The sequence below is a fragment of the Oppia nitens genome, unplaced genomic scaffold (assembly GCF_028296485.1).
Source record: "Oppia nitens isolate AA-2021 unplaced genomic scaffold, nextdenovo-longstitch-racon4-pilon3 scaffold32_pilon_pilon_pilon, whole genome shotgun sequence".
NCBI classification, from domain to species: domain Eukaryota; kingdom Metazoa; phylum Arthropoda; class Arachnida; order Sarcoptiformes; family Oppiidae; genus Oppia; species Oppia nitens.
This window is the reverse complement of record NW_026533213.1, coordinates 571,556-643,644: the sequence shown is the minus strand read 5'-3', so window position 1 is coordinate 643,644 and position 72,089 is coordinate 571,556. Positions and strand designations below refer to the sequence as shown.

The window sequence follows — 72,089 nt, the reverse complement described above, 5'->3', positions numbered from 1 at the left end:
AGCACCAACAGTACCAGTGCTGACAGTTTGGGCAGCTGTTCGGCCGGTACGGTAGGCTCAACCACCACCACTAGAGGGCCAATGATTACCGGCTTTGATCATATATTCTGGTCTACCGATGATCCGTTGATGTCCACCACTACAACCAACGCATCAAACGGCGGCGTCGCTAATGGCTTAACCGTTAAGAAGAGTACGACTACTGGTAATACTGGTAGTAATAAACGAGTGAAGACTAGTTCGCTGTTTGGTAGTGACGGCCCAATTGGAGGACAGATCATAATGAATAGACGGCGAAGCAATAATACCGATATGGATGCCGACGAAGAGTCTGGTGGCGGCAGCGATGGCGAAGATAACGATTCGTTTGAAAATCTAAGACTACCGTCGATTAAGAGATTCAAGACAAACAATACTACTAATAATAATAATCGGAAACGAGTGAACAATAAGACAAAGAGTTAGTAATAGTGGACTAGTAATGCGATATTTTGATTTCATGGATAGATTTCATTGATTTTTGTTTTTGTTTTAATTGATTTGTTTTTAGCTGAAACAATGACCGATAAGGAGCGACAGTTTACCATTGATTTGAACAAACGTTTGGAACTATTGGCTAAAGACCAGGCGATTAACGGCTGCGGCGGTGTAAACGACCAAAAGAATGGTAGCAAAACTACGACTACAAACAACAATGGTATCAATAATAATACGACGACGACTATCAATGGTAACGGTCTGAGCCCATCCATGGATGGTAGTATCAATGGTACCACCGGTGACGAGACGGCTGTACCCAAGAGCCGTCAGCCAAAGTCCAGACAACGAGACAAGACACGACCGCCCCGTCCGCGACCACCGCCCATACGACGGCAGATATTCAAGTGCGAGCACGCGGGCTGCTCCTACCAATCGGATCGTAACTTTAACTTTCTACGACATAAGCGCACCCACCGTAAGACAACTCCCGGCGCTGATGGTGGCGAGTCTGGTTTGACTACAGCTGGCACACAAACAATGACCACATCCGCTGCCGCTACAGCTACCAATGGTACTGTCAAAGTGTTGGCCAATTTGTGTGTGGCTGTAAAATCATATCCGATTACTGCTGCCGCTGTTTCCGCCGCCGCCGCCAATCAACTCAATCTGACCGCTGCTAATCCCAAAGTATTTCATACACAAACATCCAATACATCGGACACTACATCGTCTACCCTATCGTCTCATACCACTACCGACTGTTCTACCAGTACGACGACCAGTGTGGACGACCTAAACGCTCTGCTATTGAGAACAGTGACGGCGGCTTCCAATGCGGCCGCCGCTGCTTCGACTACCGATAGCCCGACTTCCCAATTACTATTGAAATCATGTGATACCACTGCCGACGATACCATTACCACCTCTATCATCTCCACCATCACCACTACAAACGGCATTATCAAAAGCAGCACCAATACCACCAACAATAAGAGTACCGACAGCGTAAACGGATCTACGATAGCGACCAATCATCAATCAACAACACCAACCGCAACCATCATCAGTGTCAGCGATATCACCAAAAATCTCACTAATGAACACTCATATCATCAAAATTCATGAAAGTTAAGTGAATGCTAATCATTATGAAAGTGTTTTATTAAAAAAAAAATAAAAGAAAATGTTTCGTTTGTTTTTTTTATAAATAATAACCAATGGATTAGTTTTCATTCACAAAATGTTTTTATTAGTGTAATAATAATAATAATAGTTAAATACTTATTTCCTAAAATGTATGTTAAAATTAATCGTAATTTTGAAGCGAAACAAATGTATGACATTTGAAATTTTGTTTGTTTTTTGTTGTTTCTCTCTCTCTCTCTCTCTCTCTATCTATCTATCTATCTATCTATATATCTATCTCTCTATTACTCTCTTAACGAAACAAATGATAGTTTTAATGAAAATTTAGGTCAAAATATCTCTTGTTTTTTATTATTCAAGTTTTTTTTCTGCTAAATGTTAGTAATATGTTAGTGAATAAGATTATTATTTTAATATCAATAATAATAATAATATTACTAACATATTATTAATTGCAATTTTATTTAAAAATAAGTAAAAATTAATTATTCATAAAACCTTGAATTTAATTCAAAAAATCGCTAATAAAAAAATACAATATTTATAAATATAATATATTTATATAAAATATATTAATATTTAAACTACTGATGAAAAAGAGAAACATGAAAAACAAACAAAATTTTTTTTAGATATATATATAAATTTAAAGACAATGCTTATTGTAATTTATAATTTTTAATAATTATAAATATCATAATTAAAAGTTTTTTTATTATGATAAATAATGTGTTAATTATATGTATGAATAATTAACACCAAAATATATGACTAATACTCTCCTGGGTCTACATTATTATTATTAGTATATCAATCAAATTGACTAAACAAACAAACAAACAAAAAGTGTTAATTTATTATATAAAATGCTATGTCAGCAAACATATAATAATAATAATAATAATAATATGGAAAAAATGATAATATTTTTTTTTTTGATTAAAGGGATTCATATTTATTAAACAACAAATTTTTGTTTTTGGTGTTAATAAATATGATTTTTGTATATGATTTACCCCTTAATTACTAAACAGAAAAAAACAATATATTTTATGTTTATTGATATATGCATTGAAATTATTATCACAATTTTTTTTTTGATTGATAGATAGATATATATATATATAGGACATTGATAGATGAAAATAGCTAAAAAATAATTATTAGATATAATTATTATTTATTTATATTATTTATTATTTATTTAAACGAATTATAATTTTTTTATTATTATAAATATTGTATATTATAATTAAATGTAATATTTTTATTTTGAAAAAAATATTATTTATATGGTTTCGGTTTTTAATGACCATTTATTTTATTCCATATATAAAAAATATTTATTTAATTTAAATATATTGTTATATATATAAATACAGTAAATACCATATATTTATAACAGTATTAACAAGTTTTTTAGCATCAATTAATTGTAGTGATGGTTAAGGATTAGTGAAATTGAATATATTATTATTATTTATTTATTATATTATATATAATTATATTAATTTATATATAAAAATATATTTATAGATAGTAATGTTTTTTTATAAAAATATATTTTAAGTTGTATATATATATATATAATATAATTATTTGTGAAAATAATATCTATGTATGTTTGCTTTATATTTTTAATAATTTCAATTATTTTACACCATTGTTTATTTGCATATATTTTTTTTGATTTTATTCAATTGAAGCCAGGTAAATTAAGGGGGTAACCAGTTATAAAAATATATGTTACATATAAATAAAAAGTGATATTATTATTATTATTATAATGATAATTATTTATTACAATTGATTAATGTATGCGATAAACACAAACACACACACAGACAACTCATTCAATATTAATAATTTTATTATTATTATTATTATTATTTAAAGTAAATCTATACTCAAATAAGCGCTACAAACTACTGTATTATTAGTATTATTGTCACATAAATTTGTGTTTTAATATATATAATTGTATTTTTTATTATTTATTTATTTTTCAAAAATAATATGTATTGTTGTTGTTGTTGTAAAATTGTGTGAATGTTTTTTTTTTGTTGACTTTGAAAATATATTGATTATCACTTAATTATTATTATTATCTGTTTTTTTCGTTATTGTCATATTGTTGTATATTATTAAGACATAAATTATTGCAAACTATTATTATTATTATTATATGTGAGAATATTTCATATTAATAACTGATTTATTTTTTTTGTTGCTATCGATAAAACAAAACAAAAAATTAAGACATTAAAATTTTATTTTTTTTATTTTTTGTTATTGTTGTTGTTAGTTAGCTAAACAATTAAAATTCACACAATATGTGCTAAAATGTAGGAAAAATTTAAAACAAAAAAAAAATTGTCACACATTTTCAAATATCTGAAAAAAAAGTTTTCATACATTTTTTTTTGTTACAGACGTCCAGTCTATTTAAACAAAACAAATATTTCCCATACAAACTATATTATACTATTATATATATATATTGTTATGAATCCCATTAACCTCATTTGATTTTTTTTACTATATGGACGTCCATTGTGTGTGTGTGTTTATATGTGTGTTGTTTTGCTTACCCCCTTTACATGTTTAACAAAGACAAATACATTAATTTTTTTTTAGTTTTATTTTAGATTTTTTTTTATAAAAAATAAATTTTATTTTACCATGTTTTGAGATAATCACATCATATAAAGTTAATATAAAACATTACATACACACAAATACATATAACAATTACAACAACAATAAAAACAATAGTAACAACAACAACAACAATACTAGCATTTTTGTTTAATAGTATTTTGTAATTCAATTATAAATATTTATATATATATTTAGATATGTGTGTATATTATTTTATTATTTTAATTTATTTAATTAATTAATTTATAAATTTATTTTATATTATTATTATTATTTCAACTGACATTATATCACAAACAATATACTTAATACTTGTTAATAATAATAATAATAATAATAGTTATTATTATTACTTTACAATAACCAGTAAACACAAGTAAATAATTTCATCAATAAATATAAATTATTAATAATAATAATAATAATAATATTTCTAAGATACTAATTGTAACATATTTTAGAGTTTTTTTTTGTATAACTAAATCTGTCATTTAATGTGTAAAAAATGGACTCATTTTTGAAAAGAAAATTTTTAAAAATGATTAAAATTGTATGGAATTTATAAATATATAACAATATTATTTTGTACCTGTAACATTTTCTAAAAACAATATATATATATATATATAAATGTATTTGTAAGTGTGCTTGGTTATTTGTTTCATTACATTGTTTATATTGTATGTATATACATGTGTATACATAAAAACTTTTTTTTAAAAATTTATTTAAATTTTTTTGTCTGTAAATTAAATCCATGATAATTCTATCAATAATAATAATAATAATAATTGTCAATTAAAAATGGTCTAGGTCATTGTTTTTTTTTTATAAATGAAATATTATTATTGAAAACATTTTTGTATTTGTCTCATTACAAATAAAAGTTTTCATATGTTTTTATTTAACAAAATAAAAATTACATAACTTTTTCATAAATAATACTTATAGTTAACAAAATTTGAATATCAATTATATTATATGAATATACAGTAAATAATAAGCTATAGATTTGAAACATTTATATGATTATTACCATAAAAAAATATGTATAAAAAATTAGCGCAAAAAAATTAACATCATAAATTAATTCATTGTTATTATTATTATTATTATTATTAAATTTATACCGGTACATAATATGTAAGTTTTATTACATTGTGAACATTTATAAAAAAAATTATAATTTATAATCAAAATTGTTGTTAATTTTTTTTGTATAATTAGTAAATTGTTTTTTTTTCTTAAAAAATTGTTTATATGTTTTAATTAATATTACTATTATATTAAACATATATATCTTAAGACAATATTTATTATTAATAATAATAATATTTAAATAATATTTCATAACTTTATATATATATATATAATTCATAATAAATAAAATAATAAAATTTTTAATGATTAATAAGTATTTGTAAACCTATTGCATCACAGTATAAATACATATGTTTTTATTAAGACATGGGTCATTTTTTTTAAAAAAATGATTATTCATAAATTGTTTTTTAAATTATTATTATTATTATAATTCAAATATTGTATTTAATGTCATTTTTTAATAATAAATAAATAAAAATACATTGGATCACACATTTGGTAATGTAGATGATTAACTATGATACTGTAACTTTCACCCAAAAAATTATCATGATATAAAAAATAATAAAAATAACAAATTTTTTTGTTTAATTATTTTTAAAAAATTATATATATATATGATATTAACTTTATTATAAATTATTCATAAAATTTTTAGTATCTAATTTAATTCAAACTAATTTATTAAAGATTATATTAATACTATATTTATTAAATATAAAAATTAATTAGATATTTTTTAAATTTTAAATTACTAGATTTATATTATCAAGTTGATTTGTTAGCCAGTTCAGATTTTTTAATACGTACAAAACAATCCTAATTAAAAATTTAATTAATATTATAATTAGTATTTATTATTATTATTATGATTAAATATTTATAGATAACATACATAAAATTTGTTGCACAATAATGTAATCAAATGTATTTTCTTATTAAATATGTCCATAGTTTCAGTTTTGTATTTTTTAAACATATGACCAATACATAATTTAACCTGATTAGAAAATAAATTTTATATAATATTTAAATAGAAATTTGATTAATTATAAAATTGATTAATAATGATTATAAAACTTTTTTTTTTAAACATTACATATAAGCTGTAGTTTTAGTACAGTTTATAACTTTATATAAATTTATAAACTGTATAAATAGTTATAGTCTTAATATTGTTTGATTTTTTATATATAACTAAACTAAAAAAATATTTAATAACTATGTTTAGTTAATAATGATATAATAATAATAATAATAGTTTTAAATAAAATACTTAAACATTATTGATTAAGTTAAAAAATGAGGTAATGTATTAATTATAGAATTTAAAAAAATATATTATTTATTACAATTTTTTGCGACTTTTTCTTGCAAAACATATCGGTGCTGAATAATTGAAAACTGTCCATGGTCATATTGCAACCGATTACCTGGATAGCTGTCAACAATGTGTCAAACGGTACGACGCACGGCATAATACACGACAGTATACATTCATAATAGACACGATCGACCAGTTCATCACTGGGTTTGTCTATCATATAGGTATGGGATATGAGAGTGTATGAGTAATATATATATTGTTATATAATTAATAATAATATAAATACAACAATAAAAAATATTACTAACTTTTACACAATTCCCAAATGTCGTGTTTGACTTTGTTGGCACACTTTATGATTTTGGGTATTGAACCGCCCGACAAAACATCGGGACAAACCTGATTGTCGTTGATGGCAATCGTATAGTTACATTCGGGTACGACTACCTGCTCTTTACATCCCGGTTCCCGATTATCATTATTGCATTGTATGTTAGTATAGAATAATATAATACCGATTCCGATAATTAGGTTTACTATCTTTATATAAATTTTCATAATTTTCTAATAAACTATATTTATTCAACTATTTATTCAATAATTTTTTTAAAAAATCATTAGTTTTTTTGTTTATTTTCTATTGATATTACATTATTTTTTAATCAAAGTTTATTAATTATACAGTATTAACAGTTTATTAATTATTTTAATTTGTTTATACAGTTTACATAGTTATACAATTTAATGGATTTAAGTTTTATTTATTCAATTCTAATTAAAAGTAGTATTACATAGTATTAGTCATTATAGTGAAACTTATATAATTAACTAATTAATTTATTACGAAAATATATATAACAATTAAAAATTTAATTATATAATTTAAATTAAAATATATATATTAATTTATTAATTTAATAAAAAAACATTGTTTATCTTAATGAAACTAGCATAATTGAATTAAAATAATTTTGCTGTTTTTGATAATTATTAAATAGTGTAGCTGATTGATAACTTTGATGATTATTTATTATTGATTTCTATTTTTAATAATAATAATTATAATTTTAAAAAATTAAATTTTAGGAATTTATATTAATTTGTTTTTTAAAAAATTAAAATTTTTAACTATAAATATTTATTTACCTGGTGATATGAGTCCAAATATTGTATAATAAATGTTTTATTATTATGATTATTATTGAAATTAGTATTTTGTCCAATACATATATCTATATAAATATAGAAAGTAAAAAATTAATAATTAAAAATAATTTAAATAAAAATTATAATAATAATAATAATTATTATTATTACTTGGTAAAATATCTATTGATGAATTATCAAGATAATTTAACTTTCTCATAGATAACGAACAAATCCATAGACTCCACAAAGTTAACATTATTAAACGATTCATCTTGATCTATTAGTAAAAAATAAATTATGATTAAATTAAACTAAAATTTTATGAAAAAAAATAAATTAATATATATATATTATTAATATATAAATCAAATATTATATTTATGATTTTATTGAAATTGTATTGGAAAAATGTAGTCAATAGCTTAATAATAATAATTATTTTAATAATAGTTATTTTTTGTTGACACTCATGAATGTAATATCAATTACTATAACTATTAAAATATTACACAATATTTTTTTCAAAATAAGTAAAATTATATTCAATTGAATTCATTTATTTTATTTAATGTTTATTTTATTTAATGTTTAAACACATGTTGGATTTTTTTGGTAATTTTTTTTATATATTAATGATTTACATTATGAAGATACTAATATAATATTACTTATATTTTACTGTTTAAATAAGTATTTAATTATAGATTGAATTTGTGTTGTATTTATTTAAATAATTTATACGTTTGATTAAATATTATAACGGATTTATTATAATATATATAATATTTTTTTAATAAAAAAATAAAATGTAAATAAACTCATGATATTTATTTTAATCACTATTATTATTATTATTAAAGTATATTTAATAATACATTTATTGTACAATTTTTATTAATCGACAAAAATAGTTGAATTATAATTTTTCAAAAAAAAATAATTTATTTTTATAACACAATTAGGTTTTTATTATATTTAACAACCAAACAAAACATAATAAAATTTAATCTAAATAAATAAATTTAGTATTAAACACATTAATAGTTTATAACAAATAATAATTTTTTTAATACCATCAATCACCAAATAATAATAATAACAGCACCCATAATATCTGTTTACAAAATGACCACCCACAATTTACAGCAAAATTTTTTTTGACAATAATAATTTGATAATAATAATAATAATAATAAAACTTAACTATATATATTTATTTATATAAACTAATCCAATGAACATGGTGCTTTTTTTATTAGTGTTAAGCTTTTACACATGACTAAAAAAATAAGAGAGAGAGAGAAAAAAACAAAAAATATTTTTAAAAAATAATAATAAAAATGTTTATAAATTAAAAAATAAATTATTATTATTATTATTATTATTATTATACATACACTGAATGACTGGAAGGCACCTTTGAATTTTGGACAGTCAGATTCGACCTCCTTTTTCAATTTCATACCCCTGGATACGCCTACTTCACTCATGCCTTGATTTTTAACCTATTATTTTTATTTTATTAATAAACAAAATATAACAATCAAACAAACAAAGTTTAAAAAAAAAAAAATAATGATCTGCTGGGTTATATGGTTAGTGGTATGCATTAATGGGGCTGGGGTGGGTTAGGTTGGGTAGTTAGGGATACATTACCCTATCCTGTGTAGCCTTATTAGAGCACACGTCCAATGTTTCCTTAACAAACACACGTTTAGCTAGAAAACCGTCGACTACTTGGGCATCCTTACTGGTCATCGACGGCTTAAGACATTTATTATAACAACCTTTTGCTTTATCCATATCCGCCTGAGATAGTGATGGGTCTAATGTTTTAGAGGTGTGTGTGTGTGTGTGGGTGGAGATGGGGTAATACGGTATTTAGTTAATGAGTAAAAAATATTAATTAATATAAAAATTTAATCATTTATTTATATATGAAATTATATTACTTTTATCGCATCGACTTTTAGCCCAACCGGATAGTTGATCAAATTCTGGCTTAAATTCTTTAAGCATATCACACTTGCAGCTTATGTAGCCTAAACTGGCCAGTAATACAGATAATGTTACCAGTAGTTTGAGCATTATTTTCTAATATATGTATATATATTATATATATAAACTAAATTAAATAATTTTTTTATAAATTAAATTAAAAACTAATTTTTTTTAAATGAATAGTTTTTTTAAAAATTGAGTTTATATATGCCAATTATTTTTTCACCATCCTAATTACATCAAGCTTAGTAAATATTTAATATATAATATTACAAAATATTATTTTGTAATAATTATTAAAAAAAAAAAATCAATTAAACGTTTAATAAAATTATAGTTGCCATGTAAAGATATAAAGTGCCGGACAATCCGGCAATTGGATGATATTTTTAAAAATATCTGACAGAGATATCCTAAATAAATGTTTGAATAAATATAATATCAATTTAATTTTGATAAATAAAATTGATAAAAACATATACTGTATAGTAATAAGTGTTAACTAATAATATAGTAAAATCTTTTTGAAAATACAAAATTTTTTTAAATAGATCTCTAAAATTGTTATTTATTTAAATAAGTAAATTATTTTTTAACTAGTTTGATAACAATAAAATAAACAAATTATTAAACTATTAATATGTATATATATACTTTTAAAAATCTAAATTTTTACCAGTTTTCCGGTATTGTTTGTGTACCATTACTGGCAACCTTAAATAAAAAGCATAATTATTTTATTGCATGAAAAAGTTTCATTGTTTTTTATGAATTAAATTATTATTTTAATTAATTTATTTAAAAAATATGTTACTTGTGATTTTTGTTAGTAAAAAATATTTAAATAGCTGTCTATTTAATTTTTACATACAATTAAAACCATTAGTACTGTAAATATTCTAAACAAACACATTTTAATTTTTAAAAATTGATATTATTTTCTATATTTTAATTACACATTTTATTTGTTAAAGTTTATAGTAGTGTAAAAAATAAAAATATCATAACATTTTTAAAAAACAAAAGTATTAATAAATTTTTAATAAAATTTTAAATCTTTATTTAATAAAAATTCATATTTTTATTTAATAATAATTAATATTTTTATTTAATAATAATTAATATTTTTATTTAATAATAATTAATATTTTTATTTAATAATAATTAATATTTTTATTTAATAATAAATCATATTTTTATTTAATAACAATAACATTATTTAATTTAAATTTGTTAATTTTATACAAATAGTTATTTATTAAATATTATAATAATTAATACATAATTATAAGCAAAAAAAAGTCAATTAATAATAATAACAAATATATGATTTTTCTTCAATTAAAATTACGTTTTAAAAATGTGCACAATTCTGGGAAAAAAAATAAACAAAACGAAAAAAATTAATTAATTAATTTGCAATAAAATATACTAAAAAATTAACAATAAATTAATTTAATATTTTTAAAAAACTAAAATTACTAAACAAAAAAACTACCTTAACATTAGTCAATGCTTGTCTTAGTATTGAACATTGATTTTCATCATCTTTTTCTAATTCATTTGTATGATTTTCAATAATATCCATAACCCATTTTTGGACCTAGATTATATATATATATATATATATATTATATTTAGTAATTTAATTATTATTATTTTTTATAAAAAAAAATAAAACTTAAAAAAATCAATTACTTTGCTTTGTTCGGCTTCCGTACAAACTTTTGTTAAATCAAATTTCGATAATAGATTAATGAAAACATTTTTCAATAATTCGGTTTTCTAAAGATATTCATTAATTCATTCAATTAATAATTAATATTACAATATATTTTTAAAAAATTATTTATAATATAGGATTTTTTGTTGTTGAAAATTTATCCATTTAAAAAAATAAATTAAAAATTACAAAAAAATACAACAACAAAAATATTATACCAAACAAGGTTCTAGATGTGTTGTAACACATTTTTTATACTCATCAACTTCCGATTGTGGTATAATTGTTTTATCAGCTATAGATTAAAAAAAATATAATTTAATTATTAATTAATTAATTAATTAAAATTTTATTTATTATGTATATCAAAAAAAAATAAAATAAATAATAATATTTTAGTTTCTAACTAAGCGTCAATAATTTTGATGATGATGATTTTTTGTTGTTGTTGTTGTATCAAGATAAATTTTATAGATTATTTAATATATAAATATATATACATACTAGGACATTTTTTGATAGCCCACTCCTTGAATGTACCCCCGTCCGCCTCCAATTCAAATAGTTTTTTACATTTATTTGCTGCTGGTTTACAATCGCTAGATTCAGCTAGATACAAATAATTTAGCAAAACAATTATCGTAAATATAAGCTTAATCATTTTTGTTGTTATTGTTGTAATTTTAATATAATAAAATGACAAACAATATTATGTAATTAATAATTATTTTTTTTTGTTAATATTTTCAACGAAATTATTTTTTATTAATTGTAATTAACTTTAATTGATATAGAATTTTATAGAAAATACTGATAATGTCTGTATAAATATGAGTTTATTATTTTCACAATTGTTTTATTAAATTTTGCTCATTATTTATATAGCTTTAATAAAAAAAAAAGTTGACAAAACAATAACTTGATTTACGTAAATATAATAATTATTGAATAAATTAAAATAAATAATTTATTTTATTTTTATTTAATAAGCTAAAAAATAGATTACTTAGATGTTAATGTTTATTATTAAAAAGTAAATAATTATTAATATAATTAATAATATTTATTTATTATTTTTATTAAATATTTTTTATATTGATTGGCATTATACTATTAATTTTTTAAAATTATTATTATTATTAGAAAATTATCCTATAATAATAATTAGAAGTAATTTATGTATATATATATATATTTAAAAAATTAAATAAAAAAATGTTATTTTATAAATATATTAAATGTCTTTAAATGTCTAGTATACAGTATAATATGTATTTTTATTTTATTAAACGCTAATAATAATATCAGACTTAAGATATAAATTATTTATTATTATACTAAATATTTGTCTATTATTTTTTACAGTACTTTACAATAAAAATATATAAATGAAATATCTTATAATATTATATAAGTATTATATAATAATATTATACTGTCTGTACATTTTAAATATTTAAAATAAATTTTTAAGTAATATATAATTAGAGTATAAGTTGTGAGAAATATAAGATATTTATAACAATTAACGATAAATATTATTATTATTATAATTATTACAGTTTAATAAAAATTTACTGCACTTTTATTTTGTAATTATAGTTAGTTTAATATATAAATATACTAAAAATTTAAATATTATTAAAACTAGAATATTTTAGAAAATTGTAATTTAAATTAATTTTACTTGTTTATTTGTATTTTACACATAATATTATTATAATAATATAAGTTTGTTATTTATTAATATTATTTTTTATAATTAATTATATTTTTTCACGCAAAATAAACAATTATATTTTTTTAAAAATAATTAATCTATAATAACTATTTATATTTATATATGTATATATAGTAATATTTTTCAATACATTTTAAGGTCTTTGTACAATAATTTTTATGCTATTTAAAACATATTTAATACATTAGCCGATTATAATATATTAATCTAAGTATTACTAATAATAGTATAGCAATATTAATATCAAAACATAATTATCTAAATAATTATTATTTATTATTTATTTTAATCTAAATAAATACAGTTATATCTATATTTATACTGTAATTTAATTTATACTTTTATTTACTTAATTAATAAAAATGATTATATTTTACATTTATTTCTATATTATTATTATTATTACAATATTATTAATAAAATCATTATTAATATGATTAATAATATTTATTTATTGTTTTTATTAAATATTTTTTATATTGATTGGCATTATACTATTATTTTTTAAAATTATAATTATTATTAGAAAAATTATTTTATAATTACAATTAGAAGTAATTTATATATATATATATTTAAAAAAATCTAAATAAAAAATGTTTTTTTATAAATATATTAAATGTTTTTAAATGTCTAGTATATAATATGTATTTTCATTTTATTAAACGCTAATAATATCAGACTTAAGATATAATTTATTTATTATTATACTGAATATTTGTTTATTATTTTTTACAGTACTTTACAATAAAAATATATAAATGAAATAACTTATAACATAATATTATACTGTCTGTACATTTTAAATATTTAAATAAATTTTAAAAAAATATATAATTACAGTATAAGTTGTGAGAAATATAAGATATTTATAACAATTAACGATAAATATTATTATTATTATAATTATTACAGTTTAATAAAAATTTACTGTAGTTTTATTTTGTAAATATAGTTAGTTTAATATTTATATACTAAAATTTTAAATATTATTGAAACTAGAATATTTTAGAAAACTTGTAATTTAAATTAATTTTACTTGCTTATTTGTATTTAACACATAATATTATAAATAAGTTTGTTATCTATTATTTTTTTTAATAATTAATTATATTTTTTCACGCAAAATATACAATTATAATTATATTTTTAAATAATTAATCTATAATAACTATTTTTATTTTTATATATACAGTAATGTTTTCCAGTACATTTTAGGGTCTTTGTATTTATAAAATATATTAATTTTTCAGGCTAATTAAAACATATTTTATACATTAGCCGATTATAATATATTAATAGAAGTATTACTAATAATAGTATAGTAATATTAATATCAAAACATAATTATCTAAATAATAATTATTTATTATTTATTGTAATGTAAATAAATATAGTTATATCTATATTTATATCTTAATTTAATCTATACTTTTATTTATATAATTAATAAAAATGATTAGATCTTACATTTATTTCTATATTATTATTTTTATTACAATTTTATTAATAAAAATCATTAAATTTTACTTTTCTTTATATTATGAAATTAAATTATTAATTCATACTTTATATGTAATTAAATAATATTTTGATCAAAAATATAATTAATATTATTACTTATAAATAAATATGTTTTAAAAATATGATTAATATGTTTTTTACTTCTAAATTCAAATAATATTTTGAATAAATTAAGGTATGTATTATATTTTGTCATTTATATAATAATGTTTAACTATTAAAATTATACTAATTAAGACAAATATATTATAGATATTTATACAGTATAAGATATATAATAATAATAATAATATAAAATGTACATATGTAGATTATTTTTATTTATAGAAAACGTAAAATAATAAAGTAATTTTACATTTATTTTTAAAAATATTATTAATTTGTTTTTAGATTTGAATAAGCTATTGGTTATAATAATTTTTAAACAATAAATTATAGTGTCTTAATTTAATATAAGTTAAAACAATGAATATAAAAGTACACCCAGCTAATAATAACAATAATAATAACAACAACATTAAGGCTAATAAGTTGCAAATAATAAAATCAGCCAGCAATCAATTATATAAAATTGGCTATCATATTGATAAATATTATACTAATGATGATAATGATAATACCCGGAGACTATTACTACACTATCCACTATTGATACATATTTTGTCGATAGTATATGCAACAAAAACAGCCTGGACACTATTGGCTAACCGTGTCGATGATCATGGTAATCAAATAAATGAGCGTCTATTTATCATACTGGGTGACATGCCCTATCTAATGCACGTACAGCCGCACCTGGATATGATGTTTATAATGTACAATCTGATATTGCAACTATTACAATGGACACTGTTTTATAACTATTGGCACGGTATCCAGCCCAGTTATTTAAAAGTAATGGATATGCTAGCTGGTCATGTTTTGCCCAGTAAGCTAGGTATTTATGACGATAGTAGCCCATGGATTAGAAAGTTTTTCAGCCAGGCCAGCCTACTATTCAAATGGACACACCTGTTGAACACCCGTATGATGAGTCAGTTAGGTTTTTTTACACTCATTAGCAACCTGTATCACGGCTGTACACTATGGGATACACTAGTCTACGGTACTATTAACTCAATATGGATGAGTTTGGCTGCCTATCTGACCCAATTGATACCATTATGGTTGGCCGTACACTTTTATCTTCTATGCTATTATATTAAACATAAACTAAGGACAGTCAACAATCGGCTCCGGTATCAAACAAGACAATCAAATTATAGACAAAAATTTTCGACAAAAATTATCAAAACATTGAAAGATTTACTCAAAGAAATTTCAGATTACAATACAACTTATTGGTCAAAATATTTGTTTATTATGTGGTGGATGTTAGGACTGTTGGTTATTATGGGTGTCTATTCATCAGTGTTTCAGGAGCTCAACCTATTCAACAAATTCTTACTTATATTTAGCATAATATTCCGTTTTTCGGAGTTTGTGTTTATCATATTTACGGCATCGATGGTCAGTCTAGAGGCCCGACAATCCTATAAATTGTTAAACAGTTATTTTTGTAGACAACTAGTAGTAGTAGTAGTTATGGATACCAGTGTTACTAAAACAATAGATAATTAAATTAATTGATTAATTATCTAAAGGTTAAACAACACACAAAAAAAACTCACAAATTTAATTCAATTGTATTATACAATCAATATATCATATCTATGTTTTATAAAATAATTGTTTTTATTTTTTACATTTAAATAATTTAATGTCTAGACTTGAAAATCTTAAGTATAATTAATATCACATTTTTTATTTTACATTTTTCCACAATCCATTTATAATTATTTGTTTTTTGTTTTTGATAATTTATAGTCAGTTAACATGTAAACTATTAATTTGTTTTAATATTTATTTTATAAGTTATCATTAATTATTTTTTTTAAAAAATAGGTTAATAAACAAATAACAGATATTTAAAACAAAATATATAATAATAATAACTAATATTAATTATATTCTAATTGTGTACTTTATTATGTTTAATATATATATATAAATATGTTTAATATTAAAAGCAAAACAAAAATAAATTAAACCATTATATTAATAAAATTGTATTTTTTTTGATAGAGTTAAGTAATAAAAAGTTTTTAAAAAAAAATTATTAATATTTCTAATATTAGTCTATTGTCTAAATATATATGTTTTTATTATACTGTAAAAAAATTACTATATAATAGTTAAATAAATGTTTAAATATAATTTTAACATATTTTTCATATTTGACATAGAAAATTTTATATTGTATTATATATGTTATCTATTATATTATTTTAATAGCAATAATGGAAAATTTATTTTAAATGGTTATATTAAATATATTATTAAAGTATTCAAACAAAACATTCAAACAGATTAACAAATAAAACAAAACAAAAATAATATAATAATAGGAATCAAATGTTTTTAATTATAATACTAATAAATAATAATTAATTATTTTGGGGTTAAAAATAATTTAATTGAAACTGAAAAACATATTTTTATAATGAATTTAGTTTTATTGTCACAGTTTTATAGTCAGAGAGATCATGTATAACAACACCAACAACAACTGGAAACTACCGTTTTTTCTCGTATGGATGTGCTTAGCATTGTTAACAAACGGTATCGTCAATAGTACCGATGATATTAATACCAATAGTGCCACTAATTATGAAATCAGTTTAAATGATCTACTGTTTAGTGCCAAACAATCGGCACTTCAGCGTATAGTTGGCGGACAGTACGTACATAAACATGAGTTCCCGTGGATGGCTTCCCTACAGTATAAGGGACAGCATTTTTGCGGCGCCAGTATTATCGGCGACGAATGGGCACTGACGGCTGCACACTGTGTCGATAAAACCGGTCCCAAACCGTTTGAGGTGGTAGTCGGAGCCCATTCGCTGACCGATAGAGACCCGATGGAGCAGCGGGTGGGTGCTCGCAATATTATGGTTCACGATAAGTGGAACTCGACGGCACTGTCCGATGATATAGCACTGGTACGTTTGGCTAAGAAACTGGAGTTCAATGCCGGTGTCCGTATGATAGATCCGCCCTCGCGTAAGGCCGTACTGGGCAGAGGTGCTGAATGTATGGCCACCGGTTGGGGACTTACGCGGGCCGGTGATAGTAAGTAATCTCATTCACTCACTTTACACATACACACCCAAAACACATACAATTTTTTGTTATATTGTGTTACTGTAGAGGAAAAAGTATCGGACAGACCGCAAAAAGTGTTGCTACCTGTGCTCGACCAACAGGAATGTCAGCGAATGTATGGCCGACAGGCAACCATTCTCGGTTCGAATGTATGCGCCGGCGGTGGTCACGGAAAAGGTATCTGTAACGGCGATTCGGGCGGACCACTCAACTGTATGATTGGCGGCAAATGGATGCTGGCCGGTCTCGACTCGTTTACCGTTCCCTGTGCTGTAAAAGGCTATCCATCGGTGTTTACCCGTACCGATCACTATAGCGATTGGATTGCCGACCTAATGGCCAGCAATAAATAATAATGAATTTTTTACTTTAATTTATTTTTTTCTTATATAAATATTTAATTGATATATTTATTAAACAAATGGAAAAAAATAAATAAAATTAATTATTAAATTCTTAAATTTTTTTTAAATGCAATAATCATAATACAATGTAAAATGTTTTTTTTCTGAGTAAGTATTTTAATTATTAATTTTTAATTAATAACTCATATATCTATAACATATAATAAAATTTTAAACATTTTAAACAGTTATATATTTTAAATAATAATAATTATAATAATTTATTTTTGTACAACAAAAAATTCATGTTTCTTTGTTAACAATGCATACAAAATGACAATCAAAAAGCAAACATAATTGAATGGTATGACCAGTACTGACCCGACCAGACATAGTATGAATTTTTTGATACCAATCTGACGCCAATCAAACTGTATGACTGTACCAAACAATTGTTGATAAACTACTACCGATACTGTCAATCGATTGATTAGTTGACACCAGTAGACAGTTGGTACTGGATAGATTAGATCAATAAGCTGTATATACATGGCAAACATGCTCAGGTGTACAATCTCGAGCAATATTAGATACCGGTGCTCAATGTTGGACGTATAGATAAGCAATAGTAGACCTTGAATCCAACGTTTTCGTTGCCTAATAAAATCCCAGACAGTGAACGTACTTTTTTCATACATTTCCCCTTCAATGAAGTCAAACGTATAGCCCCGGCGATAGGCATTGAATGCCATAAAAATATCTTCACAAACGGAACCATTGGGACCGTTGTTGTCAAATGTTACCGACCGTTCGGCACCTGAATTGGCCACAATATATGAACCTTTTATAGCAAACAACGGTTTGTGAAACATTGAAAACTGTAAACGATAAACACTTAGATCTTCGGCCACACGATACGATTCGGCTAATGTTGTCCACCAGTTGACTATACCGTCTTTGCCGTAAGTGATCACTCCCTGACCAAACTGATGTCTACTTTCTCTGACAAAGTTTATAATACCGTTAACCGAGTTTTTTGTGATAACTGTTTCCTCATCCAAGTGTACGATCCAGTCGTTGTCCTTCAATGTATTGATCCCGTCGTCTAAACAGTATTGCAAAGCTCTGGCCTTAAAAAGAGCGCCGCTTTTTGTTCGGTAGCCGTCGGGTACAACCAATTCGCGTATTTTTGTACTTGTTTTGAGACCAATGGCCCGATCGGTGACCACTTCGATAATAAAATCTCTAAGACCTGCCGATAAACATGTTTTCATATTGCGATCGACATTCTTGCGGACCAATTGTGGATAATCTCCACGCGTGACAACACGTATGCATAGAAATGGTATCTTTTTCTCAATTGATTTCAATTTTTTAATCTTAATATCATCTTTGAAAGCATTGTACAAAAGTAGTCCAATAATACTAAATAAATTCATAGGCAGTGACAACAAGTTTAATAGATTATACAGTAATATAGCCAATGCTGTCCACAGACTGTAATCGCTAAACAAATCGCTAACCGATTGGTCAGTATTGGGATTTGAATAATACGACAGTAATTCATAGCCAATGATTGTCGACAACAATAAAATACAGTGTAAACTGTGTTTAACATTTGCCGATAGTTTTAACATTATTTTTTTTTGTTTAAGTTTTTAGTTATCACTTTAATTTTAGAAAAATAAATGACTGTTTTATAACAATAATATTATTTTTTTATATTGTTATTATTTATATAAAATAAAATTTAAGTATATATTTTATATAAAATGTATATTTAATATGACTAATGTTAAAAATTTCCAGTAAACAATATCTACAGTAATGAATCTAATATTTTTTAATAATATATTCAGTTAAATTATAATTAATTTTATATTAATACTAATACCATAACTAAAATTGTGGGCAAATTCCCTTCCATGGTTTTTTAATAACCAAAAGTTCCCTATTTTCCATACTTTTTGGGAATTCATAGGAATTCATATTTTTACTTTTTTCTACCACTTATTGAACCCTAAAAAAATTTATTATATAGTTTTTTTTAAAAAATAAATAAATATTTTTTTATATTAAACTGTATATTTTGAGTGATATTCTTAAATAGTATGAAAAAATTAATTAATTAATTAATTGATTTATTTTTTGTTGTTGATTATTTCAATAAAAAATTTTATGCAAATTATTATTATTTTTTTTAATAAATAATATGAAAAATATTTTTCGTATTTTTTGGGGAAAAATTTGAAGGAATTTTATTAAAGAACTTCTCTAATTATAACAAAAAAAATAAGTTTGTCATTCAAAATATAATTGTATACATTAACCTTAATTTAAAAAATAACACATTTTTATTAATTTTTTCTTAGTATAACAATTACAGTGAATTTTATTTTTACTGTGTTTAGTAAGTTTTAATATTGAATTATTAAACTAGAAAAATAATTTTAAAAAAAAACTGTAAAATACAAATATACTGTATGTGAATAAAGTATAATAAATTATATTAGATGATAAATATAAAATAATTAATATATACTGTACATATATTTATACCAGTATATAAATAATTAAATTTTAGTATTTTTTTGATAACTGATTAAAAATTTATTATTGCTAGCCATCAATGTCCTCTTCCCCAAAAAAACTATGATAATAATAATACAGTAGTAAACAAACAAACAAAATACTAAAAAAAATAATTTTTAAAATAATTACAATAAATTTATAATAATAGTAATTATAATAAATTAAAATATAAAATTAGTGGAAAAAAACATTTATATTATTAATGATTTAGTGTCCATCGATATAAATATAAATATTTAATAATAATATTATTTTCTATATAATTATTTTTTGACCACATAAAATCCATGCTTGTTGGCTAACAGTGCCCATAAAATAGCTATTATAAACCATAAATAATTCAAAGGTATTATTAGGACTGAGCCCAACAAACATAATAGATATTTGGTAACACCTATTCTACGCAAATCAAACTGTATGATTGCGCCAAACAATTGACTATAAATAAATAGAGAAGCCGACAATCGGCTAAATATGTAACGCGTGGATCTGCTACACGTGCGTGTGCTAGCATTTTTAATTTTAATCTCAGATTTAAAAGCATTGTATAAAAGTAAACCAAAAATGTGGGCCAAATTGATTGGCACTGAAAGTACATCAAATAGATTATACAAATATATAGCCAATGCTGTCCAGTGGTCATAATAGGCAAATAAATCACTGACTGATTTGTTATTAGTATCGGTATTTGAATAATACGACCGCAATTCATAGCCAATGATAGTCGACAACATTAAAATTCAGTGTAAACTGTGCTTAACATTTGCCGATAGGGCATACATTATACAGTAGTATAGTTTTAGTTAAAACAATATTTATTTAGAAAAATATTAAATTATAATAATTAATGTTAATTAAAATAATAATAATAATAATTGACCTAAGTAAATTGTATATGTAATATTTTTACATTACTAGATTACAATTTAATATACAAATAATGTTTATTTAAATTGTTTATAATCATTAAAAAAAGAAAAATCAATTAAACGAAATTTTAATTTGGTTTTTTAATGATTTGTATTTTATTTTAATTTTCATTACAATAATATAACGTTATTAATAGAAATAAAGTTTAAAAAAAACTAACTTACATTTCTAAACTAAATATTTTAATAGATAATTGCAATAATTGTAAAAAGTTTCTGTTCAAAATCAAGTTTAACAAATCTATCAATTTTCAAATATATTTAAAATTTATTTTCTTATATTATTATTGATATTAAATGATATATTAAATAATAAGTATACGATTTATTAATTAAAATACAAAATCATATCAACTTTAAATGTTTTTTTTTAATTTTATGATTTTAAATGTTTTTTTAAAATTATTCATTATATATTTAATAATTAAACAAAAATAATATTTTTATTCTTACTTATTAGTATTTTTGTAAACTAAAAATCATTTATATCTAACAAATGATTAAAATTGCAAAGTCATATCAACTTTAAATCATGATTTTATAATAACATTATAGAATTATAATAAAGTTAGATATATATATATATATATAATTCAAATAATTAGTATAATTATAGTTATTTAATAATATATATATATATATATATAATAATATTAATACTTATAGTAAATAGTTTATTTTTTCTATTCCTTATTCTAGTAAATTGAATTAAATAGTGAATTAAAAATTATAATTTTTTAAATACTTATTTATTATTAACTAATATTATTAATTTTTATAAATTCCTTCGGGTACAACCAATTCACGTATTTTTGTACTCGTTTTGATACCAATGGCCCGATCGGTGACCACTTCGATAATAAAATCTCTAAGACCTGACGATAAACATGTTTTCATATTGCGATCGACATTCTTGCGGACCAATTGTGGATAATCTCCACGCGTGACAACACGTATGCATAGAAATGGTATCTTTTTCTCAATTGATTTCAATTTTTTAATCTTAATATCATCTTTGAAAGCATTGTACAAAAGTAGTCCAATAATACTAAATAAATTCATAGGCAGTGACAGTAGATCTAATAGATTATACAAATATATAGCCAATGCTATTCAATGGTTATAATCGGCAAACAAATCACTGACTGATTTGTTATTAGTGTCGGGATTTGAATAGTATGACAACAATTCATACCTAATTAATGTCGACAACATTAATATACAGTGCAAACTGTGCTTAAAATTTGACGATAGCTTATACATCATATAAATATATATATATATAGGTTGTATATACTGTAAATTGAATTGATAAATTGTATTTAGTTGCTAAACAATATCTATTTTTTAACACTATAATATAATTTTTTACGTAATTTAACATTAATCATGAAAAAATAATTATAAAATTATGTGAAATGAAAAAATGAAAATTTGTTATTACAATAATTTGTATTTTAGTAAATCTAAATTAAACATAATAAACTTCATATTTGTTAATTACTAACAATAAAAAAATTATTGTTTAATTTTTTTAATATCATTAAAAAATCGATTTATGTTTATTTATTTATTATTATAAATTATTTAATAATAATAAATTATATGCTGTTTACACATTTAATACATTTATTGATTTATTAAAAATAATTATTTAATTATTGAAATTATAGTATTTATTTAAATTAACTGAAATTTCAATCATAAATAATGTTTTAAAAATTATTAAAATTAAATAGACTATACAAAATAATCATTTTTTAAGTATCTTAAAAATAAATTATATTAAAATTAATTTTCTTATAATATTATTATATTAAATAATATTTTATATATTATTATAGACAACATTAATAATGATAATAACCTTGACATTCATTTAAATAATTTATTGTAAGAAATTATAATGAAAAATAATAGATTATAAATAAATATATATACTTTATAAAGTAAACTATAAATTATATATATATATATATAAAGCGTGGGAATATACAATATATAAAATCATTAAATAAAATTATTATTATTATTAACATTAAGACAATATTTATTTAAACATAATTTTTTAATGATATAATATAAAAATATATTTATGTTGAAATATATTTATAGTACAGTAGTAGAAATATTTATTGATCATTTAAATTTTATATGTATTTTATTTTAAAAATTATTTATATTAATACTATAACCATCAAAAAATATTTATATTGCAATTTTTATTTAATATATATTTATTACTATAAATATTTGATCTGATCGATTCAATTAATATTGATAAATTATTAATAATTTATTAAAATTATGTTATAAATAAATACTACTACTACTACTACTACTACTAACAGTGAACAAAAAATATTTACATAAATAACTTTAAACTCAATGATTAAAAAAAACAAAATTAAAATAATAATTTAATTAATCATCATCATCAACAACAACAACAAAGCTATGGCATTGGTAACGGTAGCTGAACGGGATAGAAAACGGGTACGCAATCGTGTCCGCATAGTAACAGTACTGGGACTATTGTTGACCATTGTTGGCCTATTGCTTGGATTAGGTATGCCATGGCTAGTGAGGACAGTCATCAAAAGTCAGATGTATATCAGCAAAGGTTTCAGTCCGATTAGATATGCGCTCGAGTTTAGCAATGGACAACTGCCCGAACATATCGGTGTGTACATCAAGTTTTGTATATTTAGTATACAAAATCCACGGGAGTTTAGTGCCGGTGCCCGGGCCAGGCTCAGGGAGATGGGTCCCTATGTCTATCGGTAAGTTTTTTATTTGCTTTTTAGTCATATTATTTATATTATGTGTATATTTATACAGTAATTATAGCTTTATGCAGTAAACTTTATGTACAGTTAACTTAAATTTATGTTTTTTTATTGATTATATTTTTAATACATTAATAGATTATTATTTAGTCTATTAATTTATTTTTTTTTTTAAATTATTAATTAGAATAAATAAACATAAATTTTAAATAGCATAGATGAAAATAAAATATTACAAAAATATTATTATAATTTATTAATAAAAAATATGATACTTATATATGCACAGTATATGAATTATCCTGTATATGATTTTTATTTTATACAAATTAGTAAATTATTATTATTATTAGGTTAAGAGGACAGATCAAAATAATGGACTGGGGTCCCAATGATGAAACAGTATTCCTATCGTTGCGATCACAATTTAATTATGTACCTGAGCTGAGTGTCGGCAGTCCCAACGATACCATAACAATCGTGAACCTACCTATCTATGTATGTATTAAATATTTTTTCCTCCCCTCCCCCCAATTGATTAGTGAACATAACTATTTTTTAAAAATATATAAATAGATAGATTATTAATGTAAATTTTCAAAAAATATTAATTAATTAATCATCCCTACCCCACCCTCCGCCCCCCCATTTTTAAGGTTATGGGAGCTATTGTACGAAATTTTTTGCGCCGTTTCCCAATGTCTACCCTATCGGTACCGGTAGCTGTCGGTGCACTGAATTTTATAACACTAACACATAATGAGGGACTAATCAAACGGATAACTGTGCGCCAGCTGTTCGAAGGCTATCCGTTTAGTCTATTGGAAACGTTAGATGTTTTCGCCCAACCATTGAAATGGTTTGGCATACAGTTGCCAGATATCTACTATAAATTAGATCAAAAGTTTGGTCTGTTTCATGTGGTTAACAATACTGTTATTGAACCCATTGAAGTGGAAACTGGATTACACGACACCAGCATATTTAGGCCGGCCTTTAGGTCGATGTCCCAAAATGTTGTCATTGATTTTAGTTTTAAGTAATATTGCAATTATAATATTTGAAAATAATAATAATAATGATTATGATTTTTTTTTAAAAATTATTATTATTATCAAGGTTGATTAAATTTTTCAACGATCCCAATTGTCGTATATTTCAAGCAATGAACGGCCTGTCCATACCCGGTCATACATTTGGTCCCGGTGCTGATAAATCAGATAAAATCTATGCATTTGAAGGCAACATTTGTAGGTATGTCCACATTGTATACTACAGAGTATTTCATACATGTACTGTACTTATTTTTTTGTATCATCTAACTGTTTATATAATTACAGTATATATATATATATATTTAATAAAAATAATTAATTAAAATGCATAATATTTGAAAGCATAAAATACGCCAAATACCTGAGCTACGCCCTATCCCGATACGTACCAGTGTGGCGTTTCATAATGCCCCGGGACATGATGTCGGCACCCGAAAAAAATCGTAACAACAAATGTCTGTGCACTACACCCTACAATCCTGAACTGTGCCAGGGTATGGTCGATTTGGGACCATGTACGTTTGGCGCACCCATATCCCTGACCTATCCGCACTTTTTGCATGCATCCCACAAAATCAGACAAACCGTCTTTGGATTGGAACCGATTGCCGACAAACACCAGCCCTATCTGGATGTACATCCGGTATACAATTTTTTATAATTATTATCAATTTAAGTATTTAATTGTGTATTTGTGATTTTTTGTGTGGGGGTGGGGTGGGTGTCAATGAATGACTAGACACTTGGACTACCTATCAACGCAATGGTCAGACTGCAAGTTAATCTGCTTATTGAACCGTTATCTCAATTAGTGTATGTATTTATTATTATTGATATATTTTTAATAATTTTTTAAAAACTATGTGTTGTTATTCTAACTATCTATTTATCAATTGATATATATATATATTCAATCAGCGGTTTCGGTGATCTAAGCGAAGCTATACTACCGTTCCTCTGGTTTGAACCGGTATTAAAATATCAAACAAAATATATGTTTTTATACCAAATATAATATTATTTGTTTAATTTAAAAAAAACAGGAGATTCATTTTGATGGTGTAATGGCCTATTTGCCGGCACTGGGCTTATATCCGCTTATGGCGCTAGACTATGGTGCGTTTGGCATAATGTTTATGGGACTGGCATTAATTGTATTGGCCCGTCTATACGCCCACAACAAGCGTAACATTGTAAGCAAATATATACCGTATATATATATAGACAGTTAAAGACCATAATATTTAATAATAATTAATATTTAAAATTAATAACTTATCATTAGCTTTCCTCACCATCAGCACCACCACAACCCGTTAGGCCTGTCCAGCGTAGCCCTGAGCTAATCAACTCTAATGTCCGTAATATTGACAATAACAATAATATTAATAATAATAATAACATATATCCGATCACCACAATCAGCGATAAGGTGTTACCATTTAGTAGTGAAAAATCGGCTAAAATTACCGACGATACCGATGCGGTATCAGCTGACCAGTGGTCGCGACCGCCGGCCTATTCGTCTCCCAGTGAAAAATATTATGTAAAACGGGCCCATTTTGGTACACAAACATCGCCGCTGAATGTGGGCCGCCGATTGACCAGTGCTGACCGAAAACGGGAAGTTCAGTCACCTCCCGGTTCAATACAGTAATTAAGTAACAGTAGAGTAATACAGTTAATGTATTGTTTTATTATCATATTATAAATAAAAATAACTTATTTATATATTAATCTTATATTATAATTTAAAACAATATTTTCATAAGTTTTTTATTAATTATAATTATAAGGATATATATAAAAATTTATATACAGTTACTGTATTTATATAATTATTTATGTTTTAATAATATTAAATTACTTCATATAAAAATTTTACTAAACTTTATAATAATTATTATGTACTTATTTAATAAATTATCTATTTATGAATTAATTAAAGATATTATATAAATATTTATTCACAATACACTAAATGCTTGTAAAATAAATAAAATATGTAATTAAAAATAATACTATCGATAAATAAATATAACTGTTTATAAAACTATTAACTATTGTTTAACTTAATTTTTTTTATTAATAATATACTAGTATATCGTATTTAATTTTCAATATTATATTTATAACATTTGACATATACATATTATTTTTTGTTTTTATTATAAATTTTTAAAATTATTAAAATTCAATATTTAAAAAAAAAATTATTTAAATTTATAAAGATTATACAGCATAATATATATATATATATAATATACAGTTATATTTTGTGTGACTTATAATGATAACAATTTTGATCAATAGATATCGTACTTAAATTTTAAATAATTTACAAATAATTATTATTTGTAATAATAATACAGTATTAAAACTGTATGTAAAAGTAAATTAGCCATTGCCATCTATATACAAAAATATTACATATATTATTTTATAATAATTAATTTTTTTAAAAAGTTTAATCTTATATTTATTTATAAAAGTAAATACTGTAATAATTTTCTAAATGTTGACATTTAAAATAGGAATTAACCTTGAATAAATACAAGAATATTCTTTATTATATTTTTACTGTAAATATCACGTTATTTTTAAATTAAATATAAATGTATGTATTTATTTATTAAAAATGAAAACTTTAAGTTTAAGTAAACTATATTTTATTGATATATATAAAAAAATAATATAATAAAATTACACAATAGTTTTGTAGTGTACCAAAAATATATTAGCATAAATATATCATATGTATTAATTAATATACAATATTTAATGTATTATATAGTTATATGATTGATAGTAGAAAATATATTTATAATTAATGACTAGTTTTTATTGTAATTAATTTATACAATATATTATTGTAGAAATGTTTTCATGCTATCAACAAAAAAAATAATTTATTATACTTAATTAATTAATACAGTATAATCTTAATTAATATATATCACAAAATATCTAGTGTTTAATTAAATTTCATAAATAGATATTAATTGTAACAAAAATTACTGTAAATATTAAACAATTAAATTAATTGATAATTGATTAATAATTTTTTTTATAAATTTAAAAGTAACTAAAAACAGGTATACATTTATTTATTTAAAAATCTATTTTATTTTAATTTGTCATAAATATCTTATCTATTAACTAATTAATTATTTTTAAAGTATTTAATTTTAGAGATGCCATTAGTCAATTCGGCTCAAATTGAGCGTAAAAATGTGAAAAAATGGACAGTCATCTTTTTGATAATAGGTGTCTACATGTTTTCGATCGGTGCGTTCATGGAATGGGGCTTTCCCTGGACAATGAAAACCATAATCAAAAGTCAACTGTACATTAGTAAAGGTTTCAGTCCTGTCAGATATGCCATCGAGTGGTCAGGTGGTCGTATACCTGAGTTTGTTGGCGTGTATATCAAGTTCTATATATTTACTATTGACAATCCCCGACAGTTTAGTCAAGGCGCTAGACCTAAGCTCCGGGAGTTGGGACCCTATGTCTATCGGTATTATAATTATTAATTTTATTATCTTTTGTATATTAAACACATTGCATATCAATACATACCAGACATATATATATATATAATCAAACACAGAGATAGTTAGTTAGTAATAAAATTTTTAGTTGTATATAATTATTATGCATCCATTTTTTTGCTATTGTATATTTGGGGCCCACACATTCACCTCCCTAATTGGTGGGCAGACCCTGTGCAACAAAAAATTATTAGCAAATACTCATTAAAAAATTTGTCTAAACGATAATGTTTACATAAAAGGCTACATAAGCTCAACATAACACTGTTTTTCTACAAACTATACGACTTTAATAATAATATACAACTATTTTCAATTACAGTCTAATTAAAGTACTAATTAATAATTAAATCTAATAATAATATAATTATTAAATAAATTCAATAAACAATATCTTAGTAAACATAGTTTATATTTTAAATTAGTTTAAAATTTCCTATAATTAAACAACGTGTAATCAAGTTTGTGTAATATTAAGTAATATATTAAAGTAAATTGTTTATATACTGAATACATGTGTAGATTATATATATATTTATATACAGTATTAGAGCAGAGGTTAAAATCGACGACTGGGGTCCCAATGAGGAAACGGTAATTTTTTCGGCTAAAACTCAATACAACTTCGAACCCGACCGAAGCATCGGTAGCTTATCGGACAACATCACCATTATTAACCTACCTGTTTATGTATGTATTATTAATAGGAAAATTATTATACAATTTATATACTGTATAGTAGTAGTATCATAGTATAAACTGTACACAGCTCATGTAGTATTAAATATTTTTTTTATCTTATATATTAATAATATTAGATAGTGGGTGCTGTAGTCAAAAACTATCTGGACCGTTTTCCAATGTCCACACTGTCGGTGCCCGTAGCAGTCGGTGCACTCAATCTGATAACATTAACCCACGGCGAAGGTCTAATGAAAAACATAACTGTTGGCCAAGTGTTTACTGGCTATCCGTTTAGTGTATTGGAAACGTTGGATATATTTGTGAAACCGTTGCGATGGTTTGGTTTTGAGTTACCCGAAATCTACGAAAAATTGGACAACAAAATCGGTTTGTTTCATATGATTAACAATACATGGCTCCGGTCATTGGAGATAGAGACTGGCCAACACGGTACACTCATTGGATTACCGTCAATCAAATCGTGGCGCCATCAGTATACCTTTATCGAAATGGCCTGGCAGTATGTATACTAATAGACGACAACCCTATGTCCTATAGATAGTTTTATGTGTTGCATATTTATATGTGTCTGTATGTGTGTCTGTATATGTGTGTGCATATGTGTCTGTATATATGTGTGTATATGTATGTATGTGTATGTGTATGTGTATGTGTGTGTATGTATTTGTATAGGATTAAAATTACCTAGTATCTATTTGTATATTTATAGTTGTTCATACTAAATTATGAAGTAAACACACTATTAAATCTACAATATAATTATAACTGTGTTTATGTTTGTGTTTGTAAATGCATTTTATAGTACTATACTGTAATATAATTAAATTAAAAATATTTCATTTCAATTATTTTTTTAATATATATTTTTAAAGAATTAAATATAGATCAATAGTTTAATTATTTTTTTTTACAAAGGGTTGGTATCAGATTCATAAAGTATTTTATGCATCCCGATTGTAAAATATTGAGTGCCATAAACGGCATACCAGTGGATGGCCATTCGTTTGGTCCCGGAGCCACCAAATCGGATAAGGTTTTTATTTTTGAAGGCAATGTTTGCAGGTATTTACCCTCCCTCTCCCCCCCCAAAAACAATATTCCCGTATTTATATTAATTTTATAGTAAAGTTTAATATAATAAATTTTTAATGTATATATATTTTTCTAGCATAAGATACGCCAAATACCAGAGCTGGGCACTGTCGTGGATGACACCGATGTGGCGATTTGTACCGCACCCGAAACTAATGGCGGCGCCCAAAGCCGGCACCCGTAACGACCATTGTCTGTGTATGACATCGGACAACACACGACTGTGCAATGGTCTCATATCGTTGAGCGCCTGTACTTTTTCGCCGATAGCCATAACTCAACCGCATTTTCTCAATGCCGACCCAATCATTCAGCAAAGTGTGCGCGGATTGAAACCGGTTTACGATAAGCACCAAACGTTTCTAGATATACATCCTGTATGTACTTTATGTTTGTTTGTCTACTACTATATATCAAAGTAATAATGTTTTATTTTATGATTTTATTACCGGTATAACTACTACTACTACTACTACTACTACTACTACTACTACTACTACTACTACTACTACTACTACTACTACTACTACTACTACTACTACTACTACTACTACTACTACTACTACTACTACTACTACTACTACTACTACTACTACTACTACTACTACTACTACTACTACTACTACTACTACTACTACTACTACTACTACTACTACTACTACTACTACTACTACTACTACTACTACTACTACTACTACTACTACTACTACTACTACTACTACTACTACTACTACTACTACTACTACTACTACTACTACTACTACTACTACTACTACTACTACTACTACTACTACTACTACTACTACTAGACTATAGGCATGCCTATTAACGTTAAGGCCAGGGTGCAAATAAATCTTCTTGTGGAACCGTTATCTCAATTAATGTATGTCCTCAACTAATTAATTTAAATTTTATTATTATTATTATTGTAATAATATCAAATATTGTAATGTAAGTTTTAATCAATTATCTAAATACTTTTTTCATTGTATTTAATATATTAAATAATTAGTGGTTTCGAGGATCTGGGAGAGTCGGTATTGCCGTTTATATGGATTGAACCGGTAAATGAAAATGCATTTAATTTAATATAAATATAGTTTTTTAATACAGTTTATTTAATTTTAAAAAAATTATTAATAATACAGTACACATACATTTGATAAACACAATTATTTTATTCAGATGATAAAAAAAGTTTAATATTAATATATTAGTTAACTAAATTTATAATAAATTTTTTACCACTGTTTATTTTCCAGGATTATGATCTGGGTATATTAGAATATACCTTTCCAATGGGCCTATACCCTCTACTGATTATTGGCTATTGTTATTATCCACTAATGATACTGGGATTACTTATTATTATAATTACTATCAGATATTATCGGAAAAAACAAAAATCTGTTTGTATCCATAATTTTTTTTAAATTGAAATATATTTATATATATATATATATATATACTGTATATATTAAACTAATATGATTATTAAATATTTTGTATAGTTTCGTCAGCAACCACCTAAACAATCACGGCCAGCTCCTGTTAGGCTTTCACCACGGCCAGTTAGCCCAGTGCTACCGGTTCGCATACCACCACCAACACCGACAACACCTGAGCCATCAATTGATAGTAATAATAACAATAATAACGATGTCGACGATGATGATGATGACGACAACAACAATAATAATTATAGACTGTATCCGGAAATCATTAGCGATAAGGTATTTCCGTTTGCAAACAAAAAGAGTGGTTATTATATGCGCAATGCTATCGACGGCGTCGGCCGCCAGTGGTCACCGCCGCCGGCCTACTCGCCCGATGACCATTACTATGTAAAACGATCACATTTTGGTACACAAACCTCCCCATTGGTCAATAGTCGTCCGTCGAGTACTAGTTCTACTACTAATCCTAAAAGATTTGATCCAAAACCTCCCGGTTCTCTAGAATAGGTGTCTACTGAGTATTTAATATAATAAAGTACTTTATTATTATTATTAAAGATATATTGTTAAACTTTTTTTTATATGTTTGTGTCAATTATGGTGATATTATAGATATTAAAATAGAAATTAACCTTGATTAAATACAAGAATATTCTTTAATATATTTACTGTAAATATCACGTTATTTTTAAATTAAATATTTATGTATTAATGAAAACAAATTTTTTTCATATTTAAAAATATATATATATACTAGCACATTGATAAATTGCACATTGATATGTGTGTTATTATTAATAGCATATTGATTGAAAGTAGAAAATATATTTCAATTAAATGACTTTTTTTATTATTTAAAACATAATTTATTTTATATCTAATTAATTATTATAATTTCAAAATAATTAATGTCAAAAAATTGTAGTGTTGAATAAATTATAAAACAACTTCAAAATAAATCAAACTAAATATTTAATATTTAAATTAATTATTAGTTTATTTTACTTTTTTTAAAAAAACTAACCAACTAAAAGGTAATCATATTTTTTATATTTAAAAATATTAATTAATTTACTAATCTTATAACAATAAAAATTATCTATTAATTCAATTATATTGAATTCAATACTCAATTAGAGATGCAATTACTATAGTATAATCTTAATTAATAAATATCACAAAATATCTAGTGTTTAATTAAATTTCATAAATAGATATTAATTGTAACAAATATTACTGTAAATATTAAACAATTAAATTAATTGATAATTTATTAATAATTTTTTAAAAATTTAAAAGTAACTAAAAACAGGTATAAAAATTATTTTTTAAAAATATTTTATTTTAATTTGTCATAACATTTTTATTTATTATTTAATCAATTATTTTTAAAGTATTTAATTTTAGAGATGCCATTAGTCAATTCGGCTCAAATTGAACGTAAAAATGTGAAAAAATGGACAGTCATCTTTTTGATAATAGGTGTCTACATGTTTTCGATCGGTGCGTTCATGGAATGGGGTCTTACCTGGACAGTGAAAACCATAGTCAAAAGTCAACTGTACATTAGTAAAGGTTTCAGTCCAGTCAGATATGGTATAGAGTGGTCAGGCGGTCGTATACCTGAGTTTGTTGGCGTATATATCAAGTTCTATATATTTACTATTGACAATCCCCGACAGTTTAGTCAGGGTGCTAAACCTAAGCTCCGGGAATTGGGACCGTATGTCTATCGGTAGGTGGTGTGAATCATTTTTTAAAATTATTAATATAAGCACATAATCATTTACAACAAACAAAAAATTAATACAATTTATTATACGATAGTTTCATCAAATAATAAATAGCTATAAAAGCAATCGTATAATAAACTGTATTAATTTTTTGTTTGTAAATGATTTTGTGTTTATATTAAGTATTATTTAATAAATTTTTATATCAATTTATATAATACAATACATATGTATTATACATGTAAATTATATATATTTATCGATAGGATATTGTATTTTTTAAAGTTAAATTAATTCAAATAGATTTAGATACATACTATACAATGTATAGTATACATGCAGTATATAAAATTTTAAATGTATAGATAAAATTAATATATTATAAATTTACAATAAATATACATAAAGAGAGAGAGAGAGAGAGAGAGAGAGAGAGAGAGAGAGAGTAGAAAAATTATATATATAATATATACTACTTTTTGTTGATGAAGTAATAAATTTTCTATGAATATATTTATTATGCATCTATTTTTGGTATTGTTTATTGGGCCCACACCTCCCAATTGGGTGGGCAGGCCCTGTGCAAAAATTTATTAGCTAATGCTCATTAAATTTTATCTACTCTACACGGTAATCTTTAGTAAAAGGCGAAAGATTATTACGCTTTTAAATGTGAGTAGACATGAGCTTAACATACCAGTGCTCTCTACAACCAATACGGCCTAATATACAACTATTTTCAATGACAGTCTATACTCATAAATAATTGATCTAATCATCATAATTATCAATAAATTCACTAAACAATAAACAATAAATATAATTTTTAACAATATTATGAATGATATTTTGTATGTATATTTTTTTAGAAAAAATTATTAAAACATGTTAAATATTAAATAATAGTATATATAGTTTATTGAAACTTATTATTAATTTGCAATATATTAATACAGGTACATTTATAAAGTACATTTACCCAAACATAGAGTCTATGTTTATATTATATTATAATAATATAGCACATTTTAATTACAATAATTGTATAAATTTTATATTTATATATTAAACAATAAGTGTTAAATAGTACTGTAGATATACGCAACAACAAAAAACTTACATTAAATTTATTTAATTTTTTTCAATAATTATATTAAACTGTTTTTTCTATACTTTATATTTATATAGTATAAGAACAGAAGTTAAAATTGACGACTGGGGTCCCAATGAGGAAACGGTAATATTTGCTGCTAAAACTCAATACAACTACGAACCCGACCGGAGCATCGGTAGCTTATCCGATAACATTACAATTATTAACCTACCTGTTTATGTATGTAATATTATTCAATTATATTAGATAAATTATATATATATATATTGTAGAGCTCATGTTCCATAGTTATATAACTTACTGTATATATCAATAAATAGATAGCGGGTGCTGTAGTCAAAAACTATCTGGACCGTTTTCCAATGTCCACACTGTCGGTGCCCGTAGCAGTCGGTGCACTCAATCTGATAACATTAACCCACGGCGAAGGTCTAATGAAAAACATAACTGTTGGCCAAGTGTTTACTGGCTATCCGTTTAGTGTATTGGAAACGTTGGATATATTTGTGAAACCGTTGCGATGGTTTGGTTTCGAATTACCCGAAATCTACGAAAAATTGGACAACAAAATCGGTTTGTTTCATATGATTAACAATACATGGCTTCGGCCATTGGAAGTAGAAACTGGCCAACACGGTACACTCATTGGTATGCCGTCAATCAAATCGTGGCGCCATCAGTATGCCTTTATCGAAATGGCCTGGCAGTATGTACACTGTACTAGTAGTAATAAATAAAAGTTACCTAGTACCTATTTAAAAGTTTATTTATATGTTTATGTATGTTAATAATTGTTTTTTAGTAGTATTGAATTACAATGTTTATCTATATTAATATTACTCTACACTGTATATAATTGTTTGTAATGCATGTTTAGTAGTACAGTATATATTTGTATACCTGTATCTATATATTCAATTTTATTATTAAATTTTTTACAAAATAATTAATTATTATTTATTAAATAGGGTTGGCATAAGATTTATAAAATATTTTATGCATCCCGATTGTAAAATATTGAGTGCCATACCTGTCATACGGGATACGTCATACACCATAGATGACTTCGGTAATGGCCACTCATTTGGTCCCGGAGCCACCAAATCGGATAAGATTTTTATTTTTGATGGCAATGTTTGCAGGTATTTACCCACCCTCTCCCCCAATAAACATTTTTTTAAAAAAAAATTACATACAATACTATCATTTAGTGTAATATTATATAATAATTAATATATATATATATTTATTTCTAGCATACGATACGCCAAATACCAGAGCTGGGCACTGTCGTGGATGACTCCGATGTGGCGATTTGTACCGCACCCGCAGCTAATGTCGGCTCCCAAAGCCGGCAAACGTAACGATCACTGTCTGTGTATGACATCGGACAATACACGACTGTGCAATGGTCTCGTATCGTTGAGCGCCTGTACCTTTTCGCCGATAGCTATAACACAACCGCATTTTCTCAATGCCGACCCAATCATTCAGCAAAGTGTGCGCGGATTGACACCCGTTTATGATAAGCACCGGACTTATCTAGATATACATCCGGTAAGTATTATATATATGTGTGTGTTTGTTAAGCATATAATACTTTAATTTTATTATGATTATATTGTATTACATTATCAATTATTAGACTATAGGTATGCCTGTCGATGCCAGGGTCAGGTTGCAGGTGAATCTGCTTGTGGAACCGTTATCTCAATTAATGTATGTTTTCAATTGTAATTTTTAATTTTTTGTTAAAGTTATTTTTTAATAAACTAAATTAGTATGTAATATGATTTTTAATTTGTTGTTATTGTTGTAACTATATATTATTATTAATAATATTTAATTATTATTATCAACTTATAAATTAGTGGTTTCGGGGATCTGGGAGAGTCGGTATTGCCGTTTGCATGGATTGAACCGGTAGATGAAAATGCATTTAATTTAATATTTATATATTTACATATTTACAATTTAAATAAGTTATACAAAAACAAACATTTTATATACATACATATATATATTATTGCTATTTAACAAATTTTATTATTATTTTTTAATATAATATGTATGTTTATTATTTCAATCAGTCTATCATCAGTTACTAATATATAATATTATAAGTTTTTTTTTAAATACAATATACAGTATATTTGTAAATAGTGTATATGATTGTCTAATTGCCAAAAATATTACTGATTATACATTTGATAAATTCTATAGTATTATTTTTTTGATACAAAAAAATGAATTAATATTGATATTTTAATTATTTACATTTAATCACTTTATTTATTTTCCAGGATTATGATCTGGGTATATTAGAATATACATTTCCACTGGGTCTATACCCTCTACTAATTTTTGGCTATTGTTATTATCCACTAATGATACTGGGATTACTTATTATTGTTATTACTATTAGATATTATCGGAAAAAACAAAAAGCTGTTTGTATTCATAAAATATAAAAACAAATGATAAATGATTTTTGAAAAAAATATATTTAATTAATTAATTATTAAATATTTTTTTGTATAGTTTCGTCAGCTACTAACTAAGCAACAACAATCACGTCCAGCTCCTGTTAGGCTTTCTAGGTCCCGGCCAGATAGCCCAGTGCTACCGATTCGCATACCAACACCTGAGCCATCAATTAACAGTAATAATAATAATAACGATGAAGAGGACTACAACAACAACAATAATTATAGACTGTATCCGGAAATCATTAGCGATAAGGTATTTCCGTTTGCAAACAAAAAGACTGGTTATTATATGCGCAATGCTATCGGCGGCGTCGGCCGCCAGTGGTCACCGCCGCCGGCCTACTCGCCCGATGATCATTACTATGTAAAACGGTCGCACTTCGGTACACAAACCTCTCCATTGGTCAATAGTCGTCCGTCGAGTACTAGTTCTACTACTAATCCTAAAAGATTTGATCCCAAACCTCCCGGTTCTCTAGAATAGGTGTCTACAGATTATTCAATATAATACTGTATTAATATTATGGATATTATGTTAAAAGGGTTGCCGTATTATTATTATACCTAAAAAATAATTATTAAAAAAATTAATTAATAATAATCAACTAAAATTATAATTTAAAAACAATAAAATCTTATAATTATTTACCGGTAATCTTGCAATTTATAAAATTAGTAATTAGATAATTAGAAAACAAAAATCCTAATAAATTAAAATTATTTTTTTCCCAATAAAAATTACAATGCATTAAAATTTTCTAGTTGTAACATTTTATTTTTTTACTTTAATATTAATATTTCCAATATTTTTTCATAATAACTAAAAATTACAACAACAAAATGATTAAATTAAATAAATATAAGTATTATTATTATTATAATTTCAATTTCTTATGTATTGATATCAAATCGTCGGGAAATTCGTTCAGTCAAACGGGACAATCGTTTCATTGATCTCTCCCTTAAACCAAACATCGGGTTTTGATAGGTTTGTTTCACTTCTTTATACAGAGGATTATCGGACTGTTAGCCAAAACCAAACAAACAAATTATTGTAAAGTCATTGAAGTTCAACACACCAACTAAAAAAAGTCAGTCTATTTTTTTAGCATACCTGTCCCCATTTGGTTTTGCTCAGCTCCTTCTGGAAACGGGCAAACTCTTTGCGATCCCATAGTTCAGTGATCAGCTTCCAGATCAACAGTAGGGCCAGTCCTACAAGTATAACACCGGCTACGACACCACTGGACACAACAACCAGATTGACTTTTTCGATACAATTTTTATCGACATTTGTTATGAGAAAACGGAGATTATTGTTCAGATCATCCGCCCGTCTCTCGTAACTGAACGACAGATCGCACTGGTTATCTGAGCTACGGTTACGACACTGGTATTTAAAACTGTATATCCTATCATCATCGTCACTACCATCAGCACCAGCAGCAGCTCCATTGGTTTCAGTAGTCGTCAATTGATTAGTATTGCCGCCAACAACCATATCCCAAGTAAATCCCTGACAACTTTCCGTACAATTATAGCCATACAGTTGACATACTTGTGGTACGCAGCGGGCTATCAGATCGCAGTACTGTTGACTTTCGCAACGCGGACACAGATGACAGTATCGGCCGGTCAGTGAACTGTTATTGCACTGGCATTTATTGCACCGGCATTCGCCTTCACCCGAACATAACTGTTCCGAGTGGGGGATGGGTGGGTGATAGGGTGTAAGAATTATGATATCTAATTACAGTATAATAATCATTAAACATTCAACACACACACACCTTAATCTGCTTATCCTTTTGATCGGTTAGTGGTTTACATTCATTATCATCAGTAGGACACTCACAATAGGTACCATTAAAGCCCGGTTTGCAGTCGCAATGGCCTTTCAAACACTTTCCCTGACCACTACATAAACTGCCGCCGCCGCCACGTGTTGTCCGGCCGTTAATCGGCAAACAGTTGGTCTCATCGTATTGACAGTAGTCGCCAGAAAAGCCGGGTAAGCACTGACAGGTACACTCACAATCTCCACGTCCACTGCATTTGGTTATGTCTTAAAATGAGAATAATAATAATAATAATTACAACATAATTGGTTTAATAACTTAAAAGTTATTATTATTATTACTATTTAGTTTGCATTGGGCTTCGGGATCACTGGGATTAACTGGTCGGCCGGGATCGCAGTCGCATTGTTTGCCAATACGATTATCATAGCACTCGACACATATACCGCAAGCAAACGTTCCCTTATTACTACATTCGGGTGAATCCCTGACTGCATGATCAGGTCGTTCACAATCGCATTCGCATAGCATTTCTAAATCAATTTCAACACTTTCGTTAACATTAGCCAAACCTGTTTATTTGGTAGACAATAGCAGACAAATACAACAAAAAAAAACAAAAATTAGTTAATTATAATAAAATGAAAATAATTGATTCACAATAGGATACCTATTTTGAGCTTCTGGTTCCACTGGGATCGGTCTTTCGGACACTCCTTCAAACCGATTCGTGCACTGAACGTAATGGCCGGCATTCCCTGAAATGTACAATTATTTGTACGCCTGAGCGCACCCTTATTACAATTGGACAGTAGCTCAACATCGATAACATTAGTCGAGACAAACGGTTCAACCCGGAGCTCGACCGACGACCGGATATCGCTGTAGACTTTATCGATTAGTTCAACAATAGCCCGACTGTTTGTATCCTGTAGTGTATCCAATCGGGCATTGGAGCCGATAATGTCGACCAGTGTCCGATAGATTGGCTGAACTTTGTTGGTAACCGTAAAAACAATGTTGAACTTATTTTCCCTGACTTTTTCGGCAATCTGATACATGGATGGATAGTCCAGTAGATGATAGTGTGTATAGTTGTTATCTTTCATATGGCACTGGCCGTCGTTGGGCGTCACTATACCGGCTAACTATTAACACAAAAAAAATAATTAAGGGGAGAGAGATAGGGGTATAATCAATAGTATAATTTATTTATAAAACTGTAACTATTCAATTGTTAAGCACTGGTATCTCATATTAATATTGTTTCAATAATATAATTTTGAACACATATGTATTGACACCACTTATTATTATTATTATTAATAAACTTTTTAATACTGTATAAATTTAGCTAAATTATTATAAATTACTTATAGTAATATCTATATTACAAATTATATTTTTTTAAATAATAAACTATTGTACCGTAATAATAATAATTTTCTATTTACTTTATATTAAATAACTAACTAAACATCACTTAATAAATTTAAAAAATTAAATAAAAATGATTAATTTAATCGGAAAACTTTAAAGTCTGAAAATTGCATAATTTGTAATAGTTTTATTAGTAAAAGTTTGAAATAATTAGAAAAATATGTCAACAAAATATTAAACTTTTTCATAATAGGATTGTTTGATAATTTTTTTTAAACTAATAGTTAAAAATTATTTATATTATATTATTTATTATATAACTTTAACTTTACTTAATTAAATAAATAGAGGGTGTGTGTGTAATAAAACAAAAAATTGAACTAGATAAATAATGAATAACCTTATATTTAAAAAAAAGTATCAAAAATTTTGTCTATTTAGGTATCTATTGTTGTGTACACTATATATACCAGTATTTTATTGTATTGTATTAAAACAATTAACTAAATTAATAGCCGAAATAATACCTTTCCATCGCCGGCATAATGAAACTCTTCATCGGTGGCGACAACAATAATCTTATCCGACTGATCCCTCCAACCGATTTGACGCTTGCATACCAGTGCCTGCATCAGTGCATCTAACGTTCCCTCTGGTGAATCGGTATTACCCGACGATCGCGATCCACGAACACGGCTAACAAACTCGCGTTCATTGGAGTCCAGTGTCAGCCGATGCGAGAAACTATAGGTTGGTTCGCCGTTAATACAGTCGTTCGGGTTTTTCGGTAGACAACACGGTATTGTTCTGTGTAGTAATAGGAGTGGGAGGGACGGGAGGGTAGGGAAAGTCATATATACCATTAAAAAATCATTAGCAGTTTTATTTTAGGTTATGTCATATCGTACTCGAGCTTATGGGCGGCAAAAGGTTTAACCGGTTTATCGACAAACGCACCGAAACCTATCTTAAAATCCTTGGTCTTACGTTTGATAGTATCGGCTAAAAGTTGGCCGACTTCGGCCAAATTGGTCAAAAACTGTCGCATCGTACAGGACAGGTCAATCAGATAGTAGAGATCCATTGGATAGTCATCAGCTTTTTGAAAATGAATCGGTATCGACAGTTGTTCACCGGCCCTGAGCGACACCCGATAGCGCTGTGGCCTTAACTGTACAATTTGACCGATTTCTTTGCTAAACGCCCGGTTGGCCACAGGTTCGGCCCGGGTTTTCAATTCTCGGCCAATGATATGACTTTCCGAGCACTTGTAGTCGCGTAACAGTTGCCGATAGCCATTGCACCTGTACGGATGATTGAACTGGGGATCATCGCACCAGTAGCACTGGGAGTTGGCTATTGAGATACACTGGCCGCATGTTTCAGCGGCTATACATGTATTGTTCAAATTGTTGGTCTGTCCTTCAAATAAAATTTTTTTTAAAAATAATTAATTGAATATTATTATTGAAAAAATAAATAAAAAAATATTAATATTTTTCTATACCATTAATACTAGTAATTAATTGATATGATAGTAATAATGATAGTGTAATTAAAAACATGATTTAATTTTTTTTAAAAATGATTCATTATTATTATTATTTTAGATAAAATTATAGCTACAATATATTATATATTTACTGTACAGTACATTAACAAACAAATAAAATTATTATCTATTAGTTTTTTTTATATCCGCTTTTATTTGTTATACAGTTTTAGATTTTTGTAGTTTTTTTTTATAATTAGGAAAATGCATATCCTTTTTATGGTAAAATATAAAACTATAATTTAATGTATTTTTATATGATATTTAGTTTACAAAAAAGTGATTATATTTATTTTTAAACTCTATAATTTATTATATATTTAAATATCAGTTAATATAATTAAACTAAAATTGTATGTATAGAAAATACAAAATGTATATTTGATTAAAATATTTAATATAATTATTTTGATAATCTTCTATTTGATTGATTCTTCAATTATGATATCATAGGTTACAAATTAGTAAAATATAAGTATAATAATACAAAAATATAATTGTAGCATAAAATTTATTTTATTTATTATGATTAGTTAATTAATTTTTGAATTAATTTTGAATTAAATAAATATTTTTTTCTAAATTAGATTTATTAATTTATTATCATTTGTTAATACATAAATATACAAAAATATAAAAATTATTTTAATATTTCTATTTTGTTTTGTTTATTATTTAGCATATTATAAAATGCGTGTACCTTTATAATTATAATATGTTATAAATTGATATTTTTATTATAATTATGTTATTAAATGATATTTTTATTATAATTATGTCAATTTATTCAAAATCTATTTATTACTATAAATATAATTACATTGTATTTATATAATATTTATACAATTATATAATTTATATTTATTATTCAATATATAATATAATTATATTTAAGTTATTAAATAGTTTTAAAGATTTATAGTCATATTATAAATGTTTTATAAATAGTCAAACTAATTATGAAATAAAATATACAGTAGTATATGTAATATTATAATACACATATTAATAATAAGAAAACTTATTTTATAATTTACTTATTAAAATAACTTTCACTTAATAATAATAATATACTATCATATACTGTATATTTATAAAATAAAAATTTATTCATTAATTTTTCCATTAAAAAAATAATTTTTACTAATTTATTTCTAGAAAATATTTATAATAATAATAACTATTATTATTATTAATATTATTATTTACCAGATACTCTAATATATATATGCTATTTTATCATCTAATATTAGTTACAAATAATTTAAATAACATTTTAATTTTTTTTTTAGAAATTTAGTAAACAGTGATATTTAACTAAAAAAAATAAAATAAATACTAAACTATTGTATTAATAATGCAAACTACTGGCAGCCAACATAAAACAACTACTAAATCTATATTATATGAATTAACTAAAGTAATTGTTTTGAAAATTATTATCCGTACACGTAATACACAGAAATTGTTTGAGAAATTTGAAAATTTTTTACGCAATAACTATATAACAACATTTGCCACTATCGATGATCATTATCACCGGCAACAACATTATCAACAAAGTCGACAATCAGTGGACAAAAAACGGCTAATCCTATCAATAGTAACCAAACTGATTGGCCTAACATTGATATTGCGTTTTATGGTCAGTTCATCGACTGGTAATCCTAGACTACTCGGTCTGGTCTGTGATTTCACACATTTTACTAACAATCGTCAACTATTATCAAATCTCTACATAAGCGGTATGCTAGTTATTGGTCTATTGCAAACTAATCTAACCTATCAGGAATTTACAGCCAATGGTCATAGGTTTTGGTCATACATATACCGTATTAAGTATAGTCTACAGAAGTATCCGTTAGCACCGGTCAATCAAACCGCCTATCATTTTGTATTCAACGGTCTGATGACATATTTTATACGGTTATTCCCATTTTTCGGTATACTATCCGGTATATTGGCTCATTTGGGTATCACTGGCTTAATTTACGTTAGTAGTAATGGTAGTAGTAATAGCACCGGTATTTTGCTAAACCTATGGGAACTGGTAGTCTGGAATCTGCTAACTGCTCTATATCTAAGATATTTTATACCCTATTGCGCCTATCTGTACGTAATAACTACATTGACGCTCATGTATTTGTTGCTGAAGTTTCGGGAGGTAAACAAAAAAATCCGTTTAGCCTACAAACAGGACAATCGTAACGGTTTGATTGAATCGATTCGCGAGCACCAGTATCTAACCCGACTGTGTCAAGCAATCAACGGTTACTACAGTATATTCTGTATGGTTATGTTTTATACGTGTGTATCCATATTTGTCTTTATGTTGTACACTACCGGACGGAGCGATATGGTATTTGTGGTCAGACTGATTGGCAATCTATGGGTACTGATAGCAACCAGCATACCGTTACTGATATCGATGGTATTCATTAGGATTACACGATCAGCTCATCAGTCTCTGAATATGATGTACTCGTATCTGAACCGACACCGAAACAGCAATACTACTACACCTACTACTACTAGTGTTGTAAAGGACAGGTTGAAAATTATGATGTTTATCGAGAAACTCAAGGGCGGACCTATTATTGGTATCTATTGTTATAATTTTTTCCCGATAACCACCCGCCAGGTCAATATGATAGTGGCAGTCAATAATTATATGCTATTTATGCAAACATTTGGCAAATAGTTATTACAGTACTGTTATTACTGTAATTATAATAATTAATAAATTTTCTAAATAAATATTTAAATTTAAAAAAAAATTATCTTACAAGTTAGTAGAATATTACGCTAGCAAAAAAATAATAGACAAATTAAATATTTATTATTATAAAAACACAAATTATTAGTATTAGTATTATTATAGATGTATAATGACATAAATAAAATTAATATTATACTAATATTAATATTTTAAAAATATATAGATATCATATAAATATAAGTTTGCATTTTATTAAAACTATTTATATTATATTTTATTTTTTTATGTCAATTTACTTTATATATTATAAATTATTTTTTTTCGAAATAACAATTATACGGTATATTTTCAAGTAATTTATAAAATTAAATAATTAGTATACTATCATATAATCATATTTATTTGTTGACACAAAATAATAAATATTTATTTAATTTTGTTGTTGCTTTAATTCAACAAATTTTCATCAATTAATACCATAGTTTCAAAAACATACACGAAATACTGTAGGCATGCAAACCAAGCCATACACCTATTAGACCACCAAAATTACTGATCATCGATACAGTAGACATTTCGGGTACGTGTGTAATAACCTGATCGGGTATCTGATTGTGTTTGATATGTATTTCCAAGTTTTTTATCCACATATTATTATTATTATTATTATTACCCAACATTGTCGACGGCTGTATGTTACTATCGTTTAGGGTGAGCTCAAGTTTCTGGTCAATCTGGAACATATAGTTCCATTGGTGACATTCCTGCGGACATACCTGATCGCAGCCCAATAGCATACGTTTGGTCCACATTTGTAGCTCTTTGTTTGTCAACATTGTTAACTGTTCATCGCATAGGGTATAGTTTCGCTGTTTGTCTTGCATTGCATACTGTCTCAGATAGATGTTTGACGGTAGCAGACAGTTATGACACATTTCGCTATCGACCGATGACTGATTAGACTGGTGTTGTCGACACTGGTCATCAACTTGCCTAACAAAACACTGATACATACAGTCAGACCATGTCCGCTGGCCATCGCTACTGTTGCGGTCGTAGTTCTGGCACCGGGTCTTATAGGGCGGTTCCAGTAGATGTGTCTGCAGTGTATGATAGCTCATCAGATACTTGTAGCCGGAGCGCAGTACCTTAAACTTGTTATAGGATCCGCCAAATGGCATATCAGCCGGTGAGTGTATATTGAAAAATATACCATTATACGGCTTATCATCCCATAGAGTGGCCGGGTAGTTCCAATCGTTGTGACGGATTTCCAGTTTCATTGATTGGAAATGTATTTTCAAATTACTCCATCGACTACTGTTGTTAGCTGATAGTTGACTGTAAAATGTATAACATTTTAGCCAATTGTGCTGACGATAGGCAACAAACGATACAACTGGATCCGTATCGGTAATAAAATAGTTGTCATTATCGCCATCATCAGTGACGGAACCGAAAATGTCTTCGACTTTTATGTAGACTAACGGTCCCTGTGTTTGACATCCTTTTCTCCTATCAGTAGTTTCTTGTTGTTGATGTTGTGTATGAAACTGTAGGGTCAGGTTGTTGTCAAACATTTCATAAACGGGAATATTTTGGGCCTTAAAAAAGTCTTCAAACTTATGATACAAGTTCTCTAAATTTTGTTTAATCTCTTGATTGTAATAGTCATCGACATTACAACCACCGTCGATAATACCGTTTACTATCTCCGAATAGCTATCATACAGCTCCTGTAGTTCATCGTAACGGTCGGCCATACCCTGTATGGACAGTGCATACGGATAGCAGACAGTAACGGCCGGTATTACATCATAGTCCAGCCGACGTACGTCAATGTTGACAACTGTACGGCCGCTGAATGCCTGTTCCAGTAACAGGTATGTAGTGTATAGTAGACCACCGGTGCATAGGGCGAGTGCCAGCCATCGGATAATATCCAATGTCTTGTGCTTAGTTGGCTTTAGCTCCCATTCCCTTTCCCAATTGCTCAAACGTTTTGCTAAACTTTTATCAATACTATCGGTAACATCAATCACTTGAAACATTTTTTTAGACCTTAATTACCACGTTATAACCAACGTTATAAATAATAATAATTAATTTATATTTTATTTGTAAATACAATTATAATAAAATAAATTTATAAATATATATATATATATATATTTAAAAATTTTCTAAAAAATATTGTATATAAAACTATTTTTAAGAAAATAAACAAATAAATATATAGTATATATATAATAGTAGTATAATAGTATATATATATATATATTATTAATAAATTATTATACATTTTAATAAGTTATTTTTAAAAATTTTAAAAATAACTAAATGTTATTTTAATTAAATAAATTTTAAAACTATAAATATTATATTAAAAAACTAATAATCAACTTACATTATTGTAAAACACAATGAAATAGTTTTCAAAATAGTATGTAATTTGAATATAAAATAACATTTTTTCTAAAAATATAACAATTTTTTAAAAATAAATAAATATTTTTTTTATCTAATTTAACAATTTTAAAAACATAATATTACTTTATTTAGCATTAAATATCTATGTTATTTCCACACAATAAAATATATTTAATAATATAATTTATATTTTGAACTTATATGGATAAATCTATTAATCATTTTATTTATATATATATATTACACATTTATTTCAAATTACTATTATTATAATTATTATATATAATTATAATAATAATAAAATATTATCAAATAAAAAAAAACATTACACTATTTTAACAAATAATACAAAATTATTAATACATTTTTATTAATAATAACAATATGTTTAACACAAAATATTCAATATTTAGTCTATATTTTCAGCAACAAAATGAAATGTTAAATTAAAATAAATAAATAACACATATTATATCATAAATATAGCAAAACAAGTTATACAATGTGTTGTGATAGTTATGATATAACATAACATACAACTATCCAACAACAAAAAACTGTCACAAATTAAAGCCTAACTGTCCTTCAATTGTTTTTTCAAATGTTTATAATTATCCGCATAATTATTGATGTGAAGCTACTGATTATCAGATAAAATCGTGAGATAATAGCCGTGTATTTAAAATGTAATAATAAAATGCCTTTTAATTTGTGTGCATTTTATTTAACTTATATTTTGATTGTATGTATGTATGTGTATGTGTGTGTGTGTGTGTGTGTGTGTGTGTGTGTGTGTGTGTGTGTGTGTGTGTGTGTGTGTGTGTGTGTGTGTGTGTGTGTGTGTGTGTGTACTGTATGTGTACTGTATGTATGTAACGGATATACAGTATAAAAGATGCTATCCTTATATTTATTGTGCAAATATACTATACTTTATATATGCATAACAATTACTTTATATATATATATAATTATGAAAAATTACAGTGTGTTCAGTAATATCATCATAATTATCAGTATCATTGAGTTCAGTATAATGAGTTCACACGTGTATTAATATTATTATTATTATTAATACTGTTATTTTAATTTTATTTTAAACAATAAAATTATTTTTTTAGTTGATTTTGATATATTATTATAATTAATTTGATAAAAATAAATATATTTTTTTATCTAAAAAAAATTAATTAACATCACTATACATATATTTAAAAACATAAATACTGTATTTAATGCTTATAACCTAATTATTATAATGTAAAAATATTTAAATTATAAATATCTCTATTAATATAAAATAGCTAATAATCAATGTTAAATATAATGTATTTATTTAAATTTTTAAAAATTTTATCAGATTATTAGATATATAATTTTAATAATAATTTATATATATATAATAGTTTTTTAATAATAGTTTCAAATAGTAATAAACTTAACACCAACAAATAATAATAATAATAACATTTATAAAAGTTTTTTCATGCATATCTAGAAAAAAACAAAAACAATATTTATTATTAATTAAATATAAATGCTATAATTAAAACAACAACAAAAATGTTAAAATAAATTTTAACAAAAATTTATTATAAAAAAATAAATAAAATAAATTAATACCGAATAACTGTTATATGTTTCAGCAGTTATGGAGTCGCCATCAATGCCTACATATTTGCCTAAGCCTTTACTTTTTGTCATACAAGTGCCAAACTAATATTAAATTAAATTATTATTTTTTTTAAAAAAAAAGTCTATATATATATTAATTAATTAAATATATATTTTTTATAAAAAATAATAAATATTTTTATGTACCGCATCTTTTCTATCTGGTATGAAATAACATGGAAACGGTTTAGTTATTTTGTTTGTTTGCTTAACTATTGCCAGACAAGTTTTGAAAGCTTTCATAAACTTTTAATTATTATTATTATTATTAATTTTGAATTAATTTTTAAATAAATTTTTAAAAATTTTATAATATGAATAGTTATATAATAATAATAATAAAAATTTTAAAATAAATTGTTAACAATTGACATGTATATTCTATATATATACATTTATATTATACATTAATTATAATTATTTGTAATAATTAATTTTTTGTTAGTACTTAAACAAATATTTTCTAATAGTTTTATTTAAATAAAAAAATAGTATAATATGAATAGTTAAATAATAATAAAAAAAATATGAAACTAAATAGTTAACAATTGATATGTATATACTTTACTGTACATACATATATATTATAATTAATTATAATTATTTGTAATAATTTATTTTTTGTTACTACTTAAACAAATATTTTCTAATAGTTTAATTTAAATAAAATTAAAAAAATATATTTATTTTCTATTGTATTTATTCGTTTTTTAAAAAAAAAATTTTATTAAAATAAAAACTAACTAAACAATACCTTTGTAGATATCCAATACTGGCATTGGTCAGCAACTAATGTTTGATTAGCAGTTAGTGTATCCGTACATAATTGTTGGCCAATATTTTTCAATATATCCAATGCATCGGCATTTAATACTGTCTTTTCGGCCATTGATTTATAAATAAACCATCCAGGTAGTATAATATGGACAATAATAATATAGGTTTGCAATAATTTTGTCAACATTGTTGAACGGTTTGTTTTTTAGCTGATTTATGATTTATTATTAGGATTTTTTAAATATTATATATTATGTATTATGTAATATATTTACCAACAAATACTTTTTTATTATTATTATTATAATATTTTAATTAATTTTTTTTATTTTATTTTAATTTATATTTCGCCATATTTTCAAAAAATTATATTTCTTAATTAAATGTAAATCTAATTAAAAAATTATACTATACTTGTTTGCATAATTATCATACAATATTTATAACTTTAAATTTTTTAATTAAAAAAATAATATCATTTTGCAAATATTATGTATAAATTATTATTTTTTTTAATTATAATTTATTATTAAGTTGTTATTCATTAGTACAGTATTTATTGTATGCATAAAAAATTGTTTAATAATGTTAAAAACTTTTTATATTTTATATTTTACAAATAATAATATAATTATAATTTTATTGATATTAATATATATTTTTATATAATTAAATAAATTTTATATACAAAAATATTAGTAAATTTAAACATGCTGAATAAACATTTTATTATATATAATATCAAATATAGATAAATAAATTGATTAAAAAAAATCTATTAGAAAAGTTATACATGTAAAAACTTTTATTATTTATTTTAATTTATATAACAATTTAGTACATAATAATTTTGTTTATTTAGGTTTAAATTTTTCTATTTATATTTTTGTATTTTTTCAATGTTTTTAGTGAAATTTAATTTATAATTACATTGAATTACTGTAATATATCATATGTATAAATAGATGATTTAAACAAATTTAGTATATAAGACAATAAAAAAATTGATTATTTTTAGCAAAAATATAATATAAAATTTTAATTAACATTTATATAAAAAAATGTTCAAATATTTATTAAGTAAGTTTCATAAAAAAATATTATACTTTACTAAAAATTTATTAGTAAAGTTATGGTAAAATAATTAATACATATTTTAAAAATTAACAAATTTTTTAAATAGATTTAGCTTTATTTGTATTAGTTTACAACATACCTGTCCACTACTGTGGCCAATGTCCTGATGCTCAAGTAGTAGCTCCCTGTTTGTGTGACTCGTTTGGCATCAATTGTAAATCAGATGCCGACATACGAGATGTTAAATCACTATTCAAGCAAATAGCTGCCAACTATACGGACAGTTGGGGCGGCAAACAGTTTATGGATTTAGGATTGCATAGTACATCGTTGGAACAGTTGCCCGAGGATTGCCTACAGGGACTGACATTTTCGAGGATAAGTATATGGGATGCCAGTAGTTTGAAACATATAGATACCAATGCATTTCGTGGGACAGTAGATAAAGTGATGTCCGTAGTTCTATGGGATAGTCCACTACTTGATTCAAGCAACTTGTTTGACATACTAAACCAGTTTCTGAATGTCCAACAAATAAGTGTCGGCGACTGTAATATCCAGTCGATACCCGATCGGGCTTTTGTAGGACTATCTAAACTCACGGAACTGGTATTGTTTGGTCAGACAATTAAGACTATCGGTCGGCAACCGTTCTCTGAGCTACCAGTGCTCGAACGGCTATACATATTTCAGACATCCATTAGCTATATAGATAGCAATGTTTTTGTTTTCAATGATAATTTTACTACCAATGATGATAATAAACAGCTACCACTACCACCACTAACATTGGGACTGTTCAAAAATGGTCAACTTGGCGGTTCATGTTTTAACCAAGATACTTTTCTCAATGTTTTCAAGCACCGACCTGTCAACATAGATTTTGGTGGTAAAGTATACGGTGGTATCTATACGGATCCAAATCAAATAACCTATTTAGCTGAGGTAGTATTTCAAGGATTTTTGTTGGCCAACCCATTGAATATTATTACTTTATATAAACAACAATTCAATTGCGATGATTGTCGCAACTATTGGCTACATAAACAACAAAAATTATTGAAACAATTAGTTGATCTAAATTGTGCTAATGGTTTGGCGTTTATGGATAAAAATAATTTCAATAAATGTTCATAAAATTCATTTTTTTAATTAACATCAAAACAAACAAACAAACGAAAATGTTTATACTTATGAAAAAATCATTGTATCAATTAATTTATAATAAATTTATTATTTGATTAAAAATATTTTTTTAATAGTTGTATTAAAAACTATTTATTATTATACTGTATATTAAAAATTGTAACTAAAATTTTATTAGTTTAATATTTTAATTAGAAGAAATAAAATAATAATTTTATAATTAAATTAGTTTATAATAATATTATTGCGGTCGTGGACCGAGTTGTGTGGGTTATGGGGTGTGTGATTCCCGATTCACCACTATTACAGCGGTTACGGCCCTTAGGGTAGATCCGTTGCAATGATATGTGATGTACCAACTGGTTATCAACAGCCGAACAGGTATGTCTTGCTGTGTTGATTGTTGTTAATTCAGGTCCCGATGCGAACTGGTATGTCTTGCTGTGTGACCTGTGTCCGAGTGATTGTCCGGATATCGGGTAATAGTGTGTGTAATAATTGTATGATTTAAAACACAGTTATTTTTATCAATAACTAAATAAAACTAATTTATTCAATTAAAACATATATTAATTAATAAACATAGAAATTGTGGGCAAATAATATTAATTGTAAACAATTAAAATAATTAATTAAATATTTTAACATTGGTTTGAATCGACGGCAAACAATAGGTTTTGAATTACATGAATAATATTTGTATTAAAAAGTAGTTAACAGATTGAGTTCACAATTACTAATAACTTTGAAATTTAACTAAAAATAATTGTATAAAAAATTGTATTTAACTAATGTTAAGACTTATTTTTGTAATTATATATTTATCAAAAATCTAATATAACATTTAATTATAATTGAAATATAACTCCTAATACTCCCCCGCGACCTAGATTAGATCCGTTTGAGATAAGGAGCTAGTTGTGACACATGTAGCTTAAGTGTTGGTGCATTTGGTTTATCCAAATGATGTCCTTCAGCGTTGACCTGTGATGTTATTTTGGTGATAACAAGCGGTCCCTCGAAGAGTGGATCCAACTTTTTACGGTCCGGTCGGTTGTGTGGAAGTTTGACTTTAACTAAGTCGCCGATCTGTAAATTGAGAGGACTGTGCTGTTTATCATATCTTTGTTTTACAACTGCTTTTTCGTTGTCTGATTTGGCACTTGCTGATTGTCTGGCGTTAGACAAGTCACCAGTTGTGTTAAGATTATCAGTGCCAGTCATGAGATATGCTGGTGTATAACCTGTAACTGAATGGATTGATTGGTTGTACTGATCAACAACCTGTGAGACGAGTGAACACCATTTGTAGTTACGGTGCTTGAGTTGTGCTGATCTAAGACGTTGTTTGAGTGATCCATTGGCCCGTTCGACAGTTCCATTGGATGCCGGGTGATAGGGTGTCGTCAGCGAGTGCTTAATATTTTGTCTTCTGAGATAATCTTTAAATAATTTACTTGTAAAATTGGTGCCATTGTCTGTCAATAGGCGGGCAACAGGTGTTGTTGCTGATTGAATAGCTTTGTTTAGACAGTCAACTGCTGTCTGTGCGGTGTTAGATTTGGTAGGGTAGGCCCAAATGTATCTGCTGTGGTGGTCAATTATTACTTGTAAATAATTGTATTTTCCATCACTTGAACGGAAATCCATTGTATCCATAGCTAATAAGTCGTATGGTTTTGTTGGTGTTGGTATGGGCTGTAGTTGACCAAAGTGTTTGTGATTGACTGGTTTAGTGAGTTGGCAGATATGACATGACTTTACATATAACTCGATGTCTCGGTGCATGTCTTTCCAGTAATATTTGTATTGAATTTGTCTTTTGGTTGTCCTTATACCAGGGTGACCACATTCATCGTGACTGGATGTCAATATTTGTGATACCAATTTTGGCGGTATAACTATGAGATTGCGACCAAATAGTCGTTTTGTTTGCAATCCAGTAGTGTTTGTTTTGTCAACCAGTTTAGCAAATAATTTATTTTTATCGGCTAATTGTTGTAAAGGCATCTGTGTGTTTGATACAACTGACAGGTCTTTCGATAAAGTAATGTTATTTGAAGTATTGACAACTGGAGTGTAGCTATCATTGTCTTTGATTGCCAGTTGTTGTGATTGCATGATTATTGTGTCTGAAATGTAATTACAGACAGGTGCTCGTGATAAGGCATCGACATGAGCCATGTATTTGCCCGGTTTGTGAATGACTTCAAAGTCGTATGTGCTGAGTTCATCTGACCAGCGATAAAGTTTTTTTTTTGGTTGACTTGAAGTTTGATAACCTTTGAAGAGCTTTGTGGTCCGTATATACTGTAAATTTGGTTGACTCTATGTATATGCGGAAGTAATGAATTGACTCGTAAAGTGCCAACAACTCGAGTTCTGTGACATAATATCTGGTTTCAGCGCTGGATAACTTGCGAGAAAAATAGCCAATTGGGTGGTTATCTTGAGTGAGTATGCCTGCTATACCAATAGTACTGGCATCGGTATAGAGCACACTTGGTTTTGTTGGGTCAAACAGATGTCTGACCGGTTGTTGTGTTAACAGATATTGAAATCGTTCAAAGGCTTGTTGTTGATTCTCTGTCCAGTGAAATGCTTTCCCTTTGCGTAGAAGTTGAGTGAGAGGTTCAGCTATTAAAGCGAATTCATTTATGTATTCACGTAAATAATTAATGAGTCCGTGAAAGCGTTGAACATCCTTTTGATTTGTTGGTATTGGGAAGTCAACTATTGCTTTGACTTTGGCATCTGGTGGACGGACAGTTGTGCCATCAATGTTATGTCCTAAAAACTCAATTTGTTTGACATTGAATTGACATTTTGATAGCTTTAGACGTGCGCTGTGTTGTGATAATCTGTCAAAGACTTGATTTAAAAGAGTATCATGTTTTTGTTGTGTGTCGGCATAAACAATAATGTCATCTAAATATGATATGACGCCATTATATAGAAGAGTACCGAGAATTGTCTGTACGATACGGTGAAACGTTGATGGGGCGTTTTTAAGACCAAACGGTAGTACTAACCACTCGTAGTGTTTGGTTTGTGTGACAAATCCTGTCTTAGAAATGTCATCATTGTGTATGGGTACCTGCCAATACCCTGAAGCAAAATCCAATTTACTGAAATACTGTGAACCCTGTAATCGGTTCATAATATCTTGAATGTTAGGAAGTGGTGTCATATCTGCAACGGTTTTAGCATTAAGGCGACGATAATCAATACACAAACGTTTAGTACCATCTTTTTTAGACGCCAGTGTTACAGGAGCAGCATAGGGTGACTTGCTTTCGCGTATCAATCCTTTGCTTAATAGCTCAGTTATCTGGCGCTCAGTTTCAACTGAGTTTTCGAAAGATTGACGGTATGGCAGTTGTGATATTGGGATATTGTCGGTTAAAATGATCCGATGAGACTCGACTTTAATGCGATTCAAATCAAATGAATCGGTGGCAAAAATATGTTTGTAATTGAATAATAATTTTTGCAATGTTTGTGGCAATTGAATTTCTTTGATTTGATTGTCAATAGATATTATAGTTTTATTGATAACATCGTGTGTCCGTGATGTGCTTATTATTGATTTTTTTTAATAATTTCAGTACTGATTTTATTTGTGTTTACAGTACTGTTATTAGTACTGATTGACATGTCTTGTATAGACATTGATGTATTGAGTGCATTGAGTTTGTATTCGCTGATTACCTTGTGATTAGGTACATTTGAATTGATTGAAATTTTATTTAAATTATCATTTATTAGATAATTGTGTGACGGGATCAGATTATCATGGTATGTTACTGATCTGTTGGTTGTGTCTATTATTACGCCAAATAGACCCAATGTATTAAGTGACAATAGTAGTGAATATGCAAAGTCAGGTAATACATGCACAGTGATTTGTTTTGATGTATTATTAATTGTTAATTGAAATGTGCATTGACCAATTGTCTTGCACTGTCCCTTTGCCAGCTGTACGACTTTATTATAGCGAGTGTCTAGTATTAGGCGAAAGTGTTTGACTGCTTTGAGAGATACGATATCAATAGTTGAGCCTATGTCTGCAAAACACATTATTTTTTTGTATATTAAAAATCCCGGTATTAAAATACGATCATTTGTTTTGTAGGTCTGTGCTGACATATTTTGCTCAATAAAATGATTGGTGTCAGATGTTTCAGCTGTTGGTGACTGTGCTCTTGAGTATGAGCGTGAAGTAGTACTGTTTTGCACACGATTGCTTCTGCGTGGACAGTCACTATGCCAGTGGCGATTATGTTGGCCTTCTTCTAAACAGTATTTGCAATCATATGGTGGGAGTTTCTTTGGTTGTGATTTAAATTTGTTATTTCCTTTAAATGGTTGTTTGCTTTTGTGACCAGACTGATGGTCGGTGTAGTGAGTGCTGTGGCTTTTTGATTGTTGTGGACGACGATTCATGTCGAGTTCAATGTCCTGTGCGAGTTCAAGCCATTCAACAATTGAGTCAAAGCGTTTGCCTAAAAATTTGTCCTTAAAGTCTGGATAAAGACCTTCTGTTAAAAATTGACATATATCTCGTGGTTCGAGACCTTTGATACGGCGTAAAATTTTCAATTTTCGCTCATAATATTGATATATAGTCTCTGTGCGCATAAGTTTACATTTGTTTGCTTCAGCGACTGGAGATGCGCGGTGAGCGTTACCAAAGGCTATGATGAGCATTGTGCTAACATCATCCCAATCAGCGTCGGGGTTTGATATGATGTCATTGGTGTAGTAGTTGTACGCGTCATCACTTAGGAATTCTGCAATTTTTATTATTTTTTCGGCATCGCTGAGATGGCTGTATGCTCTCTCGAATAGTCTCAAGTGTCCGCTTATTTCAATTTTATCGGCACTGCCACTGAATCGCGGTAATTTGAGTTGACGATTAGTAGTTTGTGGTCTGTTCTGTGTATTGTCGTTGTTGCCGTCTAGTGACATTGTATTTATTACTGTATTGTTACTATTAGATGAGTTGAAAGGTGTATATAGAGGTGAGTCTCGGGTGACTTCACTTTCAGTTGTGGTGTTGATCGACTTCTGTTTCGGAGTGGATAGGTGCGCGTTGGTACGTATGTATGCCTATACGGCATGTGTTTTGCTATTGATTTGACGTGGAGTCGGGAATCCTGCCGACTGCGCCAATTATTGCGGTCGTGGACCGAGTTGTGTGGGTTATGGGGTGTGTGATTCCCGATTCACCACTATTACAGCGGTTACGGCCCTTAGGGTAGATCCGTTGCAATGATATGTGATGTACCAACTGGTTATCAACAGCCGAACAGGTATGTCTTGCTGTGTTGATTGTTGTTAATTCAGGTCCCGATGCGAACTGGTATGTCTTGCTGTGTGACCTGTGTCCGAGTGATTGTCCGGATATCGGGTAATAGTGTGTGTAATAATTGTATGATTTAAAACACAGTTATTTTTATCAATAACTAAATAAAACTAATTTATTCAATTAAAACATATATTAATTAATAAACATAGAAATTGTGGGCAAATAATATTAATTGTAAACAATTAAAATAATTAATTAAATATTTTAACATTGGTTTGAATCGACGGCAAACAATAGGTTTTGAATTACATGAATAATATTTGTATTAAAAAGTAGTTAACAGATTGAGTTCACAATTACTAATAACTTTGAAATTTAACTAAAAATAATTGTATAAAAAATTGTATTTAACTAATGTTAAGACTTATTTTTGTAATTATATATTTATCAAAAATCTAATATAACATTTAATTATAATTGAAATATAACTCCTAATAATATGTTATATCTATTATATTATATTTAGTAATTAAGTTAGTTTTTGTTATTAATTATTTTACTTTCACAATAATAATTTTTTTATTTTAATTTTCATAGATAGATAAACTTTTTTTTCAAAATAATTTAAAATGATTATCATATTTAATGTTATTTTTATGTTTAATATTAATTACACATTAATTTGCGCAATACTTTTGAAATTAGTTATAAAATACATGAAATAAATAAATAATTTTTACAAGTTGTATAAATATTTATGCAATAATATTTAAAATTAATGTAATTTATATATAAATTTAACAATATAAATTTCAATATAATGTACATGTAAAATGTGATTTACTATTTTTATTTATTTTGTTGTTGTTAATTGTTTTGTATTTATTATGCTTACATTTATGTTAAAATATTTGTAATATATTAATTTAGTAAATATTTTTTTTCAAAATAGGGACTGGATAACCTATTTAGCTGATAGTATATTTAAGGCATTTTTTTAATTGTTTTATACAATACTATAGTTGTATACAAACAAAAATTTTTATTGTATTGATTGGACTGAAACTATTGGTTATATAAATAACATAACAAAACTTTTGAAACAATTAGTTGACCTAAACTGTACTAATGGTATGAAATTTTTTGACTGAAAATTATGACTTTGAAACTTGTGCTTGATACATTTTCAACTTTAAATTCAATTAAAAAAAAAAATTATTAACTATTAGTTTTTGTAATAACATATATAAAAATAATTTTGTTTAAATATTTTAAAGATTAACAATTTATTTGTACAACTGATATATTGCAATAATAAATGAAATGATTAAATAATTTTGCTAATTAATAATAAATTAAATAATTTTATTTTTAAAAATATTATGAATAAATATCATAAACAATGTAATTGTTTATTGAATGTAAATAATTATTTTTGATTTTTAGTTTTATAATTTTTGATTTTTTGTAAAAAATAATATACTATATATATATACTGTAAGTTAAAAGCAATAATACTAATTTGTCAACAAAAAAAAATTAGTACAAACTTTATCTATTTCAACGCAAACAAAAATGCCAACAAAATTAATATGTATGTATATTTGAAAAAATATATAAAACAAAATTGTTTGACTTTATTATAATTATATATCTCTAAAAATATATTATCAAATTATTATTTATTAATTATTATTAAACAGATTTGGCTATTATAACATTTCTATCAACTATTAGTATAATACTAATACCAGTTTATAACTGTAGTAATCAATGTCCCAGTACCGATACTATAAAACCGTGTACGTGTAACCCTGATGGCATAATTTGTCAAAACAATATCATAGTAGATATTAAGCCAATATTTCAAAAAATTGTTGCAAATAATTGGACAAAACAATACTTTAGGTTATCTGATAGTGCAGTAGTTGAACAATTGCCGGCCGATTCACTACAAACAGTTGCGTTTAAATATATAAAGATTGCTGACGTAAACCGTCTGAAACATATCGACATCAATGCATTTCGAGGAACAGTAGATACAGTGGAAATGTTTATACTATTGAATAGTCCTCTACTGGACTCAAGTAACTTGTTTGACATATTAAATCAGTTTGAAAATATTGAGACAATCAATGTCGGCAATTGTAATATCCAGTCGATACCCGATCACGCTTTTCGTCGACTATCTAAACTGGTTGGTCTCTATTTGTCTGGTCAGTCAATCAAAACAATTGGTTACCGCCCGTTCTATCAGCTACCAGTGCTCAACGATCTAATCATATTTAATACATCGATTCCGTATTTAGATAACAATGTATTTAGTTTTAATGATAGCATTACCAATACTAAATTGCTAAAACTGGGACTGGTACTCAATAAGCACCTGTGTGAATCATGTTTTCACCAGGATACTTTTATATGTATTAAACATAGACCGGTACAATTAAATTTTAGTTATGTTCAAAACAATTACCCTATCTATAGTTACCCAAAACAACTAACCTATTTAACTGAGACTATATTTCGACCATTTTTATTGGCAAACCCATTGAATACTATCAGTCTATTGGGACAACAGTTTAATTGTAGCGATTGTGGCAACTATTGGTTATATAATAATAATAATAATAATAACAATTTATTGACACAAATTCTTGACCTAAATTGTACTAATAATGGTCAAACATTTATGGATAAAAGTAATTTCAAAAATTGTGCATGATACAATTTTTTTTTATTTAAATGTTTAAATTGATTTATCTAATTAATTATAATATTTTTTTAAGAAAAAATGTATTATAATTATTATTCTAAAATTTCAATAAATAATTTTGTTTTTTTATAAATTTTTATTAGTAAATAATCTTTTACTGCATTATATTATTATTCATATTCTATATAACAATAATAATAATAATAATAATGTCATCATATTTATGCAATCATTAGTATTTTTTTAGTTTTGACATGTAAATTAAGCAATAAATATTATTTTATAAAATTATTTACATTTATAATAATTATAACTATAATATTGATTATTTGTTCAATCAGTTATTGCAATAATTTTTTTAATAATTGAAACTAAGTTTAGAGATATAAAAATTTTGTTTGAAAACATGCTGAATAAATGTTTCAGCAAAATATAATTGATGTGTTGATTTTATTTAATTTTTAAAATCTATTATAATAATAATGTATATAAGTTAACATCAAATAATATATTAAAAATAATATAATTAAATTTTATATATTTATAATTTATAATAAATACAGTATTATAATTATTAACAACTTTTATCATTTTGAAAATAAACCACAAAAAAATGTTTACAAATTTATTGAGTAAGTATTGAGTACTATAGTATATACTGTATATAAAAATTAAATTTTATATTAGTATTTTAATTAATACTATTATATTTATTAATAAAAATGATTATTTTATTAACTAATATTATTATTACTTTTTTAGATTTAATAATTATAATAGCATCGCTATCTAATATTATTAAACTAATACCAGTTTACTATTGTCAACAACACCAGTGTCCCGACGCTGAACTGGTTAAGCCCTGTCAGTGTGACTGGTTTGGCATATTTTGCAATACAGATGATGTCAAAGATATTGAACCGGTATTTAAAAGATTATCAGCAAATACTGGTAAAACAAACAGTTGGAAACGTAGATATTTTACGCTAACCACTGAATCAATTAGACAATTACCTGCCGATGCTCTGCACGGTATCAAGTTTGAAGATATTGATATAAAAGAGTCGACTGGCCTGAAACAGATCCATACCAATGCTTTCCGTGGAACTGTAGATACGGTTAAAAAATTTCAACTATACAATAGTCCGGTACTTGACTCGCGAAACTTGTTTGACATACTCAACCAGTTTATCAATGTTGAGGAAATCAGTGTCGGACACTGTAATATCCAGTCGATACCCGACCGGGCATTCGGTAGGCTATCCAAACTCAAAGAACTCAGTCTCTATGGTTTGACTATCAAAACAATTGGTCGGCAACCGTTTTACAATCTACCAGTGCTCGAACATATAAGTATATCATGGACATCGATTAGCTATATTGATAGTCAAGTGTTTGTTTTCAATGATCACAATCGCGATAATGGTCTAGTAATAGGATTGGCTAAAAATACATTCCTGAATGGTTCAAGCTATGCTCAGGGATCATTTTTAGATAACAAACATCAATCTATCTATCTAGATTTTGGTGGCAGATACTATGAAACTACCTACAATGATCCGGATCAGATAACCTATTTGGCTGAACGTATATTTAAGCCATTTTTGTTGGCAAATCCATTGAATACTATCGGTTTATTGGGCCAACAGTTCAATTGTGCTGATTGTCAAAACTATTGGCTATATAAACAACATAAACAATTTGGTATACAAATTGAGGACTTAAACTGTACTAATGGTTTGCAATTTATGGATGAACAACATTTTAAAAATTGTCCATGATTATTATATTTTTTTTAAATTATATTATTATTATTTAAAAAAATAAAATAATTCCCATATAAATATTGAAAATTAATTAATGTATAAATTTTTTTAATATTTTAAAATATCTCATTTTTCAAAAAAAATATTTTATAAAAGAATATATATTTATTTAATTTTTAATATTATTTGTTTATAATGTTGCTTTTATTTGGACAATATTTAATTGACTATACTGTACCTAAATACAACTATTAGTATAATAATAATCTACCGTATAGCATGATTGTCAAATTATTTTTTTTTTGTTATATCATATACTGTATTAGTTATATATTACAATATATATTACATTAAATAAAAACTTTTGAGTGTAATAAATATTTATAAAAAATAATATATAAAAATGTTTGACATTTTTAACATTGCTGAATAAATATTTATAAATAATTTAATTTGTTGATTGTAATAATAATAATATGTTATTATATATACAGTATATATATATATGTGTGTGTGTGTTTGTGTGTGTGTGTGTGTTATAATATGTTAGTATTAAAATCTTTAAATAAAAAATGTTTATATATATTATTGTTATATATTTTATAAGACAATTAAAACCAATACTATTAAATTAATTAATTAATTTTTATTTTAAAAAAATTATTTAATAAAATTATTGAAAAATCAAATATTGATAAAGGTAACTTTATTTTAATATATATTTTTTTAACATAAAGTTTTTAAAAGTTAATAGAATTTTTAAAAAATTATAAATTATATACAAAAAAAAACTTAATATTGCATGTACATTATTATTTTAATATTATATTAGTTTAACTAAAAAATAAATAAACTTAAAATTGATATTGATGATATCATGATAGACAAAATTAATTTTTCAGTAAACGATTTATAGCACTTACGTATAAAATTAGCATGCTCAATATAACAATGATTTAATTTAGTATTTTTATTATTATTATAATTAATAACATTGTTGTTGTTGCTGCTATTGCATCGACACTTGAGTAGGTCAGTGCCAAACTGCATAGCAATCTCATTGCTTAGTACATCAAACGAGTCGACACATTTGCCGTCACAGAGGCCGTCATTGCCATTGTTACTGTTGACTACTACTACCGGTCCGCAGGCGTCCCTATAGGTACTCCATAGTTGTGCACAGTTAGCATCGGCCCGACAATACAGTTCAATAGTATGACAATCGGTCATATCCGACTGCGATGACGACGATGACTGTGGATAACATCGTTTCAATCGTTTCTGTATTAGATTACAGTACGAACTTTCACCGCACCGGCAGTACAGATAGTTGACTCCCAGTGCAGATTTGGTTAGCCTGAGCACCGATATGCGACACTCATCTGTACATCCGTTGTTGTTGTTGTTGTTGTTGTCATCCGATTGTCGGCCAAACAGTTCCGATCGGCAGCCAATCCTGAAGTCGTGTAGTGCCAGACCACAGTCTTGATGGCCGGTACACTTGGGTAGGGCCAGCTCACACATGTCGTAATTAATAGTAGTAGTAGTAGTAGTATTCAGATTATTATTATTAGCATCATTAGTATTCAAGCTAACTGTACAAACATAGTCTATGCATAATAAGTTAATTATGATAATAATAATAGTAATAGTTATTATTTTTAATGATAGCATTGATTTCATATTTCAATATAATGATAAAATATATATATATATATTTATATTTTATTGATATAAATAATTTTAATTAATTAATAACAACAAAAATAAAAGTTATTTACGGCTTAAAATTATTTTTTTAATTAAATGTGAAATCAAATTTTCATATATTTATTAAAAGTTATTATTAATTATTATTACATATAGTTTGGGTTTAAACACAGCGAAACAAACATTTTAAATGTTATTATTATTTTTATATAAAACTACTATTGAGTAAATATTTTTTAAAAATTTAATGAATTATAAAACTTTTCTATTAGAGTATTAATAAAATAGTGAAAACTAAAGTTAAAAAATTAATTAATATTCAAGAAAACTAGATTCAATAGTAAAGTGTAAGCAAAAAATAAATTATTAATTAAAATATTTAATAAAAATAAGTGATGAAATAGTTTATTAATAAAAGTAAAAATAAGTTTATGTGTCACTTAACATAAACTATAAAAATCAATGTTAGTACTATATAATAACAGTAATATATGTAATAAAATTTTATATTACTTTATACTGTATATATACAGTATATACCGGTTTATCCAATAAAATATAAAACTCAATGAAAATAACTTTTATTTATTTATTTATTAATTGTGACATTGAATACTTATACATAAGTTTTATGTATCATATAATTTATATATATATTAAAATATTTGTTAATTAAAATTATAGCAATTAAAAAGATTTTTTTTGAAAAAAATTGTGATAAATCATGACTTCATAATCATAAAAATTTACTGTAATATACTTTAACTGTGTATTTATATTATATAATAAAAAAATATTAATTTAATTATAATATACTGTATTTATATAATAAAAAATATTAATTTAATTATAATAATTATAGTAATTAATTTTTAAAAAAATATAATAATTAGTGATTTTTAATAAAAAGTTTTTAAATAAATAAATAATAAATTAGATAAATTACAATAAATATTTCGGGGGGGGGGGGGGGGGGGGGAATATATCTAACTTATTAACAACAAAATAAAATTTTTAGTTCAATTGTATCGGTGCTGATAATAGGTTCATCCAATAGGTATTGTATACCTTCACTACTGTTGCCACAAATCTGACCGACGAGTGCTGTCCAGGTGTTGATCCTTGCGGTGGCGGATACCAGAGCACAATTATCTCATGTTTGTCAACAGGATTTGAGTGTGTAATAGCATTGTTTTGACCGCCGGGACAATTGATTGTATGAGCTATAGTCGTGTTTGTCGACTCGAAACGGCCGACCGGTTGGCTACCGACACCATTGCCAACCACTAGTCGGGCTTCGATTAGGAAACCGCGAAATGTTTGGCCACTGGACGACTTGATAGTAAGCTTATACGACTGTCCATTTTGCTGTGGCTGGACATCCAGTTGATAGGGTGACGGCGAGTTTTGCGGTGGAAAACCGTGTCCAGGTTTCTGGTCAGCACAGGCCCATGTTGGAGCACCGGTAGGAAAGCATAGACAGGGTATAGAAATATTAACAATTATTATTATACTGATTAATACAATTAGATTAATTTTATTGAAAATAATAGACATTTTGTTTGTTTGATTGTTTTTTTATAAATAATTATTTATTATCAAGTAAATTATCTAGTTAAAATTATAATATTTTTTAAGAAAAAATATTTAACTTAAATAGTATTAATATTTTTATAATAAAAATTTTCAACTCATATTTATATGCTATTGTAATGTCTCAATAGTTATGTGTAATTTATATTTTTTAAAAATCATATTTCATATTAATTGTTATCGTAATAAAATTATTTAATTATATTGCAAAAATTTTTAAATAACAATGATTTTACAAGTTTACAATAATATTTTATTATTAATATACATGTATAATATATATAAATATACTATATATATATGTGTTCAGTATAATGATAATAAATAATCGATACATATATTTATTATAGTTATCAGTTTTAATAGTTTAATTAATAATATACTGTTTAATTAAATATCATAATTAACTAATCATTATAATCATTATAAAAAAGTTGTATATTTTAATTTAAATAAAATAATTAAAAAATATATTTTTATTCTCTAAAAAATAATGCGGACAATTTCATTTCTATCTAAACATTAATTTTATTAAATTTTTAGTTTTTATAATTTTATAGTTTATTAGAATTTTATTTTAGTTAATTAATAATTTATTAATATAAAGCAAATTCACGAAAATTTATTTTTATTAATTAAAAGAATTTCATAATAAATAATTAATATTAGATAAAAAATAGTATATATATTACTTATTTAGTATTTTTTATAATATTAATATATAAAATAGTTTATAATTTAGAAATTATTAATAAATCTATATATAATACTATAGAAAAATAATTTGTAAATTATTTAAATAAATAAATAAATATTTTAGTTGACGTAATTTTACACACATGTTCTTTATTAGATAAATTATTACTTAATTTAAACTAATTAATTAAATATTAATATTAATAATAGTATATATATATCAGGGTTAAGTAAGGGGGGGTAGGGGGGTAAGGCCAAAATACCCCCCCTAAGATCGAGAAATTGGGATTTTACCCCCCAGACTTTTTGACCAAATGGGAAAAATTGTCGCTTAAAAACGAGGAGAAATGACCCCCCCTAAAATTTCGGCGCCGAAGGCGCCGAAAATTTTTTAGAGATTTATAAAAATTTTAATTTTAGTTAATACTATTTTAGTAAGTGTTTTTATGTTTTTAAAATTTATATGATTCTAATTATTGATTAAAAATAAGTAAAAAAGTTAAAATAACGTTAAAACTCATCAAAAAATAACATAATTTTACTTAAAATATTAAACTAAAAAGTTAAAAAATACCAATTTGTTGAAAAGAATAATCATATTACAATATAAATAGAAGTTTGAGATAGTTTAAGAAGTTAATAAAAAAATAAATACTTATATTACAAGGTTTTTATTAATAATTTTTAAAATTTTAACTAAAAAATTTAAAATATTTTTAATTTTATAATTAGTATTCAATCAGTATTTACATAAAAATAACATTAAAAAATAAAAATATATATCTATAAACTATAAGCATTAAGTATTATTTAAAAAATTATTTTAAAAGTTAAAAATTACTAAAATACTAAAAAACTCAGTGTATCATTAATGCCTTTATCACCTATTTTTAAGTATTTAATACATTATTATTTTATTTTTTGATAAAATTTAAGTTTTTATTAATTTTTAAAATTTTTTTTTAAAAATATTTATTTTTGTTAAAATTTAACTTTTTTTTATTTTTGTTAAAGTTTTTTTTAGTATTTTTGTAAATTTTACCTATTTTCCTGGGAATTTATACGGGAACTTATGGGAATTTTATCGAATTTACATGGGAATATTCGGGAATTTAAGGGAATATTAGGGAATTTTCTCTTGACCCCCCCCCTTGATTTTGGATTTTTGAAAAAATTGCCGTTTAAAAATGCAATAAAAATCTTACCCCACCCAATACCCCCCCCCCCCAAGATTTTTCGAGAATTTTGTAAATTTTACCCCGGTCTACCCCCCTAAAATCCAAAACCTTGCTTAACCCTGATATATATATATATATATATTCACACGCAAAATACAAATTATATTAAAATAATTTATTTTAATATTTATATATACAGTAAATACTTCTACTATATTATACAATTTCAACAGTTTATATTTAATTAATGAAAAATGCAATTATATTGAAATGTATAATATAAATTTTATATACATTTCTTAATAGTCTATAATTTTTGTTTTTTTATATTTTAGGAAAATGTTATTAAACTTATTTTTATAACACAAATAAAAAAATTTGATTTATACTTAAATTTTTTTTATTTTATTTGATAAGACAAAAAATTAAATAATATTCATATAAAATTATGTCAATTATCAGACAAAAAATTGTTGAATTTTTGACAAAATCGGATCAACTATCGACAGCATTTGAATCGTTTGAACGTTTCTTAGATCTCAATTATATATCAAGTTTTCGATCACTGGATGACTATCATAACCGGACACCGATATCAACAAAACGGTTGGCCATTATAGTAGTATTACGTTTGATGACTATACTGTCACTGATACGGGGTATAGTACTGGTGCTGATCAAAGATAACAAATCAATACAAACTGTCCTAGTTGATTCATCCTATATGCTTAATGAAAATAGATATATGATACTATATATACTATTGTTAATGATCATTCCATTGGTACTGGGTAATCTATACTATCATTATCTAGAATGGACACACCAGGCTCAGTTTATCGATATTTACTATTTGACAAAAACATTTCAAATTAAATACCGTTTGTCAACGAAAGATGAACGCTATCTAAGCATCAGATCAAATATATTGTGCAGATTTATTATGTGGCAATTGACTGGTGGGGGTCTATTGTATTTGTTTCTACCACATTTGGTAACTGGTATACTAATGTATCTGGATAATGTTAGATATCCTGATATTAGCTTGATCAATCTAATAGTTTGTAACTGGTTGGCCATAGTAACCATACATTTTACTGTTTCTCAATTTTATATGGCTTATTATTTATGGTATGTGTAGAGATGGGCAAATAGAAAATTTTCTAATAAATTTTCCATTGAGAAAGTTTCTAGAAAATTTATTCCTGAAAAAATTTTCTAGAAACTTTCTCAGGGAAATTTATTAATAACTAAATTAAAATTAAACTAAACATAATTATCAATAGGTATCTCATAAATAGAAATTTCTTTTAGAAACTGGAATTATTATTTTTTGTAAATTTTTCTTTCTTTTTTTTTGCTAACACTAGGTATGTGTCGACTCTATGCATAAAACTAAATTTTCGTAAAATTTCCCATAATATACAACTGGCCATTAAGTATAACCATAAAACCCGTCTAATAGCAGCTATCGATGAACACGACTACATCAACAATTGTTGCCATCAATTGAACCGATTTTTTCGTGTTATCATATTTTTGATTTACTTTTTCTTTATGCCCGGCGAAGCGTTTGTCTTGTATAACGTTCATCACAGGGACACACCTACTGTCTATAGAATTGTATGGGCCATACATGTTCTGGTAGTCGGTTCAATGGCACTGATGATCAATAGGATGAGTGTCGGTGTATCTAAATGGGCGCACCAGCCGTTAAATATGATGTACTCATATGTTAGTCGTCGACGACAACTAAGTAGATATAGTTTACGCTATAGACTACGTATTCGGGATTTTATTGAAACACTTTCGGGACCTGAGATCGGGTTTTATTGTTACGATTTGTTTCCAATGAATTCCTGGGAATTCTATCAATTGGTTTCCATAGCTGTTAGCAATTATTTTCTTATTATTACAACATTTTAGATTTGATTTTTTCAGGAAAATTTTTGACAGGAATGGTAGCCACAGGAATGGTTAATCAGATGGTAGCCATAGCTGTCAACAATTATTTGCTAATTATTCAAACGTTTTTGATTGAACATTACAACTATTATTAACAATATTTTTTTGCATCAAATTATAAATTAATGTTTTTTTATTTAAAAAATAGATTAATTATATGCAAATAATGTATATATTTTAAATATTTGATTGAATTTTTGTTTGTTTGTTTGTTTCCTGCTATTATAATATCTACATAGATAACTTAAATAAATAAATTTTGTTAGTTTTATTTTTATTGATAATACTATTTTATAATTTATTTATTTGTTTTACAACTTTTTAATGTATCTTAATAAGCAATATATTTAACAAACTTAAAATAAAATTTAATAATTTACATACAATACCATAGGAGGCGCCTCCTGAGGCATTACTTTCATTTTATTTTGTGTTTAAAATTTTTAAGATTACAATAATTTTTATAAATATAAAAACTTTTTTTATATAACTGGAAATTTACTTTTTTTAAAAATTGTATTTAATAAAATTGTATCAATAAATTTTTCTACAATTTTAGATATATAATTGTAACTAAATTTTTAGTTAAATTATTGATAATTTATTGTTAATAATGTATTATTTTTTTATAATAATTTTCTAAATATGTAAATATTATAATTATATTACATTTATAAAAATCTATTTATCAAAGAGTATAAATAAAAATATTAATGCTATTTTATCTATATTTAATTATATATTTTATAGCATATATGATATATTGAATAAATTAAATTTTGTTAAGAAATAATAACTTTTTTTAGAAAAAAAATCTAAATACTAAATTTTTATAATTTTAATAAAATTAATATATTTTTTTTTATCTTTTTTTATTTAAATTGCATTCATTTTTATAAAATGAAAGCTCTAATTGTTATATATATATTATTTTAAGAAAATTTCACAATAATTATAATTAATACTAGCCTTGAAATTCAGAGAATTTCATTAATAATATTTTGCAATAATATTATAGAAAACAATTAATTAATTAAAGATTTAATATATAATATACAGTATAGTATAGTATAGTTGAATAAATTATTTTTGTTAATTGTTTAGATAATTATTTTATATTATGTAAATTCAAGCACATGTTGTTTATTAAATAAAAAATTATAATTTAATCTTATACTAAATACTATATATTTATATATATATGTCAAATAAAAAAAATAAAAAAATAAATAAATTAGAACTTATTAATATATAATATGATATTAAATGGTATAATATCACTTAATTAATTAATTGTTTATATTTTATTTGATGTAATTTTAAGCACATGTTGTTTATATTTAATAAATTATTATAATTTACTCTTATATATATAAATATATCATTAATTATATTTCTATTATTTACACGCAAAATACAAATTATAATAATTATTTCTATAGTTTAACATATAATTTTTTTTAATACAATTTCTAGTTATTATTTCCATATAAAACAAATATATATGATATGAAATATATTTCACAATAAGTCTAATAAAGTATATAATAGTTATCTAAATATAATGGTTTTTCAAATTAAACAAAACAACAAATATTAGTATTTCATAATTTTTTTGTTTTACTTTTTTTTGTACACAAATGATATCTAACTTAATTTCTGATATAACACTAATAAAATAAAACATTTAATTTATATATTTAAAAAAAAATATTTTGTTTTATAAAATAGTAAAAAAATTAATAAAATAGTATTCAAACAAACAAACAAACAGAAAAAATGTTAATAATTAGACAAAAAATTGTTGAATATTTCACAAAATCCGATCAACTAATCACAGCGTTTGAATCGTATGAACGTTTCGTAGATCTTAATTATATAACAAGTTTTCGATCACTGGATGACTATCATAACCGGACACCGATATCAACAAAACGGTTGGCCATTATAATAGCCTTACGTTTGATGACAATACTGTCAGTAATACGGGGCATAGTACTGGTGCTGATCAAAGACAACAACATAACTGTACAAACATTTCTAGTGGATTCATCCTATTTTCTAAATCATAATAGATATCTAATATTATATATACTATTGATATTGGTCATACCAATGGTACTGGGTAATCTATACTATCATTATCTAGAATGGACACACCAGGCTGTTTATAGACATTTACTATCTAAGCAAATCTAATCAAATCAAATATCCAATGTCACCGAAATGGGAACGCTATTTGGCTATCAGATCTAATCTAATATGCAGATTCATTATGTGGCAATTGACCGGATCGGCACTGGTCTATATGATTATACCACATTTGGGCACTGGTATACTAATGTATTTGGATCGGGCTAACTATCCGGATGTTAGTCTGCTGAATCTAGTAGTCTGCAACTTGTTGGCCATACCGGCCATACATTTCTGTGCTTCACAGTTTTGTATGGCCTATTATTTGTGGTATGTATCAACTTTGTGCATGAAAATAAATTTCAGGGAAGTTTCCGCCGAAATCCAACTGGCCATCCGGTTTAATCAGAGACACCGTCTAATGGCAGCCATTGATAAACACAAATACGTTACCTATGCTTGTCATCAGTTTAACCGATTCTTACGGATTATCATATTTTTGATATACTTTTTTACAATGCCTGGCGAAGCATTTGTCTTGTATACTGTCCATC

General features: G+C 25.4%; 13 protein-coding genes and 1 non-coding gene across 14 annotated transcripts in view; 6 read left to right on the top strand and 8 right to left on the bottom strand.

The window, feature by feature from the left end:
- LOC128956759 (mucin-21-like) overlaps positions 1 to 1,652 on the top strand; it is a 2,116-nt gene extending 464 nt beyond the window's left edge. Inside the window, exons 1-2 of the mRNA XM_054302474.1 lie at positions 1 to 460; positions 551 to 1,652. The exon at positions 1 to 460 is cut by the window's left edge and continues 464 nt beyond it. Of these exons, the coding sequence (XP_054158449.1) occupies positions 1 to 460; positions 551 to 1,605 (1,515 nt within the window). The 3' untranslated portion in view covers positions 1,606 to 1,652. The remainder of the gene's footprint in view (positions 461 to 550) is intronic.
- A 7,382-nt stretch (positions 1,653 to 9,034) lies between these two features.
- On the bottom strand, positions 9,035 to 9,966 carry LOC128956775 (uncharacterized). Its single transcript, XM_054302490.1, has 4 exons — positions 9,820 to 9,966; positions 9,524 to 9,693; positions 9,265 to 9,372; positions 9,035 to 9,146 (listed from the first exon to the last, which is right to left on the bottom strand). The coding sequence occupies exons 1-4, from the start codon at positions 9,953 to 9,955 to the stop codon at positions 9,129 to 9,131; spliced, it is 432 nt and encodes a 143-aa protein (XP_054158465.1). The 5' UTR covers positions 9,956 to 9,966; the 3' UTR covers positions 9,035 to 9,128.
- A 1,256-nt stretch (positions 9,967 to 11,222) lies between these two features.
- LOC128956717 (uncharacterized) lies at positions 11,223 to 12,352 on the bottom strand. Its single transcript, XM_054302432.1, has 5 exons — positions 12,096 to 12,352; positions 11,810 to 11,886; positions 11,567 to 11,653; positions 11,367 to 11,471; positions 11,223 to 11,240 (listed from the first exon to the last, which is right to left on the bottom strand). Exons 1-5 carry the CDS (start codon positions 12,250 to 12,252, stop codon positions 11,223 to 11,225), a joined length of 444 nt encoding a protein of 147 aa, XP_054158407.1. The 5' UTR covers positions 12,253 to 12,352.
- A 6,333-nt stretch (positions 12,353 to 18,685) lies between these two features.
- LOC128956716 (beta-1,4-mannosyltransferase egh-like) lies at positions 18,686 to 20,041 on the bottom strand. The gene has a single exon (XM_054302431.1). It carries the CDS (start codon positions 20,039 to 20,041, stop codon positions 18,686 to 18,688), a length of 1,356 nt encoding a protein of 451 aa, XP_054158406.1.
- A 4,359-nt stretch (positions 20,042 to 24,400) lies between these two features.
- Positions 24,401 to 25,098, top strand: LOC128956787 (sensory neuron membrane protein 1-like; the record flags this gene model as incomplete). The annotated part of the gene is made up of 2 exons (XM_054302502.1): positions 24,401 to 24,708; positions 25,068 to 25,098. Coding segments are annotated over exons 1-2 (243 nt in total), but the record flags the coding sequence as incomplete, so codon positions are not given.
- Positions 25,099 to 25,622: 524 nt separating this feature from the next.
- Positions 25,623 to 27,426, top strand: LOC128956715 (platelet glycoprotein 4-like). Its single transcript, XM_054302430.1, has 7 exons — positions 25,623 to 25,753; positions 25,834 to 25,968; positions 26,112 to 26,412; positions 26,509 to 26,582; positions 26,688 to 26,739; positions 26,813 to 26,962; positions 27,055 to 27,426. The coding sequence occupies exons 1-7, from the start codon at positions 25,719 to 25,721 to the stop codon at positions 27,424 to 27,426; spliced, it is 1,119 nt and encodes a 372-aa protein (XP_054158405.1). The 5' UTR covers positions 25,623 to 25,718.
- Positions 27,427 to 28,963: 1,537 nt separating this feature from the next.
- Positions 28,964 to 33,084, top strand: LOC128956714 (scavenger receptor class B member 1-like). The gene is made up of 6 exons (XM_054302429.1): positions 28,964 to 29,289; positions 29,869 to 30,013; positions 30,142 to 30,527; positions 30,944 to 31,090; positions 31,197 to 31,497; positions 32,854 to 33,084. Exons 1-6 carry the CDS (start codon positions 28,964 to 28,966, stop codon positions 33,082 to 33,084), a joined length of 1,536 nt encoding a protein of 511 aa, XP_054158404.1.
- A 902-nt stretch (positions 33,085 to 33,986) lies between these two features.
- Positions 33,987 to 38,397, top strand: LOC128956713 (scavenger receptor class B member 1-like). Its single transcript, XM_054302428.1, has 7 exons — positions 33,987 to 34,300; positions 35,499 to 35,637; positions 35,745 to 36,130; positions 36,393 to 36,566; positions 36,681 to 36,981; positions 37,070 to 37,143; positions 38,160 to 38,397. The coding sequence occupies exons 1-7, from the start codon at positions 33,987 to 33,989 to the stop codon at positions 38,395 to 38,397; spliced, it is 1,626 nt and encodes a 541-aa protein (XP_054158403.1).
- On the bottom strand, positions 34,865 to 34,999 carry LOC128956798 (U5 spliceosomal RNA). The gene has a single exon (XR_008484529.1). It is a non-coding gene; the product is annotated as a U5 spliceosomal RNA (small nuclear RNA).
- Positions 38,398 to 38,804: 407 nt separating the features above from the next.
- On the bottom strand, positions 38,805 to 44,272 carry LOC128956712 (integrin beta-PS-like). Its single transcript, XM_054302426.1, has 8 exons — positions 44,185 to 44,272; positions 42,001 to 42,514; positions 41,620 to 41,899; positions 40,383 to 40,860; positions 40,054 to 40,284; positions 39,704 to 39,978; positions 39,028 to 39,609; positions 38,805 to 38,936 (listed from the first exon to the last, which is right to left on the bottom strand). The coding sequence occupies exons 1-8, from the start codon at positions 44,270 to 44,272 to the stop codon at positions 38,805 to 38,807; spliced, it is 2,580 nt and encodes an 859-aa protein (XP_054158401.1).
- A 4,962-nt stretch (positions 44,273 to 49,234) lies between these two features.
- LOC128956788 (uncharacterized) lies at positions 49,235 to 50,461 on the bottom strand. The gene is made up of 4 exons (XM_054302503.1): positions 50,222 to 50,461; positions 49,615 to 49,713; positions 49,417 to 49,509; positions 49,235 to 49,287 (listed from the first exon to the last, which is right to left on the bottom strand). Exons 1-4 carry the CDS (start codon positions 50,429 to 50,431, stop codon positions 49,264 to 49,266), a joined length of 426 nt encoding a protein of 141 aa, XP_054158478.1. The 5' UTR covers positions 50,432 to 50,461; the 3' UTR covers positions 49,235 to 49,263.
- Positions 50,462 to 51,450: 989 nt separating this feature from the next.
- Positions 51,451 to 52,950, top strand: LOC128956711 (oplophorus-luciferin 2-monooxygenase non-catalytic subunit-like; the record flags this gene model as incomplete). The annotated part of the gene is made up of 2 exons (XM_054302425.1): positions 51,451 to 52,414; positions 52,841 to 52,950. Coding segments are annotated over 2 exons (1,074 nt in total), but the record flags the coding sequence as incomplete, so codon positions are not given.
- A 9,921-nt stretch (positions 52,951 to 62,871) lies between these two features.
- Positions 62,872 to 63,784, bottom strand: LOC128956709 (growth arrest-specific protein 1-like). The gene is made up of 2 exons (XM_054302424.1): positions 63,254 to 63,784; positions 62,872 to 62,883 (listed from the first exon to the last, which is right to left on the bottom strand). The coding sequence occupies exons 1-2, from the start codon at positions 63,782 to 63,784 to the stop codon at positions 62,872 to 62,874; spliced, it is 543 nt and encodes a 180-aa protein (XP_054158399.1).
- Positions 63,785 to 64,943: 1,159 nt separating this feature from the next.
- On the bottom strand, positions 64,944 to 65,626 carry LOC128956769 (putative defense protein 3). The gene has a single exon (XM_054302485.1). The coding sequence runs from the start codon at positions 65,525 to 65,527 to the stop codon at positions 64,985 to 64,987; it is 543 nt and encodes a 180-aa protein (XP_054158460.1). The 5' UTR covers positions 65,528 to 65,626; the 3' UTR covers positions 64,944 to 64,984.
- Between the last annotated feature and the right edge of the window lie 6,463 nt (positions 65,627 to 72,089).

Coding starts and splice junctions, on each gene's coding strand:
- LOC128956775 (XM_054302490.1), bottom strand. CDS start 9,955: ATGCTCAAACTACTGGTAACATTATCTGTATTACTGGCCAGTTTAGGC. Junction 9,694..9,819: donor TAAAAGTCGATGCGATAAAA/GTAATATAATTT, acceptor CTAAAACATTAG/ACCCATCACTATCTCAGGCG. Junction 9,373..9,523: donor ATAAGGCTACACAGGATAGG/GTAATGTATCCC, acceptor TAAAAATAATAG/GTTAAAAATCAAGGCATGAG.
- LOC128956717 (XM_054302432.1), bottom strand. CDS start 12,252: ATGATTAAGCTTATATTTACGATAATTGTTTTGCTAAATTATTTGTAT. Junction 11,887..12,095: donor GGCTATCAAAAAATGTCCTA/GTATGTATATAT, acceptor TTTAATCTATAG/CTGATAAAACAATTATACCA. Junction 11,472..11,566: donor CGGAAGCCGAACAAAGCAAA/GTAATTGATTTT, acceptor TATATAATCTAG/GTCCAAAAATGGGTTATGGA.
- LOC128956716 (XM_054302431.1), bottom strand. CDS start 20,041: ATGTTAAAACTATCGGCAAATGTTAAACACAGTTTACACTGTATTTTA.
- LOC128956715 (XM_054302430.1), top strand. CDS start 25,719: ATGTCCCAAAATGTTGTCATTGATTTTAGTTTTAA. Junction 25,969..26,111: donor TTTGAAGGCAACATTTGTAG/GTATGTCCACAT, acceptor AATATTTGAAAG/CATAAAATACGCCAAATACC. Junction 26,413..26,508: donor CCTATCTGGATGTACATCCG/GTATACAATTTT, acceptor ATGAATGACTAG/ACACTTGGACTACCTATCAA.
- LOC128956714 (XM_054302429.1), top strand. CDS start 28,964: ATGCCATTAGTCAATTCGGCTCAAATTGAGCGTAAAAATGTGAAAAAA. Junction 30,528..30,943: donor TTTATCGAAATGGCCTGGCA/GTATGTATACTA, acceptor TTTTTTACAAAG/GGTTGGTATCAGATTCATAA. Junction 31,091..31,196: donor TTTGAAGGCAATGTTTGCAG/GTATTTACCCTC, acceptor ATATTTTTCTAG/CATAAGATACGCCAAATACC.
- LOC128956713 (XM_054302428.1), top strand. CDS start 33,987: ATGCCATTAGTCAATTCGGCTCAAATTGAACGTAAAAATGTGAAAAAA. Junction 36,131..36,392: donor TTTATCGAAATGGCCTGGCA/GTATGTACACTG, acceptor TTTATTAAATAG/GGTTGGCATAAGATTTATAA. Junction 36,567..36,680: donor TTTGATGGCAATGTTTGCAG/GTATTTACCCAC, acceptor ATTTATTTCTAG/CATACGATACGCCAAATACC.
- LOC128956712 (XM_054302426.1), bottom strand. CDS start 44,272: ATGTTAGGCCAATCAGTTTGGTTACTATTGATAGGATTAGCCGTTTTT. Junction 41,900..42,000: donor TTTGCCGCCCATAAGCTCGA/GTACGATATGAC, acceptor ATTACTACACAG/AACAATACCGTGTTGTCTAC. Junction 39,610..39,703: donor AAAAGGATAAGCAGATTAAG/GTGTGTGTGTGT, acceptor CACTCGGAACAG/TTATGTTCGGGTGAAGGCGA.
- LOC128956788 (XM_054302503.1), bottom strand. CDS start 50,431: ATGTTGACAAAATTATTGCAAACCTATATTATTATTGTCCATATTATA. Junction 49,510..49,614: donor TACCAGATAGAAAAGATGCG/GTACATAAAAAT, acceptor ATTTAATATTAG/TTTGGCACTTGTATGACAAA. Junction 49,288..49,416: donor AAACATATAACAGTTATTCG/GTATTAATTTAT, acceptor GTTTTTTTCTAG/ATATGCATGAAAAAACTTTT.
- LOC128956709 (XM_054302424.1), bottom strand. CDS start 63,784: ATGTGTGAGCTGGCCCTACCCAAGTGTACCGGCCATCAAGACTGTGGT.
- LOC128956769 (XM_054302485.1), bottom strand. CDS start 65,527: ATGTCTATTATTTTCAATAAAATTAATCTAATTGTATTAATCAGTATA.